General features: G+C 33.8%; 6 protein-coding genes and 1 long non-coding RNA gene across 15 annotated transcripts; 6 read left to right on the forward strand and 1 right to left on the reverse strand.

Annotated features, from left to right (window-relative positions):
* The first annotated feature begins 6,799 nt into the window (after positions 1–6,799).
* On the forward strand, positions 6,800–10,063 carry LOC131181510 (uncharacterized). Of its 2 annotated transcripts, none has more exons than XM_058149986.1 (4): positions 6,800–6,973; positions 7,251–7,305; positions 9,218–9,410; positions 9,800–10,063. In XM_058149986.1, exons 2-4 carry the CDS (start codon positions 7,252–7,254, stop codon positions 9,928–9,930), a joined length of 378 nt encoding a protein of 125 aa, XP_058005969.1. In that variant the 5' UTR covers positions 6,800–6,973; position 7,251; the 3' UTR covers positions 9,931–10,063. The 2 variants fall into 2 exon arrangements, with proteins under 2 accessions (XP_058005969.1, XP_058005968.1); XM_058149985.1 differs by having other exon boundaries at positions 6,802–6,972; positions 7,221–7,305.
* A 2,823-nt stretch (positions 10,064–12,886) lies between these two features.
* On the forward strand, positions 12,887–25,287 carry LOC110644199 (nuclear pore complex protein NUP133). Of its 2 annotated transcripts, none has more exons than XM_021796872.2 (8): positions 12,887–13,214; positions 14,600–14,724; positions 14,806–16,647; positions 16,888–17,609; positions 17,692–17,844; positions 19,790–20,126; positions 23,003–23,073; positions 24,524–25,287. In XM_021796872.2, exons 1-8 carry the CDS (start codon positions 13,024–13,026, stop codon positions 25,070–25,072), a joined length of 3,990 nt encoding a protein of 1,329 aa, XP_021652564.1. In that variant the 5' UTR covers positions 12,887–13,023; the 3' UTR covers positions 25,073–25,287. The 2 variants fall into 2 exon arrangements, with proteins under 2 accessions (XP_021652564.1, XP_021652565.1); XM_021796873.2 differs by having other exon boundaries at positions 12,888–13,214; positions 23,006–23,073.
* Positions 25,288–26,982: 1,695 nt separating this feature from the next.
* On the forward strand, positions 26,983–33,512 carry LOC110644200 (pentatricopeptide repeat-containing protein At5g65560). Of its 6 annotated transcripts, none has more exons than XM_058149990.1 (3): positions 26,983–30,092; positions 30,892–30,961; positions 32,241–33,512. In XM_058149990.1, the coding sequence occupies exon 1, from the start codon at positions 27,223–27,225 to the stop codon at positions 29,959–29,961; it is 2,739 nt and encodes a 912-aa protein (XP_058005973.1). In that variant the 5' UTR covers positions 26,983–27,222; the 3' UTR covers positions 29,962–30,092; positions 30,892–30,961; positions 32,241–33,512. The 6 variants fall into 6 exon arrangements, with proteins under 6 accessions (XP_058005973.1, XP_058005972.1, XP_058005975.1 ...); XM_058149989.1 differs by having other exon boundaries at positions 30,892–30,953; XM_058149992.1 differs by having other exon boundaries at positions 30,895–30,961.
* A 4,934-nt stretch (positions 33,513–38,446) lies between these two features.
* LOC110644209 (heat shock protein 90-6, mitochondrial) lies at positions 38,447–44,847 on the forward strand. 2 transcript variants are annotated; one of them, XM_058149993.1, is made up of 21 exons: positions 38,447–38,698; positions 39,145–39,345; positions 39,488–39,561; positions 40,332–40,457; positions 40,541–40,634; positions 40,747–40,830; positions 40,937–41,080; positions 41,171–41,284; positions 41,487–41,546; positions 41,643–41,717; positions 41,815–41,919; positions 42,181–42,321; positions 42,456–42,548; positions 42,658–42,735; positions 42,888–43,142; positions 43,247–43,349; positions 43,591–43,765; positions 43,850–43,955; positions 44,106–44,195; positions 44,388–44,507; positions 44,570–44,847. In XM_058149993.1, exons 1-21 carry the CDS (start codon positions 38,585–38,587, stop codon positions 44,603–44,605), a joined length of 2,388 nt encoding a protein of 795 aa, XP_058005976.1. In that variant the 5' UTR covers positions 38,447–38,584; the 3' UTR covers positions 44,606–44,847. The 2 variants fall into 2 exon arrangements, with proteins under 2 accessions (XP_058005976.1, XP_021652594.2); XM_021796902.2 differs by having other exon boundaries at positions 38,448–38,698; positions 44,388–44,847.
* A 542-nt stretch (positions 44,848–45,389) lies between these two features.
* Positions 45,390–49,195, forward strand: LOC110644210 (OBERON-like protein). The gene is made up of 3 exons (XM_058149994.1): positions 45,390–45,579; positions 46,373–47,528; positions 48,376–49,195. The coding sequence occupies exons 2-3, from the start codon at positions 46,391–46,393 to the stop codon at positions 49,011–49,013; spliced, it is 1,776 nt and encodes a 591-aa protein (XP_058005977.1). The 5' UTR covers positions 45,390–45,579; positions 46,373–46,390; the 3' UTR covers positions 49,014–49,195.
* A 1,662-nt stretch (positions 49,196–50,857) lies between these two features.
* On the reverse strand, positions 50,858–51,802 carry LOC131181511 (uncharacterized). The gene is made up of 2 exons (XR_009150042.1): positions 51,747–51,802; positions 50,858–51,170 (listed from the first exon to the last, which is right to left on the reverse strand). It is a non-coding gene; the product is annotated as an uncharacterized LOC131181511 (long non-coding RNA).
* Positions 51,803–59,926: 8,124 nt separating this feature from the next.
* Positions 59,927–62,290, forward strand: LOC131181332 (uncharacterized). The gene is made up of 4 exons (XM_058149363.1): positions 59,927–60,390; positions 60,490–60,573; positions 60,761–61,155; positions 61,239–62,290. Exons 1-4 carry the CDS (start codon positions 59,927–59,929, stop codon positions 62,288–62,290), a joined length of 1,995 nt encoding a protein of 664 aa, XP_058005346.1.
* Positions 62,291–70,890: the final 8,600 nt, after the last annotated feature.

Genomic DNA, 70,890 nt, shown 5'->3' on the forward strand with positions numbered 1-70,890 from the left:
TTTGATAATCCAAAAATCAGATTTTCATTTTTTATTTTTGCTCTCTTTTATTATATGGGTACAATATAATTTGTTTTTTCTTTATCTCTGCTCTCATTTAGCTTTATCTTTTTTATTTTATTCAAATTAAAAAATTATTTTATTTTTATCTATATAAATAAATAAAATTAGTAATCTCATATAGAATACTTTAATCCTGACTAATTCTTATTTTTTTAAATAATATAATTTATAATATAAAGTTGTATAATAATCAAAATTATAACTGTTATATTTATTGTAAAAATTTTGTTATAATATTTTTAATTGATAAAAAATGATAATTTAAGATTTTATATTATTTTTATTTACTACACGTGATTAACCCCTCAAAGAAGCTATCTTGACTCCACCCTCTGAGTCGGGATCAAGAACAATTGCTCTATCCCTAAAGGCATAGATTAAATTTTTTTTTTTTTTATTTTTTTTTAATTTTTTTCTCTTCTTCTCAAACAAAAAATCCTCTATATATAATATAAGAGTAGAGTTAGTTATAATGGATGAGATAATATAATATATATATGTGTATCTAATTTTGAAGTTAGAAAAAAATAAAAATAGAAAACTCAACTGAACTTGTTGACCAGGCTAAACGACATATCGTCTAGTTTTTCAGTACCTTGTGCCCTAGAGGTGCCTCGTGTGCACAACATTTGTGCACCATATGATACCGTTAAAGCATTAGCAAGAGGTTGTGATTATTCTGGTTAGATTTTTATGGATTATTGGCTTTTGGGGATGATTGTGATCCCAAATTATTGACCTCAACTTCACGGAAATGATTTTGATCTACAAAGGCCTTCTGCTGCCCTTGGTTTCATCGCGATTCGGAGGAAGAGAAATCACAGAGGAGAATGAAAAGCTATCTTTATGTTTCTAGATGTTTGGCTAATTTTGGCTGCGAGTACACGCCATCGCTCGACTCACTAGCTCCACAACGTTCATCCAAGACCCTCCAAACAAATTGACATTGTCGGAAAAGATCATTTTTGAACACTGCAACAGTTCACCTTTTTCTACCATGGAAGGTGGTGAGCACGGTTGCCCACCGTGCTCCCTATCTCCAGACAAGTCTCCTAATTCCATCATTGGACGATTGCACCCACCAATGCATTGGTGGAGAATTATTGTATATACCATGAGTGTTAAAAATTAGTATCTTGTCCTAAATAAAAATTCAGTTTGCTCTAAAAAGTGAGATTAATAATTAAATTCAAAAAGATGATAGAATAATTCTTTTACATTGATAGAGTATCAATAACACTAGGGATATATAAAGAAATTGATAAATCGATTAATCCCAGCAACTCAAATAAATTTAAATCGAAAGAAATGATTTTATATATTTAAATATTAATTATAATTTAAAAATAATTATAAATTTAATTTTTTATTAATTTCAGAGTTGATATAATAAAAATCAAAATCAAACTATATAAAAATATATAAATAATTTTATTTATTTTTTATTTTTATTTATTTTTACTGAATAATATATTTAAAATTAATATTATATTTTTTAATTAATGCATTATAATATTTATATAAAAAATTTAACAAAAAGTTAAATTATAAAAACTAAAATAATTATTAAAATAAGCAAAAAATTACGTAAATTATAAAAATTAAATATATATAATTTTATAATTTAATTTATTAATTTTAATTTGATTTAACAAAATACATGAACCTGGCATAAATCGATCGATATACGCCCCTGACTCGCACACCTGACTCACATGTTGGCAATACAAGCACCGTGTGGCACGTGGCAAAGAGACGTGAACTATTGGAAACCTGACAAGCGGTACACATGTATCAGACAAGAGATGACATTTGGTAGGGACCTACTAACACCAAACTTACAAGTTGATCCCTCCTGTGGTTTTTCAACATGCTAAACGCAATGGCGTACTTTCTCAAATCTATTTTTATTTTTTTGGCAAGTTTAAAGCTATCTTTTGATTTATTATTATTAAATTCAAACCGAATCTATTGATCTAATTAATGTCTAAATTTATAATTAAATTAAATAAAAAAATAATTTAACATGAATAGATGACTTAAGAGTTAAATCGATGAATTAGTGAAGTTCAGTTAACTTAATTTATTAATTAATTTTATTTATTTATATTAATAAATATTATATTTAATTAATTTTTTTAATAACTTACTGATGTGATCTCTGACATTCAAAGTGCTTTTGTTCCTCATCGACTCATAACAGATAATGTTTTCGTGGCCTTTAAGGTAATTCATTGTTTAAAGTGTAAGACTTTGGGTAAGAATATGGGTATGCTTCTCTGAAATAAGATATCAACGAGACGTGTGATCATGTTGAATGGAATTTCTTAAAGCAATATAATTTTTAAAAATTGAATCGGAACTGGTTAAATTGAAATTGAAGAATTAAAAATTAAAATATTAAAAAATTAAAAAAAAATTAAAATATTTAGAAAAAGGGAATTAAACTAAAATATTAAAGAAAAAAATCAAGATCAAACTAAAATTTAAGTATTTTAATTTTAATTTTTAACAAGAATAAGAATCGAATTCAATCTTTGCTCGATATTATTTTATCAACTTATAATATTATTGGATGTTGAAGTACATAGTAAAAATAATTTTTTTTTTCTTTTTAAACCTGTTTTATCTCAAAATTTTCTTTACATTATTTTCTTTTTACCATAAACTTTTTTTTTTATCTAGAGTTATATATTTCCAATGATAAAAAATTTGTGATTTATTCTCATAAATATTTATATGCATTATATAGAATGATAAATAAAAATAACTGTCAATTAGAAGGTATTCTGATTAGTTTTTTTTTTTCACCCTTTAAAGTATAAAAAGTGAGAATACATTTAGTTCGAGTCTTTTCATATACCTATTCTAAAATTATTTACATTTATAGTAAGAAAGAGAGATTACTATATCATATTGTGTAATCTATCGATTGTTGGCCAATAACTATTAGAATGACTAATATTGTCACGCAGATAAATCTTTATTACCATTTAAAAAAATAGAGAGAAATAAAAATTTGATTAAAGAAACATTAGTTTTGCCAAAACTACCGTTCATTATTTAAATTAATTATAATTTTTTAATAATTAAATTAACTTTAATATTTGTATAAATTAAAATTCTTAATTTTAAAGTTCATATAAATTTAAAATTTTTAATCCTATTTATACTTAATTTTAATTAGATATAAAATTTTATAAAAGATAAACTAAAATAAGAAATTCGTATTTCTTAAACAAAAAATTCGTATGGAATTTTCAAAAATATCACTTTTATGAAAAATAATTAACTAAAAAAAATCATAAATTCACATTTAAAAAAATATAAGTTTTATGTTTTAAAAAAATATAAAAATCCAATTTGGATGAAATTGAAAGTGTTATATTGAGGCTGATTTTTAATTAATTATTAAAATTTATTACATTATTATAGTATATTAAATATATAAATTTAAATTTTAATCCTATTAGAATATTATTATAAAAAAAATTTAGATGTGTGAGAAATTTTATTAGCACTATAATCATTCAAAATTCATGTCTTCAAAAAATAATTAATTAAGAAATTATAAAATCATGTTTAAAAAAAAGTTTTATGTTTTAAAAAAAATATAAATTTAATTTGGATTGGATGTTATATAAAGGCTAATTTTTATTTAATTATTAAAATTTATTACTTTATTATAATATGTGAAAACTAAAAGTGTTATATAAAGGATGATTTTTAATTAAGTATTAAAATTAATTACTTTACATGATATATTAGATATATAAATTTAAATTTTAGTGCTATTAAAATTTATTATAAAAGGAATTTTATGAGCGTGGAAAATACTATTAGTACTACATTCATTTAAAAATTATTGTCTTCTAAAAAAAATTAATATGAAAGTTTTCAAAAAATTTTGGAAATTTTATAAAAAATAATTAACTAAAAAAATCATAAATTCACATTTTAAAAAATAAGTTTTATATTTAAAAAATATATAAAATTAATTTGGATCATAACTCACAATGTTATATAAAGACTAATTTTTAAATAATTATTAAAACTTATTATTCTATTATAATATGTGAAAACTCAAAATGTTATATAAAGGTTATTTTTAATTAGTTATTAAATTTTCTCAAAGTTTTGATCAATTTTATGAAAAATAAGACTAAGGAATCATAAATTCATGTTTTAAAAAAATAATAAATCCAATTTGGTTTGAAACTGACAATGTTATATAAAGGCTAACTTTTAATTAATTATTAAATTTATTACTTTATTATAATATATAAATTTAAATTCTATTATAATTTTTTATAAAAGAAATTTCATATGTGTGAGAAATTCTATTAATATTACACTTATTCACAAGTCATAATTATGGTTTATTATAATCATGATTCTTTTTTTTTTAAATCTTTTTATTTACATTTTTATAATATTGTAAATAATATAAAAAGAAAGTGTATTTTTTATGATTCATAAGTTTGTCCCTCATTTATACTTTATATATATATATATATATATATATATACACTAGAGTCAAAGGGTTTTAAGTTAAGTAAAACGAAGACAGAATACATGCATTGCAAGTTCAGTCAATGCCAAACGGATGATAGGGAATTAGTTAGTTTGAATGGAATTGTATTGTCCCAAAGTAATCACTTTAAATATCTAGGCTCAGTCTTTCAAGTAGATGGGGAATATGATGAGTATGTTAGTCATAGGATTAAAACCGGATGGTTGAAGTGGAGACTTGTCATGGGAGTTTTATGTGATGGTAAGATTCCTAATAAGTTGAAAGGAAAATTTTACAATACAGCCATACGACCGGTTATGTTATATGGTAGTGAGTGTTGGATACTGAAAGAGTCGTATGCGTCTAAGATAAGAGTTGCAGAGATGAGAATGTTAAGGTGGATGAGTGGCCATACTAGACTAGATAAAGTCCATAATGAGAGTATTAGATAAAAGATAGGAGTGGTGTCAATTGAAGATAAGTTGAGAGAAGGAATATTGAGGTGGTTTGGTCATGTGAAGCATAAACATATGGATGCTCCAGTTAGACAAGTAGAGCACATTAGGTTAAAGGATATAAAGAAAAAAATGGGTAGACCTAAATTGACTTAGAGGAGAGCAGTACAACATGGTCTAGAAACATTACATATTTCATATTTATGAGGATTTAACCTAAAATCGTATAGAGTAGAGAAAGGGAATCCATATAGCCGATCATAAATTTTTGAGATAAAGGCTTAGTTGAGTTGGGTTGAGTACTATACGAACTTGAATTTTATTTTACATAACATTCATGTGTATATAAACTAAATTTAGCAAAATAATAATTTAAATTGGTTAAAATTAATTTTTATTTTATTTAAATTATTATCTCAATTATTTAAGAATTCTATTTCATGTAAAATTTAATTGATACGGATATCCTATAAATGTTATTCAGATGACATTAAGGGGCACATAAAAGACATGGTGAAACAAGCAGAAAGAGTATAGGTGAAAAAGTGCATCCTTTCTCTTTCTCTCCTTTGTTTCTTTTCTGTATATATATAGTTTGATTTGGTCAATTTTTATTTATTTATTTATTTTTTAACTTTTTGGTCAAAAAATAAATGGACTTTAATTTATGGCAAAAGAATATTTAAACTATAATGAAAATGTAATTTAGTTTCTTAAGATGAATATTAACTTATGTATTTCTCAATTTTTATTATGAACTAAGAATTTTATGCATTTGTTTAATTGTATTTATTACTTTATTATAATATATGAAAAAATAAATAATAAGAGTATATATTAATAAATAAAATGATAAATGATTCTATTTATCATTCTAAAATTACATTATTTCTTTAATTATTATATTATAATTTATAAGTAATTCTATTATTAACAATATATAGTATTTTTAATTCTCTTTATAATTTAAAATTTTAAAAAAATATATAATAAAAATAAAAATAAAAATCCAAGTGAACAACTTTATAATTAAAAGGAAATTATCTACTTTTTATAATTTTAACTTACATGTTAAGTAATTTTAAAAAAATGTTGAATAATATTGCAATTAGATTTTTAGTAAAATGAGGATTTTATAAATATAATTTGATTAAGAAAAAAAAAGAAAGCTAGCTTTTTTGGTTTATAAATTAAAAAAAAAGTTAATTATGAAAAAAAGAATTTATCTATAATTTTTCATTAAATAAAAAATTTTGATAACACTTATATGTATATATATATTATTACAAATTAAAATATTAGAATTAATTTATTAAATAAATATTCATACTAAATCTTAGTTAATAAATGTTAAAAAAATTCCATTTCAATTTACATTTAATAAGTGATCTTTGATTTTAATTTTTTGATTTTGTTTTTATTTTAATTTAAATTTAATTAAAAATTTAGAATACCTATAAATTTAATTGATCAATTGAAAATTAATATATTATATGATAATATTATATTATATATAATAAATTAATATACAAATATTTTTTTAAAAATACATAAATAATTTAAATTATGAATATATTTAATAAATATAAATAACGTGTAATATACATTTTAAAAAATTAATTATATTAAGAAAAGAAGAGGCGAGTGGAGCAACAGCTACTGAAGGAGCGCGTGTAGTACTGTAACCGAGGAAGTAAAGCAAAAACACACGCACAAGCGTTCGTGAAGGTGGAGCGAAAGAAAGAAAAGAAAGGATGAACCGAACCCAATCAGATCAGTCCCATTAAAGCGACACCGAACACACTGTGCCTTTGTCTCCTTGATTACACATTATCTTCTCTCTTCCCTCTCTTTTTCCCAATTTTTTTATTTTATTTTTTTTCCCCTCAAATGGAGAGAAAATTCACTCTCTAAATTTCCACATTCTCTCGCATTCGCACGGTAAGTATCCATGCACGCTCTCTCTCTCTTTCTTTCTCTCTCTTTGTTTGCTTCCCTGGAAAAGGAAAAGGAACAATATTACAAGTTCAATAAAGGGAAAGTTGAATTGGAATCTATTTCTTTGTTTTGACTGATTTCTTAATTCGAAGATTTTCAAAAAGAGAGTTTTCGATTGGTTTTTCTCTGCCTTTTTTTGGAGTGAGAATTGGATGATTTTGATGAAATTGAGATTCTGTTTGGCTTTGAAGATAAGGTAATTTGGGATATTTTACTAAGGAAATGAGCAAAGAAAGGCGACCGGAGCCTCTCGATTTCTTCATTTGGACTGTTGAGGTAATCGATTTCTCTCTTTCTCTCTCTCTCCACTTTTTTATTTTTGTTTTTAAATATTTATTGGATCTTCAATTAGATCTTGTTAATACTAGTAAGAATTATAATCATTTCAAACATTTTCGTAGTTGGAAGTTCTAATACTAGTAAGAATTATAATCATTTCAAACATTTTCGTAGTTGGAAGTTCTGATTGTGATGGTTTTTCCCTTCGTTAATTTTATATATAATTCTGTGAGTTCTTTTTTTTTTTTTTTTTTTTTTTTTCCAGTTTTGGTGGGTTATGATTGCTTTATTTGCTTTCTCAAATTTCAGTTGTTTTTTTTTCCCCTCTTCTTCTTAATGGCAAAGTCAACTGGAACAAGTTTGGAGCGGGGGCATTTCATTAGTTTTGCAGTACAAAACCAACTGAATGAGTTAAATAAGTCAAAGTTCATTTGATCATATTTCACTGAGCACCAGTGAGGAGTTTTGAGGCATTTTTCTGCGGCTCTCTTAAGTTGTATAAGTGGTTCTTTAGGATTCTGTGGTGAGGCGAGGCAGCATATGGTTTTAGGTTTTTAGTCATCATTTGCATGTGCACCAGAGCAACATTGGATTATTTATTCATTTTGTTTTGATCCATATATGTCGTTGATGTTTCTTAGTTGTCAACTTGTTATGCAGTCAGTTCCGTTATTTGGACTAAGCACTGAGATTCTTGCTTCTAGAGTGTCTGTTTTTATTAGCTTTCTGAACCTTTTTGTGTGCTGAGTGTTTCATTCTTGTAAATCAAAAGTATCAAAAAAATGGGTTTTTTCTGAACCATTGTGTTTGTGTTTGTGTAATTGTTATGCATCAATCAGTCATATCTTTTGTTTGTTCATGTGGAAGTTTTATCTTGTACTTCTTCTCTACTGTGGGCTCAGGCATGTAGCATTACTGGTAGCAATGATGTCCTGAACTCCTGATTATGAGTTTGTTGTTTGAAATACACAAGTTTTGGACAGTTCACTTAATTTCCTGCATCATACATGACAAAGGAGTGCTACTTAACAGCAAAGTTTGTTACAAAAAGATACATGCATGAGAATAGTATAGAAGAAGTAATATACTGTGGCTATAAGGATATTTGATAAACAGTAATAGCTTTATGTTGTATTTATTGGTTTGTCTACAGTTTTGAAGCTTGACTCAGCAAAAGAGGATTCACAAATTATCATCAGAATATGCTACTACTATTTTGTGTTCCAGTTAAAATTTATATGTTATGTTAGAGAATTGTATAGTTCATGTCCATTAGAAATGTGGGATTTTGCAGCATGTAATGGTAGCTTGAAGGAGGTTCCTGGTGGGGAAACTGTACCATAGTGCTAGACAAGATCAACTGCAACAGTTGATGTACTGAGCTGGTCAATCAGTATGGTGGAAGGATTACGTTGATCAATTTGTGGTCTATGTTAACATGATAGTATATTATGACGAGTATTTCTTTGCAGAGATTATCCTTAGATCTGACAAATTTATATATAGTTTACAAGAAGCATCAATTTTATTTTATTTTTCCAAATGGTAGCATGGCATAGAAATGAGATGAATCTGCATCAATAGGTTAACATAGGCTAGCTAATTAAATGCTGCTCAAAAGAGCATTTTATCATGAAGAATGTAAAATAGCATGATTGTTATTCATTGGCCAACTCATTGCATAAAGTCATGATTGATGATCAGGGTAGACCTAAGAATTGCGTGAGAACCATGTTCTTTTAGACTTCTGAAAACATTTTGTCTGTTGTTGTTATTGAGAACCAGCAAGTTATGTCATTTTATTACCTTGACAGAAATGTTTACTAATATACCTAAATAATCTTGCGTGCTCTGTGCCACTGTATGGCCTAACATTAGTCCTCTGTTTGCCTTCTTTTAATTTCGCTAGGATGTTGGTTTGTGGTTGGAAGAGATAAATCTGGGTAGCTACCGCCAGATTTTCAAGGAAAATGCTGTTAATGGAGAATATCTGGAGGGTATGTCCATGTTCACAACTGAACAGATTCTACGGTTTATAAGGCGATGTCACATGAAATGGGGAGACTTCATCACACTATGTAAGGAGCTCAGACGAATAAAAGGTGTTCTCACTTACTCACTCTCCATATCTATCTATCTATGCTTGCTGTGTCATTAACAAGTTACCCGAAGTTTGTTAACATTTGTCAGGGATCTTGCTAAAAATTTCATGATAATGGCCTCCTTTTTTTTTTTTTTTTTTGATATTGTGTTCTTTTTAAATGCGAGACTTAATTTTTTCCAGCATGCTCGTCTCTAACCAAGTAAAGGATGTTCTTTTGAATATAAGATGGCGTTTCATTTATCCCATATATCCAAATGTTTGATGACATGGAATGGAAATAGTAGTGGATGTTGCTTTGGAAATGTGCTTGTTAGACAAATACCCATTTTATCCTGATCATTCTGGAATGTGATTTTAATTGAGTTGCTTTTATTGACACCATTCCAGTGGCTTGCCTAAAAGGAGAGCAAAAAGTTCGTAGGCCATGGTGGGCTCCATCCTGCCTTTCTGTAGTCTTTGTTAAAGTAGCAAAACGCAACAGACAGTCAAGAGTCGTTTCCTTGAAGCTGGAACCCTGAAGCCAAACCGTATGTGTATGTATTTGTAGTTTTGTTTTTGTTTAGGAAACAGAATATTAGATAAGTCAACTTTTGTCTTCAATCTGGCAAGATGCTGGTAAAAGTTCTTCAATGGAGAACTTTCTTTCGTATACGTTTTTTTTTTTTTTTTATATATATATAAATATATATTTATTCCTGATGATTTGCAGTTGAATTCCTGTTTCAATCTTGGGAACAGAATATAATGAGTGTGATATCAAGGAAATCATTGTAACATGGATCAGTTATGAAGATATTCGCACTTGGACATTCTCTACAGAAATTTTATAGCATCTAATTTTCCCTTGAGTAGTTGATTATCTGGACCCTTAGCTCGGTTGTGTGCTTTGCTTTTGGTTTTGTAATATGGATCATTTGCTTGAGGAAACGCTTTAAGCTAGTCAGATACGCAAAAACAATAGTATTTGGAGCTCAGTTGGAAAGCGAATCTATTTTGTCACGTTGCACAACGGAGCAAAATGCATGAATATATTGAGGAATGAGATAGGGTTGGGCTGAAATAGTTCCCAAAAGTATTGACAAGTAACCCGACTCCAGTTTATTCGGTGGATAGAGATGCACATGCAATGTATATGGTGCATCAAGTTGGTAAGTAGACGTTATCCGCCGAATAAAAACACAGGCTTCCATCACCAATTGAATAATAATAGAACGTCACTATCATTTTCTTATAACAAACAAGTCCCCTTTATATATATATATATATATATATATATATATATATATATATATATATATATATATATATATACACTATGTCTAAGATATAATAAATATTATTTTTATTAAAATGTTTTATGTCTACTGTGTCTTGAATTATTAAGAATAATTGTTGTAAAATATTTATTTCTACTATAAATGGATTTCATGTTCATATTTATAATTTATAGAGTAATTATATACATGTAAGTATGATATGACTCATTTAAAATTAAAAGGGTTCATATAATTTTATTATAATCTTTATGATTTATGGTAAAATTTTACGAATATACTGAAGTAATAAATTTTTTTTTTAAGCGAAATGTATTACTTTACTGTGAAGTCAAGGGTGGCACCAAAGAACAAAGGGAAGCAACCTGCATCATGGGATTGCACAGAAATGACTAATCATGAAGTGTTTTCTGTGCATGACAAAGAGCAACAGAATTACAAGTCCTCTTAAAAAAAAAAAAAAATTCTAATCTAAGCTTTGATTTAACATCAAAGCATTATTAATAATGTCTTAAATATGTAACAAGGAAGACGATCCCTGAAGCACTTCAACAACAACAACAAGAGCATCACCATTGATAATGACAGTCTATCGTCCGTTCCTTCTAGATAACATAACAGCTCCTCTGAAGGCTAAGGCTTCCAGAATCAAAAGATTAGTTTGTTAATGGAAAATATGACCCTGCAAATCCAACAAAGAACTAGTTTCATCTCTAGCAAAGGCAGCTATGGCTCTTTTCCTCACATACTAACAACAGCTGCATCAACATTTACCTTGACTGTTCCTATGGGAGGAGGGCACTAGTGTTGAGCCACTTGCTGCTCTTATTTACAATATGATAATTTTGCATTTATATATGTTTGGTAGTTGTCACTTGAGGTCATTTAACTTTATAAGTTGTTTCATAAAAGTCATCCAACTTTTTTTTTTCCTTAAAATTTATTCAACTTCAAATTGAGTATCAATAAAGTCAATCTAATAGGAAATTATAAATTTCTAAATTAATATGAGCTAAATTTTTACTCACAATCACTCATTTTTTTTCAGTACCGCCACTCGATTTCTTTTTTTTTTTTTCTAAAACTCAAAACTCTCTTAATTTTAATTTGAGTAAATCTAAATTCTTTATTAGCTGTAATTGTTGGTTTACAAATTATTACGACTAAAAATTATTTCTGTCTCTTCACATCTCTCTTAATTTCATATTTTTTAATTAAATTTGATAAATTTTAAATATTTATGCTAACAATAATATATTCGCATTAATCACATCATTTAATATCCAAAAAATTTAAGAAATATATAATTTATTAATTTAATTATTTTAATATATTTGAGATTTATTTTAAAAAATGAAAATTTAAAATTTTATTATTAAATTTAATGTATTTAATGTAATGCTATTTATTTGTGATTTAAATGAATTAATTGAAATAATTATATTTTCTACATGCTGCCGCAAATTATTTTATTTTTATTATTTAAACAAAATGGGTGATAGAATTACTTAAAAAGCATTTTAGAAGGCCCTTGAAGGGCCATTGGACTGGCCGTTCAACACAACAGGGGCGCATTTGCGCGTCGTTTTCAAGGGATGTGCAACCCCCCTGTAACCATTTGCTTTCTTCAATTGTTTTTTAATTATATTTTATAAATAATAAATTTAAAATTTAGTATCTATTCATGAATCTAATATTATAATTTTGTCTAAAATTAAATTTTCACAATATTTATTATTATAATTATAAATTTTAAAATGTAAATTTAATTGATAATAAACTTTTTAATATTAAATAATAAAAAATAAATATAAATAAACCTAAAATAAACATTTTTATAAATATTATCAAGCCAACTTAATGAATTCTAAATTTTCATTATATTAGTTAATTTAGTTTTATAAATGAAAACAAATGAATATCTTTTAAATTTAAAAAGTTATTTAAATTTATGTTATTAATACTAATAATTATAAAATAAAAATAATATTAAAACAAATTATTATGAATAATTAAAAAAAAAAAAACTTGTTTCTGATCATTTTCTTCCAAGTTCCAACAATCTATGTACAAAGCAGGGACGTTCATCTCATCATTTACACAGCTTTTCCATTTGACGGTTTAGATCGACTTAATTGACGGCCTTTTTTATACCGTCATGAACCCGAGCCCATTTGATCACTACTTCATTTCTGCCCAAAACCGTCAAAATGCAATTCAAATTTCTCCCACTCAACCCTCCGCATTCTCTTTCATTTTCTACAAACTTATAAACCCTAAAACCTCACTCTCTTGTTTACTCCTTTGCCTCTCTTTCTCTCTGGAAGCTCAAAGGCCATGTTCTCTCCAGGAATCAAGAGGACGCATCTCAGCTCTCGAAGGGATCGTAATCTAGGCCACAAAGCACCAGATTCTCCGATCACACCGCTACCGGAGAGCCGTAAATCTCTTAACGATAATTCAATCCCTAACCGGCCTAGCACCGGTACTCCTGCTCCTTGGGCTCCTCGACTTTCCGTTCTTGCCCGGTATTTTATATGCATTTGCTTTAACTCTATTTCTAAATGGAACTTGTGTTTGGAGTGCTACATTATAATACTGATTTATAAACTGTGTAATTATGATCGATTGAAGTTGTAACTGCTATGAGTTTTTGTGATAACTTTATGCTATTAGCATTCAATTGTTGTTTATACTGATTTTTGAATTGTGAAAGTTATGTGATATTGATTCTTGCGGTATCTGTAGTTGTAGTCAATTGAAGTTGTTTGTTTGGCTAGAATGTGGCCCTGAGATTGAATATTGCATGACTATCATTTGATTTTGTGTGAATGATAGTGATATGTTACATTTGACCAGTGCAGTGGCAATATGTTAGGATTGCTTGGAAACTATGTGCATTTATAGCAGATTATATGAATTTCTAACTTAAATAATTAAAGAGATTGAACTCTGCAGATCAAGTGTTCTTTTGTATAAATATAAAATGTTGATCTTCATCTGTCATTGGTTAGTGCAGCGAGGTGATCTATGGACTTATTTCCTTCATCTTCCTATGCTCCGTTTTTTTTTCATACAAAGCAGTATCTCCCTGTTTGGAAACTAAAATTTTATAAGAATTCAATTTAATTGATTTTTTTTTTGTCAATTCTCATGTCAGGAATGAAATAATTCAATTTTTTAAATCATTTTTAAAGAAATAGAAATGAAGCATGCACTTGCCTTGTGGTGATTTATTCCAAAGGAAGCCTATACCTATATGGATAAGGAATTGAATCCCATGCAATTTCCTAGGGCTGTTTAACACTTTTACTATTAGATACCAGTACCTACTCCCTAGTGATGCATATTTGTGCATATTTTATCCAACTTTTTTCAAGATGTGTGGTCAAATCATGGCTGAATAGAGTGGAAAATGCATATTAACAACTTGAAATTAAGGAAGTTGTGAAGATTTTTTTTTTTTTTTAAATATTGAAGACCAGCTAGATTTTAGATTGCTATCACATCATAATATTTATGTGAGTGTGGTGAGTGTGATGGGTGGACTGAATTTTTCTTTCTAACCCACTAGTTTCTCCCTTCAGCTGCATACAATTCATGGTTTTGGTGAAATTTTCATCAGGGTTAATAGGAAACATATGAACAAGTTTAGTTTGAAATTTGGGAAGGTTTAGCTTTGAGAGAAGGCAGGAGACAAAAAGGATCACTAAATACTTTTTTGTTTCTTTTCCAAATGTGGTTATTTTGACAACTCATTCTTTAATTGTGTTGCCTACCAATGCTGATGCTGCAAGTTCTGTCTCTTCTCTCCTGTGCAATGTTCTGTTTTTCAGAATAGTGTCCCCCCTCCTCTCTTTTGAGATAGGGAGTGTAGTGGTAGTTTTAATATTTCTTGTTGTATTCCTCTTAGAATCCCGCCAGCAAACAAAAGTGAAAAAGGGAATGAGGCAGATCCAATTAAGCCTGTATATGTTGGAGAGTTCCCCCAAGTAGTTCGTAGTGAACAAGCCAGCATTCTGCAGAAGTATACTCCTGGTGTGTATGCCCAGATCCAAAATTTTTGACTATTCTAAGTTTCTGGAAATGTTACTGTTAAACTCACATTTTATTTGGCAGGCGATGCATGTATATCTGGTGGAATGGATAAGGAAACATGCCTTTCTTGGATTATCTGTGGAAACGGACTCTTTATATGGAGTTACTTATCATCTGGTGCTTCAAAAGATTGCGTTATTCTTGAACTTCCTTCAAATGTTTCAGATGATAGAGATAATGGGAAAAGTCCATATCATGGTAGCAATTGGATGCTTTGTGTTGTCAACAGGGATAAATCCATTGGTGGAAGAAATAAAGCTGTACAGAGTTGCTATTCTACCGGTATTGTAATGTGTAACCTAAAAACTCAAGTTGTCATCTACTGGCCTGACATCTATTCTAAAGAGGGAACTATTCCTGTTACCAGTCTATTTTCTGCTGATGAATTGGAGGCGACTTCTTCCTCTGTTGATGGGAAGACCACCCCAAATGGGCAGCAACAACATAACAGGCCTGGAAGTAGTTCAGTTGGATTGAATTCTTTTAACTCTATGATTGCTTCTGCAGTGCCTGCTGTCCACAACGAGTGTGTTGCTTTCGTTTGTAGTTCCAATGGTGAGCTGTGGCAATTTTATTGCAGACCCACTGGCATTCAACGTAGTAAAGTATATCAGGACATAGTAAGTTCATCCTTCAAAGGAAATGATAATGGTCAATTTGTTGGGAGCAAGGGTTATCCAAGGTCACTCATCTGGCATTTTCCACTCCATTCCATGGATGTTTCTAGGAGGCAGTTTCTTCTACTGACTGATCACGAGATACAATGCTTTGATATTGCATTTCGTCCTGATTTAAATGTGTCAAAGATCTGGTCTCATGAAATTGTTGGTACTGATGGAGATTCGGGCATTAAGAAGGATTTGGCTGGTCAGAAACGCATCTGGCCGTTGGATCTGCAGGTGGACGATCATGGTAAAGTGATCACAGTTCTTGTTGCCACATTTTGTAAGGATAGGGTAAGTGGTTCAAGCTATACACAGTATTCTCTACTGACCATGCAATATAAGTCTAGAGTAAACATATCCTCTGATATGCAAGAAAGAGTATTGGAGAAAAAAGCTCCAATCCAAGTGATAATCCCAAAGGCAAGACTAGAAGATGAGGATTTCTTATTCTCCATGAGACTTAGGGTCGGGGGCAGGCCATCAGGCTCAGCAATCATACTTTCTGGTGATGGAACAGCAACAGTATCCCATTATTATAGGAATTCAACCCGCCTCTATCAGTTTGACCTACCTTACGATGCTGGAAAAGTTCTGGATGCTTCAATTCTTCCTTCTGCTGAGGATGGTGAAGATGGTGCATGGGTTGTGTTAACAGAGAAGGCAGGAATATGGGCAATACCAGAAAAAGCTGTTGTACTTGGTGGAGTTGAACCACCTGAGAGAAGCTTGTCACGTAAAGGGAGCTCAAATGAAGGATCTGAAGAAGAAGAGAGAAGAACCATCACAGTTGCAAGCAACATTGCTTCTAGAAGAGCTAGTTCTGAAGCATGGGACGCTGGTGGTAGACAAAGGGCTGTTATGACTGGAATTGCTCATCGATCTGCCGGTGATGAAGAATCAGAAGCTTTACTTGGCCAGCTTTTCCATAATTTTCTGTTAACTGGGCAGGTTGATTCCTATTTCCAAAAGCTTCAAAACTCCGGGGCATTTGAAAGGGATGGAGAAACAAATGTTTTTGCCCGGACAAGTAAATCTATTGTTGACACTTTAGCTAAGCACTGGACAACCACCAGAGGTGCTGAAATTGTGGCTCTGACCATAGTATCCAGCCAACTAATGGATAAGCAGCAAAAGCACGAAAGATTTCTTCAATTTCTAGCTTTATCCAAGTGTCACGAGGAGCTATGTACTGAACAGAGTATGGTTTATTGCATATCTCAATTTTGTATGCATACATGCTTTTGTATCATGCATACTTGTGTGTGCATATTTTTCTTCTTTCTGTGGCACGTGTTGAGACTGTTTGTAAAGCTTTCTTACTGTATTAATTTGGGGACGGGGTGGGGTACTTTTTGACAAATATATAAAGTCAATAATACGCAAACAAACAAACAAAAAAGTGAAATATGTCAAGGCCAACTAGAGCTTTCTTTTGCAGGACAGTCTTTGCAAATAATCTTGGAGCACGGTGAAAAGCTTGCTGGAATGATTCAACTGAGAGAACTGCAAAATGTAATCAGCCAGAACCATTCAATTGCAGCTGGCCCCCCACATTCCAGTTCAGAAGCTCAAATTTCAGGTGCTTTTTGGGATCTTATTCAGTTAGTTGGTGAAAGAGCCCGCCGGAATACTGTTCTTCTTATGGACAGAGACAATGCTGAAGTGTTCTACAGTAAGGTTTCTGATCTTGAAGAAGTATTTTATTGCTTAGACAGACACTTAGAATATGTAGTAAGTGAGGAACAACAGCTAGAGGTTCAGATCCAGAGAGCTTGTGAACTCTCAAATGTAGTTGTCTCTGTATTTCGCACTGCTACGCTTTACAGAAATGAGCATCACATGTGGTATCCACCACCTGAGGGCCTGACACCTTGGTGTTGTAAAACTGTGGTGCGGAATGGGCTGTGGAGAGTTGCATCTTTCATGCTTCAGCTGCTAAATGAAACAACTGGACTAAAAAATTCTTTAAAATCTGATCTGTATAGTCATCTGGAAGTACTGGCTGAAGTTCTTCTTGAGGCGTATGCTGGTGCTATTGCAGCTAAACTTGAGTGTAGAGAAGAACATAAAGGACTACTAAAAGAGTATTGGAATAGGAGGGATTCTCTTCTTGACTACCTCTATCAAAAACTGAAAGATTTTGTGGAAGGCGGGCACCAGGTTAAACTCTTTCTGTTCAGAATTTTGTTCTTGTAATGTCAAAGTTAAGTATTAAATGACCCTTGAACTTTTCTCTTTTCAGGATTTGAATATAGGAACCAATGAACAAAATGAAGAAGTCCTTAGAAAGCTTTCTTCAAGTTTGCTGTCCATTGCAAAAAAACATGAAGGGTACAATACTATGTGGAGTATATGTTGTGACCTTAATGATGCGGCGTTGCTGAGGAATCTTATGGTATTATTCTTATAATTTTTTAAGGGAAAAGTATAAAAAAAGTGCCATGTGGTTTAGGCTATTTTCAACTAGGATCCTTTGGTTTGACTTTTCACAAACAGGTACTCAGGGTTTCTTCCGTTAGCAAAGTGCATCCATCTTCCCTAATGCCATCTACTAATGTTGATGTGAAATTACATATATTATTAAAAGTATTTTTTAATTATAAAGGTGGGTCCCATGTGAAATAAAATTAAAAAAAAGAATGAAGGAACCTCCTGCCACAATGACACCCTTGAATTGATCAAGGGCTCTCTCTGTCTCTCTCCCCATCTTTCTCTCCCCTTATTTGACCCAATTCAGGGAGAAATCTTTTTGTCTCTTCTCTTTCCACTATCATTATTTAGTTTTGATCTTCTACTCCTAGGGCTTAGCATTTGGTTGGTTCGGTTCAAAACTGAACAGAATCGAATAAACTGAAAACTAAATTTCATATAAATTTGAAAATCGAACTGAACTGAACTATGAAAGCAACCGAACCAAATTAAACTGAAAAAAATCGGTTCGGTTCAGTTCAAAAATTTGGTTTTCCCAATCTTCATTCTTTCCAACTTCCCTTAGAAGCTCAAATCTGTCCAGTGTTCCGTGCTTCACAATTAAAGGTGGTAGGAGATCATAGAACTACAGCAGAGTTGCCATCTGAAATGGCAGTGGATGTATACTTCTCTTAGTCTATTGTGGAACCTGAGGAAAATTAATTTTATACATATACTTTTCAATATTTTTTTAAAAATTGATCCTTCAGAATATAACTCAAATTCTTCTAGGTTGCATTTGGACAGGTGGGGATTTAAAATGAAAGCATTTGGACTTGACATTATAGTTAAATCTCTTAATATAATATTTACAAGAAATATTTAACCACCAAGGGCCTTTTTCCTTTGGCCAAAAATACCCATCATCTTGGTGCAGGATTAATGATTTTAACCTTAAGTTTCCAAGTTAGCTTCTTCCTCTCTGGGTGTCCAATAGATGCACCATCATAGTTTCTTTTTGTCAAATAAGAGAATAAAATTTTTTTAATCTAGAAAATGGAGAGGGGTTCTCATTCCATTTCCTTGTTGAGATTGGTAGGAGAATGTGTGAATTTTGTCTGTAAATAACATAGTTATTAATGGCTCAAGGTGCACTAAGGCGCCAAGGGGTTGTGAAGTCTAGGCGCAAGGAGCAAGGCGCAGGTGTGCCCCTAAACAAGGTGATGCGCAAGAGTAAAAAAATTTAAAAAATCCATAAAAGGCAAATAAATGTGATGCTTTTCTTTTTTTCCTTTGGCATATATCTTGAAATAGGTGTAGAAGTATCATTTTTTTTTTTTAAAAAGATAATAGTAAAGTGGTAGTATTGAAAATGGAAATATGGGAGATTTTGCGATTTTGGAGGTGTTGGTTTGATGAGGTTTTGATGACTAGTTATCACATACTAATTCTAAAAACTTCATAGTGTGTAGTATTCTTATAGATCGACAAATATGAAGTTTAAGTGGGAGTACTTTTTACTAATGAAAGTGTTCACTAAAGGTGGAAATAAATAAGGCATTCCTTTCTAGAACCTTGTGCTTGGAACAAAGGTGCACACCTGTCACCTAGGCACATGAGGTGCTAGGGTTCGAGCCTGGGAAGCCTTGAACTTGAGACACACCTTTTATAACTATGGTAAATAATTATTGTGCACGTGTTCAGTTGTTGGTTAAATGTTTTAAAGGACTAGTCAAGGCAATTTGACTTGAGAAACTATCAAATGTCTAATGTCTTTTGTAGTTCTTGGAAGCTTTTGTAAGTTTACTGCTTTTTTTATCCTTTTTCTGAAAAAAAAAATTATCATATTTCTCTGTTTAGTTGAATGGTGATCTTCTTTGAGTTGTTTAAATCTGTTAAATGCGTCAATTGTTGCTTCTATTTTTCCTCAGCATGAGAGCATGGGACCTAAAGGAGGTTTCAGTTATTTTGTGTTTAAACGACTGTATGAAAAGAGGCAATTTTCCAAGCTTCTAAGGCTTGGGGAGGAGTTTCAAGAAGAGTTATCTATTTTTCTAAAGCATCATCAGGATCTACTTTGGCTTCATGAGTTGTTCCTTCATCAGTTTTCCTCAGCTTCTGAAACTCTTCATGTTTTGGCTGTTTCTCAAGATGAACACTCTTGTTCAGAAGCTGAAGAGGGTGAAGACCCTGAGCACACTGGCTTGATAACAACACTAGCAGACAGAAAGCGTCTTTTGAATCTCTCGAGGATTGCTGCCATGGCAGGTATGATCTAAGTTCTCTGAGGCGAACTGGATATTTTTATTGTTCATACAAACTGCAAATTCAAGCCAAAAACATTTCTAGATTTGTTTCTGCAAATAGTTGGAGTCACATTGATACAACCAAGGTGCAGCTTCATTTAGGGATGATTTAGAAAACAAAAAAAAATGCAGGACTGCTAAACCAATTTAAGGATTTTGGTCAAGCAAATATATTGCTTCAGTGTCAGTCAATAATTTTTACATTTTTTTTTTTTTGCTTGGTCTCAATCCTATCATTTAATAGATAGTTGCATAACTGACTGTACTGATATATGTATATGTGTGTGTGCCATTGTTATTAAAGGCACAATGTGCACTTAGGCGTGGAGGGATCTTGGACTCTAGGCGCAAGGCCTAGGTGTGTGGCTGAGAGAGCCGAGGCACGTAAAATTAAAATTTGCAAGAAGAATTCAAAATTAAGATATTCGCAGTATTTGACCAAAATTAATGATCTTCAATCAGAAGTTAACAATCTAATCATTAAGAAAAAATAGAAAACAAATATAGACTTGAACAAAGATATTACTATTGTTTTCCTCCATTACTTGCTTTGGACAACATTAACACTTTGAGAACTCTAAATGATAGTGCATTTTACAATGGCATAGGCTTAGACCAAAATTTCATATATTTACGATTGCATTAAAAAATATATATCTACCTTAGCTGAAAAATAGTTTTTTCTTTTTTGTCAACCCTTCAGTTAATTTATTCAAGTTCTTTTAGTTTATCAGATGATAATAATATCATTCTGTCAGGAGAGATTTTTCAGAATTGTTGAAAAAAAAAAAAAAAACTGAAAAATGAAAAAAGGGCAAAACCACTAATCCAGAAACATAACTACAGACATAGAGCCAAAAAGGAAAGGAGGAAAGACGGTGAGAGGGAACCCAAAACAAGGAAGAGGGCGATGGTTTTGAGATGTGTGGGTGTTGGATATGGAAGTATCTACAATTGACAATTCTTGGTGGTGGTGGTTTGATAGGAATCTGGTGACTACTACAACATTTCTAGTGACTTTCTTTCACATTGACATCAGATTCTGGTAGATTGGAGCTATTGACATCAGATTCTGGTAGACTGGAGCTTTTGACATCAGATTCTGGTAGATTGGAGCTTGTAAAAGGTTAAAATAAGGGAGGTACACCTTTCTTGGCCGTAGTGTGCCTGGAGGAAGGCATTCTATCAAGAATCTACTCAACCTAAAAGCTCAAACTTATGGGTGAAAGTCACAAAAATAGTTTTATTTCTCTAACACATTCCCATACGTGAATGTTCACTAGGCTAGGAGCATGAACAAACACATACCTACTTTACCTTGTGCTAAAATGTTTAATTAATGAATGAAGGTAATTAGGATTCGAATTTGGGACTTTTTGGTCTGAGAGGCTGTAATACAATGTCAAAAAACTATTAAACCTAAAAAGCTCAAGCTTTTAGGTGTGAGTCGCAACACAAGAATTATTTTATATCTCTTGTAGTTGCTCTCTGTTATAAATGTAGGCAGCCCTTACCAAAACTCAGTTTTAAAATCTTTATAAACTAAGATGTTAAAAATCAGGTTGAAACAAATTGTGAATTGATTAATATAATTGGCTAAGCTAAATATTGATTAATAGATATTTGCAGTTTTTCGTGAAAAGACTGAACCAAGGGATTAGTTTGGTCTTTCAAAGGGGCATATGGTTTAGTTAATAATCGAACAATGAGTACTCCTACCTTCACCAACTTCTCTTTTCATGAAGACAATCAATGTTTTTTCATATTATGTTTAGGATTCCTTTCTCCCTTTATGATTATGGTGCTTGCTTTGTTGTGTAGCTTTATTAGGCTTGGAGGGTTTTTGGTCTTTACAATGTTTCCTTGACAATATTTAAGTAAATACCCCTTGTTTCCATAGTTATTAAAGGCTCAAGGCGCATTAAGGCGCCAAGGGGTCCTAGAGCCTAGGCGCAAGAAGTAAAATAAATATGAATATTCCATCAAATTTCAAATAATATAAAACTAAAAATAATAATAACAAATAAGCATTCAAGTACTAAATTATTAAAACTTTAATAGTTTTTTAACCTTTCATAACTAAAGTTAAGAAATTATAAAGTAACTATATCTTCTTCATCTTTTTCTACACCTTCATCCTCTTAATATTCATCTTTAAAATCAATATCTTCATCATTTGCCTTACCTTTAAAAGAACTAAAGGAGTATTAATTTTTTTATTTGAAAAAGATAACGAGTGGTAGTGTTGAAAATGAAAATATGAGAAGTTTGTAATCTTGAGTATGTTAGTTTGATGAGATTTTGATGACTAGTTATCACCATCGATACTAATTTTGAAAACTTTTAGATCGACAAATTTTGAGTTGAGTGGTAATGCTTTTTGTTAATGGAAGCACTCGCCGAATGTAGAAATAAAAAAGGCGTGCCTTTCTAGCCTTGCACTTGGAACAAGGCGCACGCTTAGGTGCATAAGGCGAGGGCCTGGTGAATTTTGCCCGCCTTTCTCCTGTAGAGGCGCTAGGACTGGAGCCTGGTGAGCCTGTAGCCTGAGGTGCGCCTTTAATAACTATGCTTGTATCTCTTGTTCAGCTAATGCAAGTGATCAAGTTTGTGTGCCATTCTTTAGAATGTGACAAAAATCTGTTGTTTCAATTTCCTTGATAAGTTCTAGTTTTTACCATGCCAATGATACTGAAGGACCTTGTGGAGGGAGATGCTTGGTCGAGAAATGGACACAATTCAACTAAACCTTAATTTCAATCTTATTGCCACCTATCTGGATGCTTTTTCTTTATTCCACTTGATTATTTTTGTAATTATTTCTTATAACTACAATAGCAGGTAAAAATGCTAGTTCTGAGACCAAGATTATGCGCATTGATGCAGATTTGAAGATTTTGAAATTGCAGGTGTGTTCTTTTTTGAAAATACTACCATGTTTTTACTCTGGTTGCAGGGTTCTCCTAATTATTGGCTATATTTTGATAAACATGATGAAGCTTAAATCTTATAGTAGTTTCTTATACTCATTCTTGTTCTAAATAGTTGTTGCCTTCATGTTCTATGTTATTTGTGAAGTTACTCCTGTGTTATTCATATTCCTACAGGACACACTAGCTGTTATTGCGGCATTAAAATTGATTATTTAAATGGAGTCCATTAATAATGGTGTATTGACGGATATAAAACTTTTTAAATTCTTATTTTTGTATATACATTTTTTACCCAATTCATAATTTTTTTTTGTACCTTTAGCGTCTTAGAATTTAATAAAAATTTCGTACCTTGTACATTTTAAATTTTCCTTTCCTCAAACTTTTTAAATTCTTAGTTTTGTATACACAATTTTTACCCAATTCATAATTTCTTTTTCTACCTTTAGCACCTTATAATTTAATAAAAATTTCTAGCTTTATACCATATACATTTTAAATTTTCCTTTTTATATAGGCAACTTTTTACTTATATGTTGATATTTTCTACATTAGTGTCCAGTAGACAGAAAATTTTTGTGATTAGATGTCTATATATTTGGCATTTACATATTTATTTACTACCTAAATTTCTCAGGAGTAAAAATGAGAGAAAGATAGTTCATATTTATTCTATAAACACAATAATCTAGGTGAAGATTTATAAAAAAGAAAAAAGAAAATTAATTGTATGAAATAATAAATTGGCAAAATATTTGAGGTGTTTTAAGTGAAAATGAAAATTTTTATTGGTTATAATTTGGTAAGAATTTATCACCTAATATTTAGAATACAATATAATAAAATTTTATTGCAATTCAATCTTTTTTTATTTTTTACAATCTCTCCCCCCCCCCACAAAAAAAAAAGGTTTAAATCCACAATCCGCCAATGGGTGTATACCTCAAATTGTTGTGGTATTAGTGTATTTCCTGCTCCCTCTCCTCGTAAAAGGTAAAACATAGTTTATTAATTAATAGGGACAATATAACTCCTTGTTCACTGAATCAATTAATGTGAAATATTATTTTTGTACATTTATTTCCATTGTATAGGTTTTTGTTTGTCCTGTGTGTGTGTGTGTGTGTGTGTGTGTGTGTGTGTGAGTGAGAGAAAAAATGTTCTTGGATGTATTTTTTTGTGCCCAAGTCCTTTTTAATTCTAAATGATGATTTGCTGAAGTTGCAGCGTTGTTGCATTTATGCCATGAATTTTTTGTAGTCTTCAGCTGCTTTTTTCTGTTTAGTCATAAATTAAAAAAAAAACCCAATTGCAATGTACAGGAAAAAGGCTTATAGGCATACTTAGTATCATCAAGTCTGCACAAAAGTATTCAAATATTTATTTCTTACAAGCTCTTGCTGAACTGACAGTTTTGCACTTGCAGGAAGAAATTGTGAAAGTCCTTCAGGCCAATGGAGCAGAAACATATGATGGACAGCAACTGTTCCGTCCAGAGGAGCTCATAGAGCTGTGCCTTGAAGCTGAAAGCCCAGAACTATCACTGCTAGCTTTTGATGTGTTCGCATGGGCCAGCTCATCATTTCGTAGAAGCCATAGAAACCTTCTGGAGGAGTGTTGGAAGAATGCTGCTGATCAGGATGATTGGGGAAAACTTCATCAAGCATCTATAGATGAAGGGTGGAGTGAAGAGGAAACCCTGCAGCAACTGAAAGACACTGTGCTTTTCCAGGCATCAAGTAGGTGTTACGGACCTCAAGCAGAAACTATAGAAGAAGGCTTTGAAGTAGTGTTGCCATTGAGGAAAGAAAACTCGGAGGCTTCAACAATGAAGGATTTGGATTTTTCTGTAGAAGCAATTTTGATGCAGCACAAGGATTTTCCAGATGCAGGGAAGCTAATGCTGACGGCCATCATGTTAGGCAGTGTACAGGATGACGTAAAAGCAGAAGAGGGTCCTTCTTCAATGGAATGATGTCGATCAATTTTCCAGAATTATTTTCAAAATCTTTTAAAGCATTAGGGATGTGTAGTGTGTGGCAGTGTTTTTTTTTTTTTTTTTTTTTTATCTGCAATGCAATTCAGCTACATGATAACCCTCGCCTCTTGCAGTGGAATCCTGCAACACTTCAAAAGAAAGATGTATAAGTTTTTGTAGAAAGTGGAAATCATGCGCAGGCTTGACTTTTATTGTTGATAGAGCATGAATGAACAAAATGCGTTGAAAGTGGGAAGGGAGGAGGAAATATCTATTTTATAGTTTAGATCATTCTTATACTGAATTTTTTGTGTGATGAATTAGTTATAAATATTAATTAATTATTAAAATAATATAAGTATTGCTTTCAATAATTATAATATTTAGAAGAAAATATGTTCTTTGATCATATGTAATTTAAATTACATAAGATATAAAAGTGAAGATAATTAACTTTTAGAATATTATATGCTTAATGATCCTTTGATATATCAATAATTGATGAAGAAATAGTAAAAATAGTTAGTGTTTAGAAATTTTTTTTTCTCTTTTCTTTGATCTCTTTTGAAGGTCGTCTTCCGTGAGTGCTTTTATTTATGGTAATTTCTCTTTTTTTTTTTTTTTTAATAACTTTCAAATTTATACTCATTTAAATAAATTTTGAGCAAGTATGTTCCGATCTATAATTTTTTTTATTTATATAGCTTTTGGATGAATAAATCTTTGGATTTGTGATTATTGGTAGATTTTTAATTTTTGTAATATATTTTCTCATTTAATAGAGTTATTATGTATTTTTGTTATTAAAATATTTTATTTTTTTATAAGAGTATTTAATGAGGTATAGATTTTTTATTTAATAAAAAATTTAAATTTAAAAATTATTTGATTAGTTCATAAAAAGATTATGAAGTCCATGTGTGGAGTGTGTAACGCATCTATTTATATATTCTATCAATATTATTAAATCTTTTAAATTGTGTGTGTTATTTTTTATACAAATCTTTAGCTTCATTTATACAAAACAATTGTTTCTATATATGTATTTAACTTTATTTATTTAAAAATATTTATTAAAAAATATAATATATTAATTTATTTTTTTTGTGTAGCTCATTTTTAATTAATGAAATGTTTTTTTATTTCTATAAAAAAAAAATTCCAATAAACATCATCAACATATAACACTATATAATAGTTGATATTTATTAGGTAATCGCTCTATGTTATTGGCTATATATGTCTTAAGTTAATAATTAATACAGATTAATACATTGTAAGTTATCTTATAATAATGATTATTTATTATAATAATAATAAAATAATTATTAAAAATAATAATATATATATATATATATAAATATTATATTATTATTATTATTATTAAACTATTTTTTAAGTATTATAATATAATTGATAAGGTTTTGTAAATAAAAATACCAAAAAATTAAAATAAATTTATACATGTGAAAATCAAAAACCGATTTTGTTTCCGCCTAAAAGCCAATTTCTTTAGGTTATTTATTTAGTTTTTGTATATTTTTGTAAAAAGAATATTTTTAATATCTTTAAAAAAAATTAATTAAGATACAAATATCTTTTTCTTTTTTTTTTTTTTACTTTATGATTTGTTGATTATAGTTAAAAATAGTTCTAAATTTAAAGGAAAAAATCTAAAAAATAATAAATTATAATAAAATATTACATTAAGCGTAGGCTGGCATTTAATTAAAAATATTAAAAGAAAACATGAAATTTTTACTTTTTTTTCATAGTAAAAGGGAAAGAAAGATACTTATTATTTATTTTTTTGCTTATTAAATTTTAATTGAAATTTAAATTGATTTCATAATTTAAAAAATTAATAATATATTTATTTATTTATTTATTGAAAACAAGTTATTTCTGATTTTACTACCGAGGTGGGTCACTGTCACGGACGCTCAAGCAGGCGGAGATTGAAGGGCAAAGGCCGAGTTGCCAAATCTCTTCCTTTCCACGGCTGAGAAGCTAGCAGTGGTCTTGACCACGTTCACCTCCTTTCCAAACCCTCTCACCAACCCTCTTCCTCATTCCTAAGGTCTCCGTAAATCTATCATCGCCAACGTTCCTCTTCTTCATGAACCCATTTCACCGCCGCAACGGAAATGTTAAAACCCCTCCTCCAATCCCCTTCCTTCCTGGAAAGCCATTTCCATTTGCTCTTTTTTTCTTCAAAATCTAACTACTCTACGAGTAAATCCCACTTCTCCAACTTAATATCCAAAGTTCTTGACCTTCTATGTGGCGATCCTCACTGGCCTAGAAACCCTGAGCTCAATTGTTTATCCTCTGCGCTTAGACCCCATCATGTTTCCGAAATTATCAATACCCACAAGAATACAGACACTGCCCTCCACTTCTTTTATTGGATTTCCAGGAGGCATTTTTACAAACATGACATGGGCTGTTTTGTATCCATGCTAAATAGGCTCGTGAGGGATCGAATCTTTGCTCCTGCCGATCATGTTAGGATTTTGATGATCAAATCTTGTAGAAACGAGGAAGAGCTTAAAAGGGTAATTGAATACTTGAATGGAATTACTGCTAATGGTGTCTTTGGCTTTACTTTGTACAGCTTTAATACTCTTTTGCTTCAGTTGGGCAAGTTCGGCTTGGTCACTTTAGCTCAAAATGTTTATACTCAACTTTTGAGTAGTGGAGTTAAGCCCAGTTTATTGACATTGAATACTATGATTAATATTTTTTGCAAGGAAGGAAAGGTTCAAGAGGCTATGTTGGTTTTAAATAAGATTTTTCAGTTTGACTTGTGCCCCGATGTTTTTACGTATACTTCATTGATTCTTGGGCATTGTAGGAATCGCAATTTGGATAAAGCTTTTGAGGTTTTTGATTGGATGGTTAAGGATGGTTGTGATCCTAATTCAGTCACATATTCAACTCTGATAAATGCGTTATGCAATGAAGGGAGTATTGGTGAAGCAATGAACATGCTTGAAGAAATGACTGAGAAAGGGATTGAACCAACAGTGTATACATATACAGTGCCAATTAGTTCTTTGTGTGAGGTTGGGCGTGTGGACGAGGCCATTAGCCTTGTGAGAAGTATGAGGAAGAGGGGCTGTAGCCCAAATGTGCAAACATATACAGCACTTATTAGTGGGTCGTTTCATGGAGGGAAAATGGAAGTGGCAATAGGGCTGTACCACAGAATGCTGAGGGAAGGTTTGGTTCCAAACACAGTTACATATAATGCGTTGATAAATGAACTGTGTTCAGAAGGAAGATTTGAAATTGCTTTGAAGATTTTTTATTGGATGGAGGGACAAGGTACCTTGGCAAATGCACAAACATACAATCAAATTATAAAAGGGTTGTTCACCATGGATGATATTGAGAGGGCAATGATTGTTTTTAATAAAATGCTTAAGGATGGGCCATCTCCAAATGTGGTGACATATAATACGCTCATTGTTGAAAATCTCAAACGGGGGTATCTGAACAATGCTATGAGATTTTTGGATATGATGAAGGAGAGTGGTTGTGAACCTGATGAGAGGACTTATTGTGAACTTACTTCAGGCTTTTCCAAGGCAGGGAAATTGGACTCTGCTACTACTATTTTCTGTGAGATGCTTGAACGTGGCATAAGCCCAAATCAGTGGAATTATACAGCCATGATTGATGGTTATTGTAAGGAGGGGAAGATGGATGTTGCATTGTCATTATTTGAGAGGATGGAAGAAAATGGTTGTTCTCCTAGCATAGAAACTTATAATGCCATTATAAGTGGTTTGTCTAAAGATGATAGATATTTGGAAGCTGAGAAATTTTGTGCCAAGATGATTCAGCAGGGATTGCAACCGAACACGATCACTTACACGTCTTTGATTGATGGACTTTGTAGGAATGGTGGGACCAACCTGGCATTCAAGATTTTCCGTGAAATGGAAAAGAATAATTGTTTGCCAAATGTGCACACATATACTTCTCTTATTTATGGCTTATGTCAAGAAGGCAAGGCTGATTCTGCAGAGAGGCTACTTCAAGAAATGGAGACAAAAGGTTTGGTTCCTGATGAGGTTACATTTACCTCTCTTATTGATGGTTTTGTATTGCTCGATAGGTTGGATCATGCATTCATGCTTCTTCGGCAGATGGTTGATATGGGTTGCAAACCAAACTACCGAACTTACAATATATTGTTAAAAGGATTGCGGAAAGAATGCCAATTACTCACAGAAAGGGTTGTGTCACAAAATGAGACTGTTTATGGTTGCAGCTCAGATGAAAGAGTATCAACTTTTGAATTGATTGGTAATCTTTTATTAAGGCTGTCTGAGAATGGATGTGAACCTACTATCGATGTGTACAACACTCTAGTCAGTGGCTTGTGTAGAGAAGGCAAATCTTATGAGGCAAGTCAGTTGGTAGAAAGCATGAAAGAGAAAGGCTTGTCTCCTAATATGGAGATCTCATGCTCACTTTTAGTGGCTCACTGTAAGAATTTAGAAGTGGACCCTGCTTTGGGAATATTCAATTCAATGGCAGTTAAGGGCTCCAGGCCGTATCTGTCTATCTATAAAGTGCTCATTTGTGCACTTTGCAGATCAAGCCGAGTGGAAAAAGCTCAGAGCATATTTCAGAACTTGCTTGCTGAGCAATGGAATGGTGATCTGATTGTTTGGACAGTTTTAGTTGATGGGTTATTACAGGAAGGGGAGTCTGATGTATGCATGAAGTTTCTTTATCTTATGGAATCTAGAAACTGTACTCTTAGTTTGCATACATACCGAATCTTGGCAAGAGAACTATCTAAAGTTGGAAAATCATTAGAAACTGATCAAATCAGTAAAGAGTTTAGGAAATTGAGCTTCCCTCCATAATTGTCAAGGCATACGAAAGTGTGTTGTCTCAATGAGGATGTATGGCTGCATCCGTAAAATGCGCCCTAGTAACATATTGACAAGATGAAGAAGCTTATGCTGTACTGTTGGAACATGCTGATCTTATCCAGGTAAAAAAGGGGCAGAATTAAAAAATAAAATAGAATTGAAAATTCTGGTCAACACGACTTGGCTATGATTTGGCTTATACTTGCATATATCTCAACCTTCTGTGACAGTATGTTTGCCACTGATCTACATTGATTGCCATTGCTACTTTTTGGTTTCTGGGTTAAAATGATTTAATTGTCTTAAATTATAAATGATATGCTTCAACAATTACTTTATTAGTAAGAACTATTGATTATAAACAGATTAAGTCTCGCTTACGGAGTTGGACATCTAATAGCGTAGAGTTATCATATAGTATTGGATGCACAGTGATTCTTTGCGTGATGGTCTTGATAACTTCTACCATATAATGGGTGTGCGAATAGTTGGGCAAGCACGTGTGTATGCTCAGTTGCTGAACTAGCAGAGATGGACACTGGTTTTAAATTGTCTTCTACTTGATATGGCTGTCAAAGGAAAAAAAAAATACAGAAAGGCAAAAAATTCGTGAAATAGCATATTAAACTTGTGTGCTTTTTTCTGATATACTTAATATTCTTTTGAGTATTCTTCCATCCATTGGTCTCTAGAATTTGAAATTATTCAATTAGGTCATTGACTCATATCATTGTTACACTGCTCAAAGTCGATGGAAATTGATATTTTAGTGTGGACATGGCTTCTTGATTCTGTAGAACATAAATGCCTGTCTTTTTTTATCTTTGTTTCACATGCCAGACCATATTGTCATTGTAGCTGTATATCAATTTGAAATGGAAAGAAGAGAGAATTTCACATGCCTGGCCTCTTTCTTTTCAGCAGGAGTTGATGTTACAACTGGAAGTAGCGATGACATGGATTTGAAGAGTAAGCAACCTAAGGTACTAATGTAAGGAATATCAACTCATTTTTGTTCCATTGTACTTCAATTGGTGCTCACTAAGTGAATCAATAGCAAGATATGCCGTCTATTTTTTACATACTGATGGCCTCACTGGAAAAATAGTATACCAGCATAAAAGCCGATGGTAGATATAAGAGGAAAGTATTTCTATTACATAGTTGGGGCGTCCTCTATTTCTGAAGATTTAACCCAAAATCGTTTAGAGTGTAGAAAGCGAGGATAAAGGCTTAGTTGAGTTGACTTGAGTTGAGAAGTTTAAGTGCAGGAACACAGTCATAGTGAATTTCTTTTGTTTGTTACTGAACTTTCTCTGAGTCTGAGTAAGTTCTGTTCCAGTCTTGTCTATTCATGAAGATAGTGTGGTTGATTACTGCCATCTTCCCTGCTTGTATAGCATAGTTCCTTTTTTGCTTTTAATTGTTGGAATAATAGTTTTCTGAAATATTACATAACAATAAGGAAGAAAGACTTGTATTAGATATGGTGTTTGCTTGGAGACAATGAGAAGGGACTATTTCACGCTCTGGTCCTTAAAAAGGTCTGTTAAGATAAACAACAGAATACCAATAGCTTCAAAAATTTTAACAGCAAGAAATAGCTGAATTGCTGGAATGACATAACACGCTTGACCGAGACTGCTGAGTTCTGATTGAATTGTCGTTTACTTGAAAATGATAGAAAAAGGTGCCAAATATTCTAAACAAAGGCTGCAAACATTTAGTGCAACAAGAGAATTCTGGTCTGGACAACCATGTGACATGTCCAATTATTGGTTCATGGAATGGGACGCTCACCAGGGGCACCATCTAAATGAATATGCCCATTTGCAAAATTGCATGGATATGCAAGTGTTCTGTGGATTTTGACCTTCATAGATCTTTTATGTTGCTCCAGCTGAAAGCCATAAAACCCAGAGAAGCTAAAATGATCTTAATTCGTGTAACCAAAAATTCATTATGGACCACCCAACCTCCCTAGTGTCGTAATGCAAATGGAAGAAATTGAAATTAGAGCTCAGAAGATTGCTTGGAGAGTACCACCAACTCCAAGGCACTAAAGTTCAAGCACCGCTGTAAAACAATTGGTACTTCTTTTCTAATTTCTGAGAAAGTGAATTAATTTTTTTCCCGGGATGTTTTCTTGGCAGGAGGAATTAAAATGATTGTGTCAAACATAACATTCCAAGCCTGTTTTGTCTTGTAATGAACCTGTCTTTATGCGAAACAAGTGCTAATCCTTTTCTATATAATTCAACTTTAAACAGGAGAAACTCTAGGGAAAGAACAAGCAAAGAAAGCTAAGCTGTTGAATCTGTTGGATGATCTTCTCAATATGCAGGAGATGAAGAGAAGGGCAGAGTTGATAGGTCTGAGTGGCTGGACTCATTTGGCTCAGAACGAAAGGTGCAAAGAGTAATATTTTGTGGCTTTAAAGAAGAGGGTGTAATCTAACGTTGTGATGGCTTTGTCCTTTTGCCGTCACTAACCTTACTAGACTCCAATCAAAGGCAAAAAGAATGGGGGAGAGAGAGTCGAAAATCAGAAAATAATAATAATAGCATCCATCCAAAATTCACACCATTTCTCCAAAGTTTTAAAAGACAACACGACACCGCATTACCTAACCATTTATTCCCTTCAAAGCAAGCTTCCAAACGCTACTCTCCAACCTCATTTGGCTTCTCTTTCTTCACCTTCTTCCTCCTTCAAAAAGTCCCTTTGCCTACACATCCACCAACCCAACCCTCCATAGACTAGCCTTGGCTCTTTTCGCCTTGGAGTTTGCTACTCATTAGCTGATTCTCATTTATATATTGCATCACCCTGAATCAATTTTAGTATATGAACCTAAATAGGTAGCATATTTCTCCTATATATATTCATATATAGGACCCCCAGCACAGGCCTTGAAAACCAACTATAGCCAAGCAATTTTCACACCAAAAAAAGAAAAATTACACTCAGATGGGTAGGCAAAATAGTGATGCAACTGTGGCTAGTTCCTCCATAGCACTTCTTCAAGAAAGGTTTAGAGAATTGCAGAAAATAAGGGAGAAGAGAAAGGAGAAAGAACTTCTCAAGCTGTTCTCAGAATCTGAAAGGAGTAGTGCTCCGCCAGGTATGCATTTTGAGCCTAGCAAGTTGACCTACCACCAACCTGAGACGATCCTTCCAAATAAGGCACCTGCCCTTCAAGATTCTCATCTCTCCCTTGGACTCAATACACATAGCAATAACCATGGTGATACTATGAAGACCTCAACAAGCTTATGGCCCAACACTGGAACCTCCTCATCAAGGAATTTTGAAAGTCCTGATGTTGATACCTCTCTTCATCTCTAAAGAGTAAAGACTATATATATATATATATATATATATATATATGTTTAATTTCCTGTAATTTTGGTTATATATATGTGTATGTTAATTAATTTTGTCACAACCCTTTTGGCTATATAAAAATTGGAAGAGTAATGTAACTATTAAACTATGTTTCGTCCTATAACCATGAACAATTTTACTGCCATTTCTCATAATCCTATGGCAAATTCTTTGAAACACTTAATTCAAGCCATGAAAATTCATCAAAAATCCAAATATTGGGTTTTTTGAAAGATTAATTTACAGGCAAGAATTTAACACTATTCATTAAAATAGATATTCATGTTTGATTCATGATCTAAATTAGTCCCTCAACTTCTGTTGTCCTCATATTAGCCCAGGAGATGTCCAGATTCATCCGGTTGTAGTTTTTTTTTCTTTGAATTTAATGGTAAGTTAGTTTTCAATTGGAATTTTGTATGGTGTTTTTGCATGTATAGTGCGGTGGGTGCTGACGGCTGAGGCGCTGGTGGCTCTACCTTTGTTGTTTTGTCTTGCTTTTCTTTGTTGGGGTTCATTATTTTCATTTCTTTTTTTGGGTGATTGCTTGTAATTAAGCACAAAGCCCATTGTTTAGCAAATTTCAAGGGAAAAATTATTTTTCTTCCGCACCATTTTTGAAAATTATTTTTTTTTAAATAAATTATTTTTCATTGTTTGATATATTAAAAATCAAATTAATAAATAATTAAATTTATTGTCAAAAATAATACGTGAAAAGAAGAAAAAATTAAAGAAACTAATTGATATTAGAGTTGATGATTCAAAAGCTTAAACGGGTTTACGGCAAAAAAAAAAAAACTAATAATAATCAAGTAAATATTGGGAAAAATATGACTTTTTTATTTTAAAATAAGATGTTATTTTTCTAAATTTGAAGGCATTTTTTATAATTGAGAAACTAATTTTTTATAATATTTTTAATTTTTTTCTCAAATAATAAAAAATATAAATAATGTTTTTTAAAAATATTTTCCATGAAATAAGGTAACGTTAATTACTCAAATTTTTTAAAGGCCAAATTAAAACTAGTCTTTAAGTCTTAACCACATTTAATTAATGGATTCCTTTTATCTTTTTTTATTTGGAGAAAATGATATAAAATTATGTATAAGTGTGTAGTCAATTTTTACCCATCATATTAAATTCATTATATCCAAAAAGTTTCAAATTAAAAATAAAAATTATAATTCATGCAACCTCTAGTAGATTAATTTTTTTTTTCAAATAATTAACTCAACATAATATTACTATTTTTCTTCATTCTTGAGAGTTGTTTATCATTATTCTTCAACTTCAATATATATTATGAAAATACTTAAATTTTAATTTAATTAATACTATTTAGAGTCACTCTAATCAAATTCTGTTTGATACTCTACAACTAGAAGTTAATCTAAAGGTAAATTAATCGTAATAAAAAATTTTTTTTTTCTCTGCCACATGGAGAAAACATAAAATAGTTCTCTCTAAGTGGCAAAAAGAAATAAAATCAAATGAAATATATTTTATTGTGTCTAATTTACTTAGACGTGTCTAAATTTGCTTTTGGCTAGAATCTATTATGAAATCTGGTTGGAGGTACTTTAGGTGGTGTTAAATTGAAATATGAGTACTTTTATTATATTAATTGAAATTAAAGGATGATGATGAAATGATCTTTTAAGTTGAGAGACATCGATATAAAAGACCCTAAAACTGATCTAGATAGATTTCACACATCCGAACTCAGGTCCGAATGCCTAAAGGATCCAAGCTCGAAGGTGATCTCTAAAGCATTCTATTACCTGAAAAACTATTTTACGAGATCGGGTAAATCAGAAAGCTCGACACCTTCGTTGAGTTTGGACTAATCACAGATTACACCACTAACCACGCCTAATTTCCAGAATAATTTTAAGATGCATTTCGTTACAATTTAAATGGGGAATTGACAAAGATCTAGTTGAGATTTTATAGAGTTACTATCCCAATTACTATATAAACGAGGTAAAATTTTAGAAATAGGTATATAATAGAAAATACTAATATTGATTATATTGAATTTTTTGCTCTAATCTTGATTACTAACTTGAGTGTCGAAGTGGTTGCTAACCACCCACCGACCCTCACTTAATCTTTGACTCTAAAGTGATCATTGATCCGGTTAGACAGTACAAACTCAACAACCAAGAAATCCACGGCAACATCAACGGTAGATGAAATTAAGTAAAAAATAGCCTCGTCAAGTATGTGATTGAGGTTAGAATATATATATCCACCCACCGATCCTCACTTAATCTTTGACTCTCAAGTGATCCTTGATCCGGTTAGACAGTACAAACTCAACAACCAAGAAATCCACGCAACATTAACAGTAGATGATTTTATATATATATATATATAATATCTTAATTAAATTATATATTATGATCAATAAATTCAGTTTAATTTTATATCTACATATATCAAAATCTGAACAATAAGTTAATATATTTTCTAAATTTTTTGATATGAATCAATGAAAAATCACTACCAATATTAAATTTTATTAGTGTTGAATAGAAAATATAAATGGAGTGTGGCTAAGTGGTTGGACCTCTACTTAGTTTCACCCAAAGTTCATCCAGGTCATGGATAAATCACCCAGGTTCGGGTCCACAAACAAAGACAATTGCCCTATGAAAACTTGCTTTCGCTACAGCTCTAATGGGTTCCCTAACCAAACCAATATATATTTCAAAAGCAAGAATGAAGAAGGTAAAATGGACTAATCAACTTGTGATCATCGATTTGGAATGGACCTTGGATTGAATTTAGATTCTTGGGCCAAAATTGTCTCACTTGAACCAATTCAATATCTTTCTTCTTCTATATATGAGATAAATTAATATATAATGTTGCCAATATGATATAAAAACCACTTTAATTTTCTTTTATTTGGCTTTTAAAATTTCAAATTGTTTTTATCTTATTCTAGATTTTCTTTACTCATTTTTATTTTAATTTTCAATTAAAATTTTAAATATATAATAATAATTATATAAAATTAATATTTATAAATTTATAAAGTATAAATTAAATAGTTCTGAAAATATGTTTAATTAAAAATAACATACTGATTATTAAGATAGCAAAATCGCTTAATTCAGATGTGGATAAAGGGATAAATATTGAATATTTAATCATAGTGACATGAGAAACTTAAAATGTGTAATAAGTTTAATAATTTTTAAACTATATATTTTACATTGAGATTTAGGCTAATTAAGAAAATTAAGAAATTAAATTTTTTAATTTTTGGGTTTAAATAAAAAAAATTAGTTAAAAAAATAAAATTTTTAATTTTTTATTTAAATAAAAAAATAAAAAAATTAGCTCATATATTTTAATATTTAGGTTAAAGGTGCCTTCTATAGTTACTTGGTTCTATACAAAGTATAATTATTTTGTTACAGAAAATAAGATAATTTTACATAAATTTATAACTTATCTTATAAAATTTTTGTAAAATGATTATTTTTTCTATAAAATAGTTAATTATGAAAATTTTTATTAACTTAATGAAAAAAAAAATAAAGTTTCTTCATTAAAAAAACACATGTAATATTTTTCAAAAATCTAATAAATAATATGTAATTAAAACCTAAACTTGTTCCTATAATTTTTTTTAATAAAATTTATCATACATAATTCATCTCTTAGATTTTTCTAAAAAAATATTACATGTGTTTTTTTAATTTAAGGAAACTTTTTTAAATTAATCAAATTTCATAATTAACTAATTTACGAAAAAAATTATTTTACGAAAATTTAATAAGATGAATGGTAAATTTAAACAAAATTATCTTATTTTCTTTAAGAAATAATTATATTTTGAATAGAATCAAATAAGCATAGAATTTCTCTAGGTTAAAATAAGCTTAAATTGAAACTTATTAATTAATTTAGATAAAAAAATTAAAAATGAATTAAATTAAAATTTTTCAATGAAATTGAATTTGCTCAAATTTAGTGCATGAGAAGACAATGTAGATAGAGTTATCCTACAAAAAATGACAAAAATGGTAAGTTGGTTCTTTGGTTCTCTAGCATGCAATTCATCTATCAAATTCAAGTTGCTTTCAAGCAATATGCCTTTCTTGATGCAGAAGAAAACACGAGTTTCCAAAAATCCAAACACAATGCTACTCATTCTACTCCTAATGAGGATCAAGTTCATGGATCCAAATCAAGAATCACACAACATTCCATCTCAAATGCTACAAAGGTTAAAGGCAAATGCACTTCTGCTCACAGAAGTCACCTAGCAATTATAAGAACTTCAAGAGGACAAAAAAATTGGCACCATTGATGTCACAGTAGACATTGTTTTCACATTTTCTAGTAATTAGTCAATGAATTTTAACCTTTCAGTTACTATATGTTCACAATTTATAATACAGCACATAACCTTAGAAAAATATAATCTTTAACATATTAAATTAACAAATTCACAAGCTGCCAAATAATGATCACTCCATTTCATTGGGGAATTTTTACAAACACTTCTTGTACTTGACCATACTTTCTTCTCTAACAGCTTTTCTAATTAGTGTAAATATGTATTATTAAGGTTTATTTACCGCATTCCATTAGCATAGTGCATAACAATTTTGTTCTCAATACACTCTATTCAAAGTATATTTATCATTAAAATTATAGTTTTGATATTATTATAATTTATTAAATGAATCTTAATGAATATATATTTATTCTCATTTATTTTATTGCCAAAAAAAATATTTTATTCACTTAATTTATTGCTAAAATACTCCAAAACCTCAATTTTTTAATAAATATTAGAGTGAGTTAATGCAAAAATTCCATTGACGATGAATGGTTGTTCACTGATTGCAAATGTCCATTACAAAACGAGTAATCGTTTGTGATAATAATTCATAAATGATCAGATAAAATGATGATTAATCGTTTAATCAGTTCTGCAAACGGCCTGTCGTTTCATCTTCTCATCTGTTTCTCTAACACAATTGTCAACATTTTTGTCTTGAAAAGACCAAAATAACCCCCAAACTGCCATTTCCATTTTCCCCTCATGTCCAGAAGCTTCCCAAACTCCTCTTATATTATCATAAACCCTACTATAAACCCTCATAGCAGCTCGCTTGCTGTTCACAGAGTTCATTTCACTGTTCTCTCTCTGGCTTAGCTATCTTGAAATTCCTTTCCAATTTCAAGCTTGTCAACCATGCACAGGCTTTCAAGGCGTTCTGTTTCTTCAATCCTGCGAGCCGCTGGCTCACCTTACCGGAGGAGCGTAGCCGCGGCCCATCTCTCTTGCTCTTCTCACTTGGCCGGTTCGGTACACTCTCGATATCCCTGCCATTTCTAGTCTTCGCTTGTTGTGTTTCACTTGTGGCGTCTCATCTTGCGTTTTTTCTTTTAAGCGTCCTCGTTCTCTGAAATGGACTGAATTATTGATATTGATTTGAATTGTTGTTGTTGATTATTATCAAATGGGTTATGTAGTTTGTTACTCTTTGCAGTTTTATATGATATAGTGTTCAGCTAATTTTGGATGCTCATGTTTCGACGATCATGGTTGTGTTTCTTAGTAAGGGTTTTGGATAGCGAACCCTTTCTTTTAATTCTTATGCATTTTTGCAATTCAACTAGGATTTTTTTTTTCCTTTTGGATGAATGTATGTTTCTTGATTTACCTTAATTTCTGCATGATGTAGTGCAATTCCCCTTCTTATGCTCATGTTTGATTGTTCATCTTCTATTTTTACTTTGGACTTTGAGCAGGCTGTGGATGGAGATAACCGAGTGAGATGGTACTCGGCAGTAACCTCCGGGAAACTGATACCAAATAAAGCTGACCCTTCAACTCAGTGGAACTTGAAAAACGGCTTGTTTTTGGGTAATCGATACGAGTCCACTGCAGCGCAATCTGATGCATCATCTCCTCCACCACCAGTGGGTGAAAAATATGAATATCAAGCTGAGGTAAGATGGTGCTTGAAATGTAGGGTTAATTCATTTTATATTTAGAGGAATGAAATGGTTTTAACTTGCTACTTTATTATCTTTATCTCTTTTTTTTTTTTTTTTTTTCAACGGTGCTTTATTGTCCTTTTATCATTGACAGGTTAGTCGCCTCATGGACCTCATCGTTAATAGTTTATACAGCAACAAAGAGGTGTTTCTTCGGGAGCTTATCAGGCACGTTCTAATCTTTATTGCTTTTTGCCTTTTGTGAAACTGCTTCCTCATCTTCTTTTCTGTATTCTACCCATTCGGAAAATATTGGTACAGGCTGATGTTGATTGGAAATATAATGTTAATGACATTGGTGATACTTGGCAAAATAAGATTTGAATATTTTATCTTTCTTTCAATGGATTACACTAGAAAAATTACAACTAGTTGTGCAGAGGTCAATTAATTTCAAAAACAATAGATGAATCTCATCCTGATATTCCAAAGTTTTTAAGTTGATTGAAGAGGTCTATTCTCTACAGATGTTATTTCTTATAGAATTTCTTGACCATGGAGAATACAGCATAATGGATAGAAACAATGCAAATAGAGTCATTAATGTTATCTGTGTTGTTTTCTCTGTGTTTGTATACTTTCATTTCAAACTGTGGTGTTAGGTTGAGTGCCAGATTTCTGTTTTCTGCTGTTTTGGATGTTATGAACTATGAAAATTCTTACCTTTGGTAGCAATGCTAAATGTAACATCTACATGAAATCTGGGATCATGTTTACCTCCTTGACCTGGTACATTTATTCATTTTGTGTCATGATATTATTATTATTATTTATTTTCATGATTAACTATAGTTAGCATGATATATTATGTGTAATTTGTTTGCTTCATTGTTGAACTTAAGCTACATAAAAGGAGATTAATCTTGCTTTGTTGAATTAGTTAACGCCACTTTCTTTAGCATCTAATTTGTTTTGAGTTTATATATTTACATCCACAGCAATGCAAGTGATGCCTTGGATAAGCTGCGATTTCTTGGTGTCACAGAGCCTGAGCTTTTGAAGGATGCTGTTGATCTTGATATCCGTATTCAAACTGATAAGGACAATGGAATTGTGACTATAACGTAGGCTTTAAGAACTTCATAGATTGTTAGCTATTAATCTTTGTTCATATTCAGCTGTTCCAATGCACTGCCCTCTCTTGCAGTGACTCTGGCATCGGTATGAATCGCCAAGAATTAATTGACTGTCTAGGAACTATTGCACAAAGTGGAACTGCAAAATTTTTGAAGGCATTGAAGGTCAGATGCTTCTTTAACTGGCATCTTATTGATTCTGGCTTTTTTCTTTTTGTGTGTGTGTGTGTGTGTGTGTGTGTGTGTGAACTTGAAGGAGTTATTTTGCTTTGAACAGGATAGCAAAGATGCTGGTGCTGATAACAATTTAATTGGTCAATTTGGTGTTGGCTTTTATTCATCTTTCCTGGTTTCAGATAGGGTATGATCTTAACTGAAAATTGGTAAACATTTTTATGCATACTACCATTTAAATCTTGAATTTGGCAGTGTCCTACTTTTTTATTGATATGTCTTGTAATTTGAAGGTGGTTGTCTCGACAAAAAGCCCAAAATCTGATACACAATATGTATGGGAAGGCGAGGCCAATGCTAGCTCCTATACCATTCGAGAGGAGACAGACCCTGAGAAGCTCATTCCAAGAGGAACCCGTCTTACATTGTATCTTAAGGTCCAGCTTCTTTGTTTGATGTGGGCTGTTTCCTTCTGATATAAATTTCAAAGCTTACCTTCTCTGATTCATTCTTTTGTCTACTGTCAGCATGATGACAAGGGCTTTGCAAATCCAGAGCGGATTCAGAAGCTTGTGAAAAACTACTCACAGTTTGTTTCATTTCCAATATACACCTGGCAGGAAAAAGGATACACTAAAGAGGTATGTTTTTTTAAATGAAAAATGCCAGAGTTATCCAGTGTGAATACCAGCCTCCTGTGAATTGCACATGCAGCATGTACATTTCATCGAGGGCTGAAATTTGTATAGAGTCCCATGATTGTTCAAAGTCTTCCTACTCTGTACTCAAAGCAGTTATTTGACTTTTGGGATAATCAATCTATTGTTTCTTACTTTGTGGCAGGTTGAGGTTGATGAGGAGCCAACTGAAGCCCAAAAAGATGAACAGGATGATAAAACTAATGTATTTAACATACCTTGCTTAATAATTTTAAATGACCTGTTGAACTTTAAGGTGTAGCTTTTTAATGATCATTTTGTTATCGCTATGTTGCAACAGAAAAAGAAGAAAACAAAAACCGTTGTTGAGCGGTACTGGGACTGGGAACTGACTAATGAGACCCAACCACTATGGGTGAGTTAGAAGAAGGAAACAAAATTTTTGTTGATTGTACTGCTTAAATACCATTCTTGTGGTGAAGGTTGTGACATAAGTCTTTTGGAATGTGCAGCTTCGCAACCCTAAGGAAGTGTCTACAGAGGAATATAATGAGTTTTACAAGAAAACATTTAATGAATACTTGGAACCATTAGCATCCTCACATTTCACAACAGAGGTAATAGCAATTGCAACTTTGATGATTGCTTCAATTAATGAATTTTATATATTAGTTTCTATGATTGAAAAATGGTCTCATCAATTTGTAGGATCTCATTTAGTATTTGCTTCTAGAAAAGGTGATAATCATCTTATGGTAAAAACCAAGAGAAAGTTGATCAATGTTTTACTATTGACTAAATGTTCGACTCTAATTCCTGATTTTCCCTTTCTCAAATTTGCCTACTTCTTCGGGAGATGATGATGGTTGATTTCACAGGGTGAGGTGGAGTTCAGATCTGTACTATATGTGCCAGCTGTTTCTCCTACAGGAAAGGATGACATAGTTAATCCCAAGACAAAAAATATCAGGCTCTATGTGAAAAGAGTATTCATTTCAGATGATTTTGATGGAGAGCTGGTAAGAAGAATGAGATCCTTCATAATCCCCCGACCCAAGAGAGAGGGAGAGAGAGAGAGAGAGAGAGAGAGAGAGAGAGAGAGAGATTGTATGTGAACATGCTCATACTCATCCTTTTTGTTTTTGTTTGTTAGTTCCCTCGGTATCTAAGCTTTGTGAAAGGTGTCGTGGACTCGAATGATCTTCCTCTCAATGTTTCACGTGAAATTCTTCAAGAAAGTCGTATTGTAAGTACATCCAGCGTGCTGTTGTTATCTCAAAGCTTATGGGATGCTATTTAATTTTATCTGACTAATTATATCTTGCTAATGTTTATTTTTTGTGCGCTCCTTGAAGGTACGGATCATGCGGAAACGATTGGTTCGAAAGGCCTTTGACATGATTTTGGGAATATCTATGAGTGAGAATAGAGAAGTATGCCCTCATCTTTTAATCTAGTTTGTTCACCTGTTTTATTTGGCAACCTTGATTCTCCAGTTTTTAAACATATATGAGTGGAGGATTTTGTTTCTCTCCCCCTCCTCCCCCCTCTTTTTCTCCTATAATTTATTGTCCTTTTTTTTCAGGACTATGAGAAGTTCTGGGAGAACTTTGGCAAATATTTGAAATTGGGTTGCATTGAGGATCGTGAAAACCACAAGCGTATTGCGCCACTGCTTAGATTCTTCTCTTCCCAGAGTGAGGAGGAGATGATAAGCTTGGATGAATATGTAGAGAACATGAAACCTGATCAGAAGGATATCTATTATATTGCTTCTGATAGTGTGACCAGTGCCAAGAACACACCTTTCCTAGAGAAACTTATTGAGAAGGATCTTGAAGTAGGTGAATGTGTTATTGGAGGACCTAAGAACTTTTAGCTTATTATGTTGTGCTATGCCTTCATGTGTGATCCAAGAATATTCTTTTGATGATACATCTGTAGGTGCTGTTCTTAGTTGATCCCATTGATGAGGTTGCTGTCCAGAACCTGAAATCATACAAGGAGAAGAATTTTGTTGATATCAGCAAGGAAGACTTGGATATAGGTTAGGTTTCTGGGACCTTACACATTTTTGAAATTTAATTCTATTTTCTGTCCAGTGGTTCCCTCCTCCTGCACCTGAGTAACTCTACAGTTTTTTCTGCTGTTATATTTTAATTTGCTAATTTCCTTATTTGAGATATGGACTATGCATGGAACATGAAGTAGAAGTTTTCTCAATCATTAAAATGTTAGATTATTGATCGCCATTAAGACAATATAATGTAAATGTTTGACTTCTTCAGGTGATAAGAATGAGGAAAAAGAGAAGGAGATGAAGCAGGAGTTTGGCCAAACTTGTGATTGGATTAAGAAGCGTTTGGGTGACAAAGTTGCCAGTGTACAAATCTCAAACCGCCTGAGCTCCTCACCCTGCGTTCTTGTATCTGGGAAATTTGGTTGGTCTGCCAACATGGAAAGGTATAGTTGCCTCTTGTTGCTATTTTAGGTGATATAACGAAGAATAATTTTTGCTTGCACCTAATACATCTAAATTTCTTTTAGGCTAATGAAGTCGCAAACAGTTGGTGACATGTCTGGCCTGGAATTCATGAGAGGCAGAAGAGTGTTTGAGATCAATCCTGAACATGCAATAATTAAGAACTTAAATGTATGGAGGACATTGCTACCACTCTCTCTCTCTCTCTCTCTCTCTCTCTCTCTCTCACACACACACACACACACACACACACAGACAATTGTTTGAGACCTAATGGCTCCAATGAGAATGCCATCTTCTGAATCTTCTAATTGCTTGCAGGAGGCATGCAGGATTAACCCAGACGATGAAGATGCCCTGAAAGCTATTGATCTTCTTTATGATGCAGCTTTAGTCTCCAGTGGGTTTACTGTAAGTCTTTATGCTAGTGCAGTTAGTCTACTTGTGGCTTTTCTGATGAATCATGATCTACTTGTCATTGGGGTTCATGAAAGTTTTTTTTCTAATATTAAGCTATGGGAGTAATAAAAGTGAATGATTAGACTTGCTTCTTCATGTGCCCCAGCTTTCGGTGTTGTCTAACTAATTCTCTGATTCATGCAGCCTGAGAATCCAGCACAGCTTGGTGGGAAGATATATGAGATGATGGGCATTGCCATATCAGGGAAATGGTCTACTCCTGCATCTCCTCAACCTCACATCCCAGAAACATTAGAAGCTGAGGTGGTTGAGCCAGTTGAAGCTGGTAGTCACAAGTGAATATCCCAGAAACATTAGAAGCTGAGGTGGTTGAGCCAGTTGAAGCTGGTAGTCACAAGTGAATATCCCAGAAACATTAGAAGCTGAGGTGGTTGAGCCACTTGAAGCCGGTAGTCGCAAGTGAAGATGGCAACAACAAGCGTATTTTTGTTTCTCCATTCCCTTGTTTCCAGACGCATAACACTCGGGAAAAATTAGGGCGCAGTTCATAGATGAGAGAGTTGCATGTTAGGCAAATTGGACAGTCAAATGTCTGGAGTTTCCAAGATTTCTCATTAACAGTATCGCGAGTATATTATTATTATTTCCATCTCTCCATTCTCTACATTTGTCTCTGCATCTTTTTTTTTTTTGGTACCGTGGGCTTCTACCCATTTTCATGAACAGAAAAAGGGGGAAAAATGATATAAAAAAGGTTGCTCAAATGATTTAGATGCTTTGAAGAAAATTGTTAATTGAGGAGATTTTTAAAATTTTACGTAATTTAAAATTTGTATTAATTTTAACAGTTAATTAAAGGAAAAAATTGGTTCAGGTATTAAATAACTAAAAATTAATTTTAAACAAAAAAATTAAGGATTAATTAATTTAATTTTCAAAGATTATGAATCTGTCAATAATTAGGACAAATAATTACTTATTCACTCAAAAGAAAAACAAAAATAAAAGATGAAACTACCGTGTTTTGATTCCAACAGCAACTTGTTTAACAGGTCAGCAATTGGAGAACATACCAAAAAAGAAGGGAAACATGGACGCACTATGCCGGTCAACATACTGAACACTACCGGCTGAGCCGGTCATTTCGGCGTTGAGAAAAAAAAAAAAAGATAAAACCAGCGGTCTTCTCTTACAGTCCTTTTGTCCACCATGTCCCTGGTAGAGTCGTGGGTGTTTCTGGGTAAACTCTTCTCTCAGGGGCAAAATAGTAAAAGTGCTACCTCTTTGATCGAAACTTTCCCTTTTTCTTCTCTCTGCTTCTTCCGTGTCCACCTTATTGCTTCGTCTCTCCATCCGCTCAACTCGGTTTTCTCTGGTAAGCTCTCTCTCTCTCCTTGTGTTCTGTTTGGTTGCTGAGAAAAGTGAGGAAATTAGAAGAAATGTTTTGACTTTCTCTTTGTTTTGTTATTTTTACTGTTCTGGGGGTTTTAAGTACTGTATTGGAAGTGCTAATTTTAGCTAAATTATCGTAGTTAGATCTTTTCTTAATTAGATTGTTAATTTTTGGAAACCGTCTTGGGTTTCCGGCAAGTGTTTTTTTCCAATAACCAAACAGATCTTCCGTGTTTGTATGTGCTTATATGTATTCTCTTTCTGATCTATTGCTGCTATATTTTAATGTTTAAAGCGTTTTCTTCATTTTTTTTTTCTTTTCTTTTGCTCTGATTGATGTTGCCATTACATGGTTGATTTTTTTTTATTCATTTATTTGTGTGTTTTATTAGATATGAGTAGTACCTGATCTAGTCCCTTTACGTATTATTGTGTTTCTTTTGGAATTTAAGTTGAATTATGCGGTTTTGGATATGATTATCAACTGCAGCTAATTATTTTCAAGCAAAGATAAACTGATAAATGCTTAAAAAGTATCATTAGAATCAAATTTTGACAAAACTTTGCTGGAGAGACGAATCAGCTTCTTTTTTTTCAAGTGGGTGGGGGACTACGTGGAAGAAAATTTAATGGTTTCATTGTTTTCAAAGAAATTATTATTTCTTTTGTTTTATTAATTTTCTATTTCAATGGAATCTGTAGCTCTTCTTTCTTTCTTTCATTTGGTTGGTAATGGTATATTGCTGATTGTTGAAGTACATTTGTCACAATGACAGATTAGGCAACATTGGTTGATGGGTACATCATCTGGTTCTAACATCCACCACCAGCCTTCAGCAAAAATGTTGCCTCCACGACAGCAACCTCGCCCAGGAGGACTACAGACATCCCTGTCGCTAGTCTCTTCAGATCCTCGCCTGTCTCCTGATGCCCAAGAACCCAGATCAAACTCAGATAATATCCGTGAGTCCCCTACTGAGAGTGCTAGTTCTAGAGAAACTTGGCCTACAGCTGATGCTGTCATGGCCAAGAAGCTGGAGAATGGTAAAGCAGAAAATGATTGCCATGAACAGTCCGTCATTCACCGCGTTTCTAGTGCTGATAAGATCTCTCTTCGTGACATAGCAAGAGAAAGAGTTGATATTATTTCTGAAAAGATGCAGAGTTTGCCTGATGAGTTTCTAGAAGAGCTAAAAAATGGACTCCGTGTTATACTTGAAGGAAATGGTGGTTCACAGCATAGAGAGGAATTTTTGATTTTGCAGAAGCTTGTTCAGAATAGATCTGATTTGACAGCTAAGACATTAATTAGAGCACAGAGGGTGCAGCTTGAAATCCTTGTTGCAATAAATACTGGAATTCAAGCATTTCTGCATCCAAGTATTAGTCTATCTCAAACATCCCTTATTGAGGTCTTTGTTTTCAAGAGATGCAGAAACATAGCATGCCAAAGTCAACTTCCAGCTGATGATTGTAATTGTGAAATATGTACCAACATAAATGGTTTTTGCAACCTGTGCATGTGTGTGATCTGTAACAAGTTTGATTTTGAAGTCAATACTTGTCGTTGGATCGGTTGCGATCTGTGTTCTCATTGGACTCACACAGATTGTGCTATCCGTGATGGACAAATTTCTATGGGCCCTTCTGTAAAGAGTGGATCAGGCCCAACTGAAATGCTTTTTCGATGCCGGGCATGCAATCGAACATCTGAGCTCCTAGGGTGGGTGAAAGATGTTTTTCAACATTGTGCACCAGCATGGGACAGAGAGGCTCTAATGAGAGAACTTGATTTTGTCAGTAGAATATTACGAGGAAGTGAAGACACCAGAGGCAGGAAACTCTTTTGGAAATGTGAGGAACTTATTGATAAAATGAAGAATGGGCTTCCAGAGTCAACAGCCTGCAGAGCAATTCTTATGTTTTTTGCAGGTACATGTTTTACCAAGCATCATATTGTCGAAGTATAGTAAAATTTTGTAATCAGCATGAATGCAAGAGCTTTAGGTTGTACTTGCTGGCATAGGGCTGTTTGTTTCCCATTGATATTTAGTAGCGAATAGGGTTTTTCCCTGATGTGTTTGTCAGAGTAATATGCCAGTTTTTTGTGCTTACCTAAAGTTTTCCTTTTCTTGTTTTCCCTTTTCTCCTGTGCTCTATGGTCTATGTCAAATTTGAGAATTACCTTATTGTGAAGGTAGCAATAAAGTTTTCAAGTGGAGGGATACTTATTGCATTTGTTACAAGATGTGGATAAATATTAATGTCTTTGTTTTCTGGTTCACTTGTTATACAAGTGAGTATCTCACTTCGATAAGAACCCAATTTGATTGGCTCATGTTAGTTCTGAGAGTCAGCATTTTAGTAGTTCACTGTTCACACTGTCAGTAAATTCTTGGTTCTGAATTTCTAATTACTATGGCAAGTTGAGTCAGCATTTTAGGAGTTCACTGTTCACACTGTCATTAAATTCTTGGTTCTGAATTTCTAATTACTATGGCAAGTTTTTATCATATTTTATGCCTGACGTCCTGAACCTTTCTCTTAAGACTTGTAGAAGTTTCATTTGTACTCTGCATTTTTTGAGTTATAGTTCGTTTCTATCTATGAATACTGCTTGGCTGCATCTTTTGTTAAGATCCTATAAGAACTTACACGTTTTGGTTATTGCATATTTAATGCTTCTCTGAGAGTACCTGAATGAATGGCTGCTGATTTGAATTATTGGATTATATAAATTCAGTTCTTTGTTCTGATTTTCCATAACTTGTTTTTGAAGAACTTGAGGTAGACTCTCCAAAGAGCTTGGAAAATGGGGAGGATGGAAGGCTAATAGCTCCACAGGAGGCATGTAACCGAATTGCTGAAGTGGTACAAGAGGCCATAAGGAAGATGGAGATGGTGGCTGATGAGAAGATGAGAATGTTTAAGAAAGCCCATATAGCTCTTGAGGCTTGTGACCGTGAACTGGAGGAGAAGGCCAAGGAAGTGACAGAATTAAAGCTAGACAGGCAAAAGAAGAAGATACAGATAGAAGAGCTAGAGAGAATTGTGAGACTTAAGCAGGCAGAGGCTGATATGTTCCAGCTCAAGGCCAATGAGGCAAAACGAGAGGCTGAGCGGCTGCAGAGGATTGCTCTGGCTAAGACTGACAAATCAGAAGAAGAATATGCCAGCAGCTACCTCAAACTTCGTTTAAGTGAAGCAGAAGCTGAGAAGCAGTATCTATTTGAGAAGATTAAACTGCAGGAGGGTTTGCGCACATCACAAAGCAGTGGTGGGGGTGACCCTTCTCAGGTGTTGGCATATTCAAAAATTCACGACCTGCTTAATGGCTACAATGGCCCCCCAAAGTCAGAATTGCAGCCAAATGAGCGCCACCATTTCAGGACAAATCCCCGAGGAAATGCCTTCTGATTTGTTGTAGATTAAATTAACCATGTGATTTAGGAGTGCGACTCTGTATCTGAACCAGTGTGAATGAAATGCTAGTTGGTTTCATTTCATTGTTGAACATTTTAACCCGCAGCTTCACTATTTCAAGGAAATAGCGAAGCTGAAATTAAGGTGCAAGTGATTTTATAATTTTTCTGCACAAACCTCTATTATGCATTTGTAGTTTTTGAGTATTTACAGTTTTAGTTTTCCTGGTGTGTATACGAATTTAACTGGCAGATGATCCTGTGGATGTACAGTTGCGCCTCATGTCCATAAGGTTTGAAGTTTGAACAAACAAAATGGTAGGAGCTTGTGTATAAAATGTGCTATTGCCATGCGCTCTTTTTCTTGCTATTTTTTGTTTCTCCCTTGCGTTTCCCCTTTGTGTTAAGAAAGTACTTGTGTGAAAGAAATCACTAGAACTGATGAGTTTTCCTTTAATTTATGCCAAATTTCTCTATTTCCAGAAAATGAGAGCTCTCTGCTAGCACAATGAGCTGCTCGGTTATTTTACTTATGCTTAAACATGCACAAATGTCTACATTTGAGATTCAGTGCAGTGCAGTGCAGGTCTCCTTTTGACATGAACAGTTGAAGATTCTTCCCTTTCTATTGGCTATCAGAGGATCTACGAACCTTTAAGGGAGGCGGCTCATGCTTACTTGTACAAGAGAAGAATCAGCACTATCAAATGTTATTGCAGTGCTGATTCCATGGCACCTTATCAGGGAGTTAGACATACATTTGGAGTGACAACTCTTGCGTTGTTCGTGGACAGACCTGATCTTCCACTGTTGGTAATCCTGAGCATCTTGTTCGGGACTCCTGAAGAAACTTGAGTTCCACTGGGAAAATGTAACAATGGAGTGAGCAGTATTTCACTTGGGAATTGGGATGTACTGAGAAGGAATTCTTGGAGATTGTCCAGCGTCATAGCAACTTTTCACAGTATATTGTCCTGCTTCGTAGCAGCTTTTGACAGTCCTCTGCACTGGTCATCAACAAAGTTATTTCCCCATTTTGGTGCAGTGAATCCATGGTAAGATGATGTTCTCATGTCATCCATGGCTACCTGCAGATCAGTTTGGTTTAATGGATTAGTGGGTTGAGATTCTCCCATAGCAAAGAATGGAAGGAGAATGAGAAACCAGGAGCCATTTGGGGTGATTTGATCTGGTGTAACTGTAAGCAGCGGCGGCCACGGTTCAAAAACTGTTGATTACGATTTTAAACTTTCGGTTCAGGTTCAATGAAATCATGAACCTGAACTAAATCGTCATGAGACGATTTGAAAGATGGTTCCTGAATTGCCGGTTCCGGTTCGAGCCTCGGTTTAAAACGGTGTTTAAATGACGGTTCGAAAAATGACAGTTCAAGACGGTTTGGAGAACGGTTTGAAAGCAGTTTAGGAGCAGTTTAAGAGCGACTTAAAGGAAAAAATTGGAAAAAAATTTTATTGATTTAGAATTTAAGTTATATTTGTAAAAATATTTTAATTTTTCTTAAAAATTTTTCAATCAAAATAAAATAAGATAAGATAAAAAGAATAAAAATAACTTATTTTTAAGAAAAATTTAATAAGTAAAGACTTGAACTTACTAAAAAACTAGAGATGAAATTAATTTTTTTTTTAAAAAAAATTAGAAAAATATACATGAACTTTGTCACGACCCAACCTATGGGCCGGACCGGCACTAGGACCTGGGCCAGCCTAAAGCCCCCGAGACCCGTAGTAAGCCTAACTGTTCATTAACCCAACTCTAAGGCCCATTTGGGCCCAAATTCAAGAAAACAAACGGACAGAGTCCGGCCATAAAATGGACTTACCAACGGGGAGTTTTCGACTCACCCGACCTGTAAACACAATATATAGTCAATTGGGGAGCTCAGCTCACCCTCCACATACTCATCAACATAATAATAAATGGGAGCTCAGCTCCCTCATCCAATCCATCAAACATGCATAGCATATTAAGTTTACAGGTCCCAAAATAATAATTTAGTTTACAGACCCAAATCAAATAAACATTTCTAACACATGCGGAAATTCTAAGATTTAACAAGTTTATACAAACAGTAATAATTGACCTGCGAGGGAGAAAGCAGGTTAACCTCAAAAAAATATCCTCCTGTGGCCTGTAAAAATTTTTGAACAGGAGTGAGCGTTCGACTCAGAGAGTAAAATATCAATTTTAACCATAATCTCTATAACTATCTAGAACTAATGCACCCTGTAGAATGAAATGCAACATCAGCAATAAATTCACATCATAACATCAAAAAGGTAATTTGGAGTACTCACGCACCCTGTAACATCAATCATAATATATGGGAGCTGATCCCCTATACAGCTCTCTTAAATCCAACCTGGTGCCAGCGAAGAACTCAGCTCGGACTTCCACTTAATAACCAAATCGAGGGTCCCAGCGAAGAACTCAAGCCGTGACTACTCCTCGAAGGATCGGGTCCTAGCGAAGAACTCAAGCCGTGACTACCCGTCCTATCCATAGTCCACACCACATCACACGCACGCCAACGCACGCACACTGCTCCAAATTATCGCAACAACATTCATGGCACTTTAACAGTTATCAATGCAACATAAATCGTGCCTAGAGTTTAACTACATAAATATATGCATATAAGTGATGCATGGGCATGCTGAACATATAATAATATCGAAATTACAATTAAAATTAATATTTTACTCACAGACTTGACGACAATCACTGTGGCGGCTGGGCGGAGGAAGAAGGCTGTCCCGGCTCACCTGACAATTTTATTACAATCATTTAATAAATTTGACTCAATACAAACAAAGAAAAAGACCAATACGTCCTAAGTCGTGCCGAAAATCCGGCAGAGTCTCCCCTATACCTAGGACTTACCCAACCTGCAAAGGGCTCAAAACACACTTCTACATTCACAATTCATATATCCACAGCTCAATCATATCACACAGCCCCTCCTGGGCCCATCAAATCAGTCATCCATCACAACGTGTAAAATTTCAATTTAGTCCCTATAATTGACCATTTTTGCAAAAACTGCCCAAATAAGCTCTAAAAATTCTAAAACTTTGCCCCGCAGTCCTTAGCAATATTACTAAGCTATTGCAAAAAGAATCATAATTTTCTAAGCTACTACGAATATTTTATGGATTTTTAATCCTATTTAAGCACTAGAAAATTATGAAAAAGCAAGGTTCGGGTTTACCTTTGCCGATTCCGACTTCGGGAACGCGCTCGGGACGTCTGACAATGGGGGGCTAGCCAAAACCTCGGTCCACTTCGGAGACTTTTCCGTGCAGTGCATGTTCGCCGAATTTCAGACCGGTCAATCGCCGAATTTCCGCGAATCGAGGATACCTACACGAAGCCCATAACACGGGGGTTAGTACATAAATTTTTCAGAATTTTCTAAGCTCATTAAATGCTCGGAAAAACACTGCGAAGTTCCGTGGGACCCACCGAAAAACGGTGTCGGAAAAATTTGAAATTTATGTCGCCGCGAAGCTCTCGACGAGTGGAGCGCGCTGGTAGCCTCGGTTTTCTCGTGGGATTCACGGTTTTCGAGAAATCTAGCCCAAAAGTCGAAATGGGCTAAAATCTTCCCGAGCAAAAATCGGACAAACCGCTCGATGGATTTCGGCGTTCTTGGTGTCTATGGAAAGCTCTCGCCGAGTAGATGATTTTAGACACAAGACCCGGTCCAATTGGTGGCCGGATCGGCCGGATTTTGGCCGGAGAAGTCCAACAGTCGCGCGCGCTGCGCGTCCGTTCCAAGGCCGTTTTCCGGCGTTCCAGGCGGCGGCCGGCCGTGGGGGAAGGCCGAGGTGGGGCGCCGGCGAGGTGGGGACGCAGGGGAGGCGGCGGCGCGGCAAGGGGAGGAGGGAGGAGAGAGAAAAGAGAGAGAGAAGAGGGGAGGGTCGACGCGCACGGGAGGGAGGAGAAAAAGAGAAAAAGACCTTGTCCGATTCGACCGGTCCGATCCGGTCCGGTTCGATTAGGCCGGTTTGATTCAGAACACAAAATTTTGAATTTTTACTCTGCCTCGGGACCAAAAACGAGGTCCAAAAATTCCGAAAAAATTTCAGAAAACTCAGAAAAATACGTAGACTCCATATATATTTTTAGTTTTGCCACGTGGTCTTTAAATTAATTTTTAAAATTCATCAAAGTTTATATTTTCGGAAAATTGAACTCGATTTTTAAAATCCGAAAAATCTCAAAAAAATTCCTAAAATTTAAATGAAATTAAAATACCAAAAATGCTCATAAAATTTAAAATTTTGGGGTGTTACAAACTTAATTTTGCCTATGTATCTCTTTAGGATTTAGAAAAATTAAAATTTCCAGTTATAAGTTGAGAGAAAGGAGATTGAGGTGGTTTGGTCATGTGAATTGCAGGCATAGGAAAGCACTAGTTAGACAAGTAGAGCACATTGGTTTAGAGGATAGAAAGAAAAGAATAGGTAGACCTAAACTGACTTGGAGAAGAATAGTACAATATGACCGAGAAGCATTACACATTTCCGAGAATTTAACCCAATATCATTTAGAGTGGAGAAAGAGAATCCATATAGCCGACCCCAATAAATTTTTGGGATAAAAGTTTAATTGAGTTGAGTTGAGTATTACGTATCTTTTTTAAAAAATTATATGATAATTGATAATAAAAAATATATAAAAGAAAAAAAATCAAAATAGAGGGTATTGAAAATTTTATTGAAGATATAAAATAATAACAAAGTAATTGAGATAGTATTGAAAATTTCAGTGAGCATATAAAATAATAAAGTAGAGAAATTATGAAACTACTGATAATTAAAAGAAGTGTAGAAAATAAATATTTACAAAATTTGAAAGAAATTAAAAGAGTATTAAGAATTAAAGAGAGTGTAGAGAATAATTGTGTAGATCATTAATAATATACATATATATAGAGAGAGAATTAATGAAATTTACTAATATATATATATAGAATTAATGACTGATATATATATATATATATTATTAATTCTCTGTAAAATTATTCTATACACTCTCTTTAATTCTTAATACTCTTTTAATTTCTCTCAAATTTTGTAAATATTTATTTTCTACACTCCTTTTAATTATCAATACTTTTATAGTTTCCCTACTTTATTATTTTATATGCTCACTGAAATTTTTAATACTATCTCAATTACTCTGTTATTATATATATATATATATATATATATATATATATATATATATATATATATATGAATTAGGAGTAGAGTGGGGTATTTATTGAATTTTTTTGTATTTAAATTATCGGTTTGATCCGATTTGGAACCGTCGGTTCAATTCGGTTCGCAACCACCGGTTCATGGTTTTAAAAAGATATGAGCTTAAACCAAACCGTAAAAGGACAGTTTCAGTCCGGTTCGAAGTCGGTTTTAATTTTAACTGGTTTCAGTCTAATTTTAATCGAATCAGTTCCAGTTTGATTCTAATTCGAAATCGGACCATGGCCACCCATAACCGCAAGGAGATCTTGCTGTTATTCTTCTTATAGCTCTTGAGAATGTTTACATGCTTTCGATTTTCAACATTTGTAGGTGGGTTATTTATGCACCAGGAAATTGTACAGGCTTTTCCCATTTTTGAGCCATTTGCATTTCAAGAATTTCTTGCTGCATCATCAAATGTGATCATGTAACTATTTTAGAAATTGATTCAAATTGAATGTCAATTGGACAAGTGATGATTTCAGATTATTGATTTAAAATTAAATGCTAAATTATTTTTATTTCAAAAATTATTGCATTTTAATATATTATGTAGGTAAGGTATGGATGATTCTTTAGGTGGATTGAGGGGAAGGGGTTATGTTGACTGTTGATTAGCCATTAAATAGGTGCCATGTGTTTGTTTTCTGATTCTGATAGAAAATTCCAGGAAAATGCAAGTTGGAAAAGCAAACATATTTGATAACATCATCAACACTAGACCAAGGACAAAAAGAAATATATATCAAACCCCTTGGACCTTTGAGCTTTCAAATGAAATATGCTTCTTCTTGACCACAGAATTGTTGTCTAGCTGCTGCTTCAAGACAGAACAGCAACGGGGCAATATCAAAGAAGAAGGTTAAGATGAGGGAAGGGGAAGGGTTAGTTGCAGAGATGAGATGTGACCCCATCTTTCCAACCTCTACTTTCTACCAACTCCTTTCCAAATTCTTTCCAGTTTCATTTCAGATTAGTTTGAGGGTGATTGGTTTACTGATTTTAATAATATTTAAATTAAATTTTAAATATTTTAAAATAATATTAATAGAATCAATAATTAATTAAGTTGAGAGATAATAAATTAATTCAATCATATAAGACAAAATTCAAATTTTGGAGTAAACAAACAGCCCACAGACATGACTTCCAAAGTTTTATCCTTTTATGGCTTAACTAGTAATATTATAAAAAAAAACAAAAAATCCCCACTGTCTTTATAACAGAAAATGTTTTAACCAAAATTACAACAGATATTTGTCCTCTTGCTGCTTCAGCTTTCCCCTTGAATGCCAAGTCCAAGACAACCAATTTATTTCTAGAGACACACTACTAATAATTAATATATTTTTTATATTACAGTAAAATAATAGTATAAATTCATTTTTAATAAAAAATTCTGATGTAGTTTTTTTTTAAAGTAAACTACAATTTAGTTGATCTTTGGTTGAACTTATAATTTAATTTTTATAATTTTTAAATTAAGTAATTTAATTTTTAATATTTTAATAAATTTATAAATTAGTCTCAGTCATTCTAGTAAAAATAATGAAAATATCCATAATTTTATTTTTATTATGAAACAATTTAGATCATAAGATTTTACTTTCTTAACGATTTAGTTTATAAAATTTTATTTTATTAATAATTTAATTTTTATATTTTTAACATGTGGGTCTCATCAAATTAAAGATTTTTAAATTTAAATTATAATTGTTAAAAATATAAAATAATTACATTAAGATGCTTTAAAGTTTTAATTATTAGAAAATTATCTATATATTTTACAAATTGATTCATAAATATTATAATTATTTATAAATAAATTCTTGAAATTTTGTAAAATTCTATATATATTTTTATTATCTTTTGATATATATATAAAAAATAGATTTAGAAGTATTTTGATAATTTATTAAAATTAATGATAATTTAACTGAAATTTTAATGGTTAGAATTAATTTATAAATTTATTAAAATGTTAATAAATAAATTATTATTGTAATTTTAATTATTAAATTATGATTTATTTTTTATATTAAAAAAATAAAAAAATTGTTTACATAAATAATAAAATAATGATATGATACAATAAATGAAGCAAGTCATTAATGATATGTTGGGAGACTATGCAGGAATCTTGTAATCTCTTTCACCACTGTATGCTCACATGCCTCGCAATTCACTATTTTGTATATTTTTATTTCACTTCAACCCAACTTTATATTATATATATTCTGAAAGAGTCATATACGTCTAAAATAAGAGTTGCAGATATGAGAATGTTAAGGTGGATGAGTGGCCATACTAGACTAAATAAAATCCGTAATGAGAATATTAGAGAAAAAGGTAGGAGTGATGTCAATTGAAAATAAGTTGAGAGAAGGGAGATTGAGATGGTTTGGTCATGTGAAGCGTAGACATACGGAGGCTCCAGTTAGACAAATAGAGCACATTAGGTTAGATGATAGAAAGAAAAAAAAGGGGTAGATCTAAATTGACTTGGAGGAGAATAGTACAATATGATCTAGAAGCATTATATATTTCTTATGATTTAACTCAAGATCGTTTAGAGTGGAGAAAACGAATTCATATAGCCGACTCTAAATCTTTGGGATAAATGCTTAGTTGAGCTGAGTTGAGTATTAAACAAAATGTTAATATCATTGAAGGGATTATTAGAATAAGATGTTAAAGTAATTTGAAAATCATTTTCATGTAAATTTAAAAATACTTTAACTTTATTTAATTATTTTAAAATTTATGACGTTTTAAATTTAAATCTAAAAATCCAATTACGTTAAAAATATATTTTGTTTATCACAAAGTTTAAATGAAACATTTGTCTTGAAAATATTGGTGAGTAATTTTTATACCTTATCCTTTAATTAAGTATTGTGTTTTATTTCTATCACTTAACTTTAATCTATTATTAAAAAATTTTAAATTTTAATTTTATTTTATAAAAAATCTCATAATAATATATTTTTATATTATAAATTTTTTTTTAAGTTACAATATGACATCTACAATGAAATTTTAATACTTTTTTTTTATGAAAGATAAATCCTCTTATTTTTAGAAAGCAGATGATTGTGATGATATTGATAAGCATGGCTTGCCAAACACCTACTCCTGCTACTGAAACTCTTCTTCAGTCCCCTTCCCCTTCTGAAATTGTTAATCTCACCTCATCACTTTCTTTCTCTTCTCCCCTAAGAAGAACATTGTCTTCCCGGATTGATAATCTCATTGAAATAGCCACCTTGCCTGAAGACGCACAGGTTGGAGAATATCTCCTACCTCTTATCAGTCCGTAAAATATTTACAGACGATCTGGATCCTTAACCAGATCTATCAGATCTCTCATTTCTTCTAGAAGATCCTTGTCTAAGGAATATGTTCAAGCCTCCAGAATGGATCAATGCTCTCTACATAGCTCATCAGCTGAACAATATGTAACCTTAGAAATTCCACCTCAACTAATCCCTAGATGGAGACAAGAAGGATTTTCTCATCTTCACTTCGGAGCCGTAAGACTTATCCTCAGTCTACATGGAAGACGTGGGCTTCCAGTTACAGCAAGAGTGTCTCTTCTTGACACAAGTTTCTTACAGTATGAACATGCAGTGATTGGGACATGTCTTACCACCTTGCATGCTGGAAGTGTGGTATTAATGTTCTTTCCAAATTACAATCTCTCACTAAGAGATCCGCATCTTAGCACCACCCTAAAAGTCCAAGTTCAACTCACTGGGGCAGCACAAGTAACATTATCCATGATGGCTACTTTACACCATCAGATCATCTATAGGCTGCAAGATCATGCAATAGATCTATCTCAGCCATCTGTGTCAAATGACGCTTTGCTTGTGTTAGCAGACACTGAGACCACCCCGACGATAGTTCAAATACCTAGGTAACTGCCTAGAAGTGAGCTGGAGCAGCTCATTCCGAAGGATTGGTTAACTAGTTATGAAAGGCTTCATTCAACCTCCCAACCAATCCAGATTACAGAATTTTCTTTTAGAAGAAATTCGGATGGCACAGTACAGACCTCCTTTCAGCCACCTCGGCACTCCACAGGATCTTTGCCTATGTTCCAAACCATGATGGTCCAGCCATTAGAAAAGGAGCATGAAGATTTTCCCATTGGAGCAATAACTCCTGATAACCATTATATCTATCCTCAGAAGATAGATGGTCATTGTCCCTGGGATCTCCTAGGATTAGGAATGTGTGATGAAGACTGTGACTGCTATGATAATTACTAGGAAAATGAATACGACCATCCTTTGTCTGATAAAAACTAGAGGAACTTACCAAAAAGACAAGAAAAGCCTCTTGTAGACCTCAGCAAGTTCTCAGAAGAGATTATTCAGATAATAGCCCATTGATTGGCATCCATGAGGAAACTAAACAAAAGAAACCTCTTCCCATTTATTAGCTTGCCCTCGAGATCATCAGGAAAGAAGGAAAGAAATTGTCTCCCCTTCCTAAACCAGTTCCTTCTCCTCCTCCTGCACTACCATTGGTGCAACCTTGCATGATGTTCTCTCCTACCTCCTATGAAGCAGATTTTCCTCCATTGGCTCAACAGACAGACCAACAAACTAAAATCTCTACCAGACCTTTTATTCACTCAACTAAGGTTGATAGTGAAGGTCAGATCACCTCGATCACTCAAGCTGAAGAAGTTCTGAATTGGCAAACAAAGAATGCAACTGTTCAAAATAAAACATTACAACGCATTGACTCCAAGATCGACCTGGTCCTCACTAGGACCCAACAGACAGATCAGAAGCTTAATGCTTTCACTGCATTTGCCCAAAACATGTACAGAGATTTGCAAGGGAAAATTGCATAGCTTGATAAAGATCCTCAATCCTCAATCCAACAACGGAGATTTGGAATGGAGTTTAACCAGAAGGAACATGAAATCAGAAGACTAAGAAAACAGTTAGCCCAAATTGAAGCAGACATACACAAACCCACAGAGGCTCCAATTTCTTGTAGTCCATTCTTCACCCAAATGACTCATAATCCTTTCCTTCCTACTCCTGAACCGGTCTACTCTCCTTTCGGCCCTTTTAAACCCTCATATGAACCACCTCCAGCCACATACCACTCATCTCATTTATTCAGACCAACTCCAACACCTACCAGATATGAGCCAAAAAGCCCATCTTCTTTGGAAGAGTCTCATCCTCCAAAAAGGAATATTGATAAAGGCAATGACAAAATGTATCCTGATCCTCCTCCTCAGCACATGGTATCCATACCTTCTGAGCCAGAAGATAGTTCTTCAGATGATTCATCTGGTGATGACAGCGAGGATGGACAAATGGATATCACAACATTGCTCATGGCTAATCCACAGCCAACTGCGTCTCTGATAGGTCCCTCGCCAACTACAGATTCCACCAGCGGTACTACAGGTCCTCCCACTGGGCCTCCTCAAGCCCAAGATCCGCATGTGGAAATACCAGAAGATGACCCGATCCTGGACTTTAACTTCCTAGGAGCCCAACAGCAATCTAGGCCCAGCTCAAGCCCATGGTTCACATAGGACGATGTCCCTCCCTCAAAATGGAGAGACCCTCTCGCAGAATTTAAAGCTTGGCTTGACGTTCAGATGCTTCGAGAAGATGCTGATTCTCATGCTGTTCTCAAAGAATTTATATCTCGAACTATCAGCACATTACAAGACTGGTTTGCCTCTATTGGAGAATATCATAAGGCTCAGTTTTGCCACCTAAATACTATACAGGCTGTCAATGCTATATTTGCTAAATTTCTTGGAGATGCCTCTTTATACAGCAAGCAGTTACGTCAGGAATACTTTGACATGCGTTGCTGCTCCCTGAAGAGGACAGATATTAAAAAGCACTACCAGCGCATGGCTCAGTGCTATTACCTACTAAATGGTTACAATGATGTCAATCTTAGGCACACATACATTACCTCTCTTTCGGAGGCATTGCAACTTGAACTCCACAAAAGTATTGTTGCTACCAGGAGAGCAATAAATACCATTACCATTGGAGAAATCCACCAGATGACGCTGGCTTGTCTAGACAAGATGTGCGAGCAACAGAAGTTATTTAAGGATATTATTGACAATAGTAAAGCCTTAAAGAATGTCTGCTAGAAGTCCCACCTCGCCATCAAATGCAAAGAAAAGAATTGTGAGTGCAGGCCAAAGGAGAAGGGACACTACAAGAAGTACTCTTCTAGTTTCAAACCTCCTTTCAAGCACAAAAAGGGAAGAAAACCAGTCAGGTACTTTCGAAAGAAGAGAACAAGCACAAAGAAGTCTGATTGATGCTACATCTGTGGCAATCGGGATCACTATGCTAAGAATTGCCCCAAAAACCCTAATAAAGTTATCAAGCTTTTGCAACACATTCAACAGGCTTCCCACATCTCCCTGGAACAAGATGATTTTGAGTCTTTGTTCTCTGAGCAGGATGAACCAGATGAGGACACTGTCTTTGCCCTTGGAGCAGATACTGACTTTCGACCCAAACTACTCCCTGTCTTCAGAAGAATCAGAGTCAGAAACTGAAGCCCATAACCCCTCTTACCTGGCCCAACATATCCAATCCTCACATCCAGTACACAGCCCAGACACTATTCCAATACCCTTAGTTCCACTACACATTCTTCCCAGCAGATATGAACGGCCTATCAGTGTTATTGGATTTCTTGATACTGGGGCTCACAAAAGCATGATGAACCCAGCCATCTTACCTTCAGAATACTGGCTCCCTCACACAGAATACTTCAAGGCAGCAGACGGGAATGTTTTCAAGACCAACCTCATCACCAAGCAACCTATTGGGATTCAGTTCTTCCCCAACTGTATCCTCTGGACCAAGGTCATTGGGTCAAACCTTCCTGACAAGGTTTTACTGATAGGCTTTGACTTGTATCAACAAGCGAAGCATTTGAAGATCCTACCAACAGGATTAAATATAAAAGGAGTTTTCAACCATTCACCTCTGTCCCAAGGCTATACTCTTTAGTTGATGCCTCAGCTGAGTTCCAAGAACACAAAGAACTCCTCCTAAGATGTTGTGCTGATTCTCATGCACATTTTCACCATCGCCAACCTCTATGGAAAAATTCAGAATTCTTTGTCAACCTTCCATTCAAACTCAATGAGAATGTTAATCCAACAAAGGCATCACACCCTGGGATGAATCCAACAGACTTAATTCTAGCCCAAGAAGAGTGCAGACAACTTCTCCAACAAGGTCTCATAGAACCCACATCCTTTCAGTGGGCTTGCCAGGCCTTTTATGTTGAAAAGAGGTCCGAGCGACTAAGGGGAAAAAAGAGACTTGTCATTGACTACAAGCCTCTCAACCATTTCCTTCAGGATGACAAATTCCCATTACCAAAACCTGAAGCCCTTTTCACTCAACTCCATGAGGCCCATGTCTTTTCAAAGTTCGATCTCAAAACCAGATTTTGGCAATTGGGTATTAATCTCTCTGATAGACCCAAAATCGCTTTTTGCATCCCTACGGCCCAATATCAATGGACAGTTCTCCCATTCGGCCTCAAAACGGCCCCATCTGTATTTCAAAAGGCCATGACGAGGATATTCGAGCCCATACTCCATAGTGCTCTCATCTATATAGATGACATCCTCCTCTTCTCCAAAGATGTTACGGCCCATAAGGAACTCCTCTCTACTTTTCAACACTTAGTAGATTCCTATGGGATTATGTTGTCAGAAAAGAAGAGCTCATTGGCCCAAACAGATATTAATTTCCTCGGAATGAAATTCAAAAATGGAAAATGCCAACCAGGACCCCACATTGCAGAAGAACTACTAAAATTCCCTGACAAGGACTTTTCAGTAAAACAAATACAACAGTTCCTTGGTATTATCAATTACATCAGGAAGTTCATTCCCCACGTGGCCACCCACACCAGCCAGCTATCAAAAATGCTTAGGAAGACTGCACCACCTTGGAAGAAGGAGTAGACAGATGCAGTCAAGGCATTAAAAGAAGTGACGCTGAGTCCATCACCTCTCAAGATTCCCAGCATAGGACATCAGATCCTTCATATTGATGCTAGTGACACCCACTGGGGTGCCATCCTCATCGAAGAGATACAAGGGGAAAAGCATATCTGCGGACATACTAGTGGAGAATTCCCAGAGTCTCAGAAATACTATCATTCGGTCTACAAAGAAATATTAGCTGTCAAAAATGGGATAAAGAGATTCGAATTCCATCTGATTGGCCACCATTTCACTGTGGTCATGGATAGATCGTCTTTCCCAAAAGTTATAGACTTCAAAAATAAGTTTCTCCATGAACCACAACTTATGAGGCTAAAGGACTGGTTCGCCAAGTATAAATTCACAGTCCAATACATCAAAGGGAAGTACAACCTAGTCCCTGATTTACTATCCAGACCCAAGGAACTACACCTTTTTAGGTCTTGTTCCACGCTCCCTCTGATTCTCATGGCATCATCATCTGCTCCACATACTCCTAATTTCCTTTTCCCCTCCTCGGACAGTTTCCCTCCAGAATGGTCACCTAACCAGCCTATCACAAAGATAGCCCAGTTCGTGAAAGACCATCTATTCCATTATCTGAGCGCCAGGAATACCCTGAGGGGATTGCTCCCATCTTCATCCATCTTCATCCCTGACAACCCTTTCCTCACATGTTTCAGTATCCATCCTGACAAAGATCTAATCCTAGAAGAATTGTGGCTCCTCTGGTGCATGATCACTCTATACTCTACGGGAATAGAGTTCCCACTCATGGCCCTGTACCAGCACGCTATGGATAGGACAAACAGGACTCTCCTGTTCAGGTTCCTGGAATGGTTCAAACCCATCTCTGCGTGGCAATACAGTCTAAAACGTCTCATAGACACACATGGGATTGAAGATAGGCTCATCAGGGCTCAGCCCAATATCAGAACCATGTTCATCATGCACAGGCCTTTCTCCAGACGGCCTGATGGACTTCTCTGGACCCAAAATACTGAATATGAATGGAGGACCTGTGAAGGATCCATCATGGAAAAGGACGCCATGGGACCTCTAAGGAGACAACTGGCAGAGCATCTCTGCGAAATTAATGGCTTTCAGCCTCTGGCACTCCCTCATGTGAATTGTACCTCCCTTGGACCCATCCGGTCTCTCACTGATGACATAGACTTGACCCATCCCATCTGGCAAGATTCCCAAGACCTGATGGATCCTGTGTATCAGAAATATCTTTATTATGGTATTAGGTGCGACGATCCTGTTACTATGCGTATGATGTACAAAAGGGCACAGCCAGAGAGTACCTATGGAGAGGGAAGAGGCATAGTATGAGTACATTATACGTATGGTAAGGGCTCCCGGCTTATCTTGGTATCAGAGCCTGATTATTTTGGTATTATATATACTTCATTGGTGAGTAAGGAGAAAACTTTCAATATTTGGCTTTCATCCAACTATTATTTCCCTGTTGCCATCTTCTTTTATTAACCCGGTATATCAGCTGGAAACTAGTAACTGCTTGAATCCTTCCTAGAAGGTAGAGCGACCTCTAGGCACAACGCCACGTACCAAGCATGGCTTGCTAAACACCTACTCGTGCTACTGAAACTCATCTTCAGTCCTCTTCCCCTTCTAAAATTGTTAATCTCACCTCATCACTCTCTTTCTCTTCTCCCCTAAAAAGAACATTGTCTTCCCGGATTGATAATCTCATTGAAATAGCCACCTTGCCTGAAGACGCACAGGTTGGAGAATCTCTCCTACCTCTTCTCAGTCCGTATAATATTTACAGACGATCTGGATCCTTAACTAGATCTATCAGATCTCTCATTTCTTCTAGAAGATCCTTGTCTAAGGAATATTTTCAAGCCTCCAGAATGGATCAATGCTCTCTACAGAGCTCATCAGCTGAACAATATGTAACCTTAGAAATTCCACCTCAACCAATCCATAGATGGAGACAAGAAGGATTTTCTCATCTTCACTTCAGAACCGTAAGACTTATCCTCAGTCTACATGGAAGACGTGGGCTTCCAGTTACAGCAAGAGTGTCTCTTCTTGACACAAGTTTCTTACAGTATGAACATGCAGTGATTGGGACATGTCTTACCACCTTGCATTCTGGAAGTGTGGTACTAACGTTCTTCCCAAATTACAATCTCTCACTAAGAGATCCGTATCTTAGCACCGCCCTAAAAGTCCAAGTTCAACTCACTGAGGCAGCATAAGTAACATCATCCATGGTAGCTACTTTACACCATCAGATCATCTATAGGCTGCAAGATCATGCAGTAGATCTATCTCAGTCATCTGTGTCAAATGACGCTTTGCTCGTGTTAGCAGATAGTGGCCAAAGGACTTTTTCGAGATAAGTGACTCAGATGACTCAGATTATGACACTCTCAATCTGTCAACAGCCCCGTGATAAAAGTTAAAACCTGTCAGTCAAATATGTAATAAGTGCTTTTACTTTATTGTGCTTTACTTTAGTGTGTCGGTAGCCAGTTTTAACCGGTTGCATGTAATCCTAAGAGCCTCCAAGTCTATATAAGGAGTTGCTCTCTTTAGTTGTAATCAGACTTAAGTTTTCTCTGAAATAAACTTATGAGTTTTCCTTCTATGGCTTTCTAAATTTCTCATTCTTTCTCCTGAAAACCTTTGAACATGTATCATACTCTTATAATCAGAGATACGTATGCTCTACACTTGCCTCTACAGAGGATTCTGATACATAATATTTTTTTAATGTTTTAACATGATAATCTAATATAGCTAGTTATAAGAATTTTTATAAAATAAAATTAAAATTTAAAATTTTTTTAAAAATAAATTAAAATTAATGAATAAAAATAAAATACGAAGTAAAATTTATTGATGAGTTATAAAAATTACTCAATATTGGCATATATTTAATCTCAAGATCATGTGGGAAATATATTAAGGACATGTGAACTATATAAATGTGAGCTTCATTGATTTGGTACGTAAATTATAATTTATCTATTATGTTTTAAATTTATTATAAATTAGATTTAAATAAAATTAAAAAAAAAATTATAAGCTTTGAATATAGGCTGAGATGCAGACACCTCTTTTTTTTTTTAATTTTACTTATTTTTTTAATTTAAAAAGAAAGAAATTATTAAAAGAGGAGGGGTAGTATGGTAATTTAGGGAAGAGAAGTAAGCGCTTGGGGGGGCAATGTTGGTTAATAATCGAACACAAACTCTCCTGGTGGGACCCCTTTGACCCGTTGGGCTGTGGTGGCTTCTCATTTATTTCTTATTTATTTTTATTTATTTATATGTAATATGCTTTATTAATCGTGGATGTGAAACGTGACTTGTCAGATAGAGCTGTCATCGGGACCCACAGCTCAAACGACTAAAGAGAATCCAAGCGCCTATCTGGATTGACCCTCCAACTCCATGAACCAACTCACTCTACCACAAATATATGTTTTTTTTTCAGATAAATTTACAATGTAGTCGCTCATTTTTACCTATAATATACTTTAATCTCTAAATTTAAAAAATTAATTATTTAATCTATTTAATTTTAATATAAAAAATAATTTAGTTTATATAATTTTAATATTTATAATAATTTAATTTATTGACAGACTTAAATTATTCTATAAATTATATATTAAAATTATAAGAATTTAAGTTTGATATGATGCAAATTAAAGATTATAATATAATATAATATAAAATTTAAAGATCAAATAATTAATTTTTAAAATATAAAGACTAAAGTATAATATAAAGTAAAATTTAAAAATTAAATTATAAATTAAAAAAATTGTTCTTATTACTCAATTTTTTTATTAAAAATAAAAGACAGTTAGGTATTTTATATTCATTCAATCGAATTTAGAATCCATTAAGCCATTCAACTTAATTATAAAATAAAGTTATATCAAAATTAATTAAAATTAAATTTAAATTAACTGATTTTATTCTGTATTAAAGTTGAATTTAAAAAAAATTAAACCATCAGATCAAAACTGAAATCCTATAATTCTAATTAATTTAAGTTTCTTAAAAATTTAAATCGAAATAATCAATTCTAATTTGGTTTGATTTAATACATTTGCATGCTCTAATCATTTGTGCTTCAAAATAAAATTTAAAATGATTATATATGAACTTATAGAATTAAAGATATTAATTTTGTCTCTTTAATATCAACTTCACTCTTATTTATCCCGTTTTACCCTAATTTAAATTTAATTAAATTAATTTGTGAAGTGATAATAAAGCAACCTAGTTTAGTGTATATATAATAATATAATGCATATTTTCCAATTTTTATTTATATTATAAATAAGCAAATAAATAATATCCCACATATATATATATATATATATATATATATATATATATATATATATATATATATATATATTTTTTTTTTTTTTAACACCCTTAATTTTTAAATTAATTATTTTATGGATAGATATTAATATTTTATTTTATTTAAATTTTGGAAAATTATTTTAAATTTTTTGGATTTTAGAAATCGGGTTCGATTTTTTGAAAATATGAAACTTTGATAATTTTTAAAAATTAATTTAAAGATCACGTGACAAAACTAAAAATATATTTGGACTTTGCAAATTTTTCTGAGTTTTCTAGAATTTTTCCGAAATTTTTGGGCCTCATTTTTTATCCCAGAGTAGAATAAAAATTTAATTTCGAGTATCTTGAATCGAACCGATCAAATCGAACTGGACTAGATCGGACCGATCGAATCGGACTGGCCCATTCTTCTTCTCCTTTGCGCGCCCCCGACTCCCTCGCTCTCTCTCTCGTTTTCTCTCTCCTTCCTCCACCTCTTGCCACCCCATCGCCTTAGCCACCTTAGCTCGCCAGTGAACCACCTCAGCTCTTCCCCCTCGCCGGCCGCCGCCTGTAGCGCCAAAAAAACGCTCCAAAGGCGCTTACGCACGCAGCGTGCCTTTTCGTCTTCCCTATCAAAATTCGGTCGATTTGGCCACCAATTGGACCGGGTCTTATGCTAAAACTCATTTGCACCTCGAGAGCTTTCCATAGACACCAAAACACCAAAATCTATCGAGCGGTTTGTCTAATTTTTGTTCGGAAAGTTTTATCCCATTTTGACTTTCGGGCTAGATTTCTTAAAAACCGTAAATCCCACCAAAAATCCGAGAGTACCGGAGTGCTCCACTCGTCGAGAGCTTCGCGGTAATACCCATTTCAAATTTTTCCAAAACCATTTTCGGTGGGTCCCATGAGACTTCACAGTATTTTTTCGAGCATTAAATGAGTTTAGAAAATTTCGTAAAAATTATATACTAACCCCTGTGTTGTGGGCTTCGCGTAGGTACCTTCAATTCGAGGGAATTCAATAGTTGCTAGGATCTGTAATTTCAGGCCGAGTAGACAGGCTACCGAAAAAGTCTCCTAATTGGGTCGAGGTTAGAGGCTACCCCACCATTTTTAGACATTCCGGACGCGTCTCCAGTGTCAGAATTGGTATAGGTAAACCCAAACCCTAATTTTTCTTAATTATCTAGTACTTGATTTCGATTAAAAATCTATAAAATATTCGTGGTAAGTTAGAAAAATATAATTTCTTTTGCGTTAGGTCTATAATATTGCTAAGGACCGCGGGGCAAAGATTTAGAATTTTTAGAGCTCATTTGAGTAGTTTTTGCAAAAGGGGTAACTGTAGGGACTAAAGTGTAATTTTTCAAATTATGATTGTTGACTGTTTGGGTGGGCCCAGAAGGGACCATGTGATGTGATTGAGTTGTGGATGTGTGGCTTGTGAATATAGAAGTACAATTTGAACCCTTTTTCAGGTTAGGTAGGTTCTAGGTATAGGGAAAACTCTGCCGAATTTTCGGTATGACCTAGGGTGTCTTTGGTTTTTTCCAAGCTTGTATCGAGTCAATATATTAAATAATTGCTATGGAATTTATCAGGTGAGCCGAGACAGCCTTCCTCCTCCGCTCAGCCGCCGCAGTGACCTCGGTTAAGTCTGTGAGTAAAATATTAATTTTAATTATAATTTCGATATTATTATATGTTCAAGCATGCTCATGCATCACTTATAAATATGTATCTATGTAGTTAAATACTAGGCACGTTTTATATTGCATTCATAATTGATGAAGTGTCATAGATGTTGTTTGTGGTAATTTGGAGCAGTGTGCATGTGTTGGCATGCGTGTGGTATGGTATTGGATATGGACAGGACGGGTAGACACGGCTTGAGAGACACTCACTAAGACTCGGTCCTTTATGGATAAGTCAGGGTAGACACAGCTTGAGAGACACTCGCTCACAAAGGTTGGATTAAGAGAGCTGTATAGAGGATCAGCTCCCATATATGTACTGTTTGTATAGTGTTGGGTGGATGAGTGATCCAAATTGCCTTTTTACTGCTATGATGTGGTTTGTATGAAAATTAATGATGATGTTGCATTTCCATTCCTTAGGATGCATTAGTTTTAGTTAGCTATAGAAATTATGGTTAAAATTAGTATTTTACTCTCTGAGTCGAACGCTCACTCCTGTTCATCTATTTTTCTAGGCTACAGGAGGGTTATTTGTTGTGACTAACCTGCTCTTCTTCTTTGCAGGCCCATTAATAGTATTTAATGTATTTTATTCAATTGAGTTAAATTTTAGACTTCGCATGTGTTAGAAGTACTTATTTTATTTTGGACCTGTATTATAAAAGTTATGTTGGACCTGTAAAATTATTAACTGTATGTATGGCTGGATTGGATGAGGGAGCTGAGCTCCCATTAGATTTTTGATATTATGAGCATGTAGAGGGTGAGCTGAGCTCCCCAATTTATTTTATATTGTGTTTACTGGTCGGGCGAGTCAAAACTCCCCATTGAATGGTCCATTTTATGGCCGGACTCTGTCCGGTTGAATTCTTGAAATTGGGCCCAAATGAGCCTTAGGATTAAGTTAAGGAATAGTTAGGCTTACTACGGGCCTCGGGGGCTTTAGGTTGGCCAGGTCTTAGTGCTAGTCCGGCCCATAGGTTGGGTCGTGACAAATGTAGTATCAGAGCTTAGGCTTTAGATTCATAGGGAATATATGTCTAAAGTGATGGGAAGAGTCTAATAGGAGTCACATGCGAAGAATAGGGTCCACATTCGTCCTTGCATTGTCATCTTTGCTTATAGTTTTTGCTTTATATAATTGTGTGTAAATATGAGTTTATAGAGCTGTGTAACATACCATTTTGAATTTTTGTGAGCTAATGCTGCTGAATTTCAGGAAATACGTAGAAGCAGAAGAGCTGTCACTGCACCAGAACGGGATGTGCCAGATAAGGTGTCGGCACAGGATGAGGCGCCTGCCCCAAGGAGGCAAGGCAGGAGACCTAAAGCTGCTCAAGTAGAAGAGCAGCCGCCACCAGTTCAGGAACAGTCTTTTATGGCCTAGGGTCTTATGGACCTAATGGCAACTACCTTAGCTGGATTGCAGAGAACCATCGATATGATGGCACAGTATATGGTCCACCCTCCCCAACAGCAGCAGCTCACCGCACCAAGAGGGGAACCTTATAAACAAATAATTAATTTCAAGAAGTTGGTGCCTGGTACTTATGATGTGTCAGATGATGCATATCGGTTTTTAGACTCGTGCAGACAGGCAGGGATGGAGTTGCAGTTGACTGACAGGAGATTGGTAGAATGTGTACAGCATGTATTGGGGCCAGTGCCAAGACAGTGGATAACAGACTACATATTACCTTGTATTGAGGGATTATCATGGACCCAGTTTGTGGAACTGTTCATCAACAGGTTTGTGCCAGAAAGCTTCAGAGATCAAAAGCAGTGGGCCTTTGAGGCCTTAAGGCAGAATGGCAGATCCGTAGATGAATATGCTATAAAATTTTTAGAACTGAGTAGATATGCCCCCACAGCAGTGGCTACAGAAAGTATGAAGGTGAAGAGGTTCCTAAACGGGCTGGACAGGAGGTATGCAAACCTAGTCATGATGTCTGATCAGTCTTTTGATATGGTAGTTGATCAAGCCCGACAGATTGAGATTAGCTATACAGGAGATGACAGTAGAAGGGCAAAGAAGAATAGAGCAGAAGGTTCTTCAGGTGTTCCCTACATGGGTACCACAGATAGCGGAGGCCAAAGTCACTACAAATGAAGAGGTAGAGACAACAAGAAGGGTGGTTTTAAACACAAATCTCGAGGATTTAGACCCGGGTATGGATCCAATAGTGGTCACAGTTTGGGTTATAGCAGTTCTTGGTCTGGTTCAGGATCCTCCTTGGCACCTTGCACGCAGTGTGGGAGGACATTCAGGACCTTATATGATGGGTTCAGGAGTATATTTCAAGTGTGGCCAGCAGGGTCACTTTGCTAGAGAATGTCCAGTGTTCAGCGAGCCACAGATGGGGTCATAGGGTTCTGTTGCTAATGTTCCTCGTCAATCATATCCTAGTAATTCCAGCATGGCAGGCAGTCAGTTCAGTGGCCAATAGGGCCGAGGACAAGGAGGACGTGGATTTGGAGGCAGGTCAGGAGGTAGAAGTCAATTTCAGGATTCTGCAACACAGGG

This window comes from Hevea brasiliensis, chromosome 7 (genome assembly GCF_030052815.1).
Source record: "Hevea brasiliensis isolate MT/VB/25A 57/8 chromosome 7, ASM3005281v1, whole genome shotgun sequence".
Classification (NCBI taxonomy): domain Eukaryota; kingdom Viridiplantae; phylum Streptophyta; class Magnoliopsida; order Malpighiales; family Euphorbiaceae; genus Hevea; species Hevea brasiliensis.

Bases quoted from the DNA above. Each gene is read 5' to 3' on its own strand.
- LOC131181510 (XM_058149986.1), top strand. From the start codon at position 7,252: ATGAGCAAAGAAAGGCGACCGGAGCCTCTCGATTTCTTCATTTGGACT. The intron at 7,306-9,217 runs GTAATCGATTTC...TAATTTCGCTAG, and splicing joins TCTTCATTTGGACTGTTGAG to GATGTTGGTTTGTGGTTGGA. The intron at 9,411-9,799 runs GTGTTCTCACTT...ACACCATTCCAG, and splicing joins GGAGCTCAGACGAATAAAAG to TGGCTTGCCTAAAAGGAGAG.
- LOC110644199 (XM_021796872.2), top strand. From the start codon at position 13,024: ATGTTCTCTCCAGGAATCAAGAGGACGCATCTCAGCTCTCGAAGGGAT. The intron at 13,215-14,599 runs GTATTTTATATG...TATTCCTCTTAG, and splicing joins CGACTTTCCGTTCTTGCCCG to AATCCCGCCAGCAAACAAAA. The intron at 17,845-19,789 runs GTATTATTCTTA...ATTTTTCCTCAG, and splicing joins CGTTGCTGAGGAATCTTATG to CATGAGAGCATGGGACCTAA.
- LOC110644200 (XM_058149990.1), top strand. From the start codon at position 27,223: ATGTTAAAACCCCTCCTCCAATCCCCTTCCTTCCTGGAAAGCCATTTC.
- LOC110644209 (XM_058149993.1), top strand. From the start codon at position 38,585: ATGCACAGGCTTTCAAGGCGTTCTGTTTCTTCAATCCTGCGAGCCGCT. The intron at 41,081-41,170 runs GTCCAGCTTCTT...GTCTACTGTCAG, and splicing joins GTCTTACATTGTATCTTAAG to CATGATGACAAGGGCTTTGC. The intron at 44,508-44,569 runs GTGGTTGAGCCA...TTAGAAGCTGAG, and splicing joins CAGAAACATTAGAAGCTGAG to GTGGTTGAGCCAGTTGAAGC.
- LOC110644210 (XM_058149994.1), top strand. From the start codon at position 46,391: ATGGGTACATCATCTGGTTCTAACATCCACCACCAGCCTTCAGCAAAA. The intron at 47,529-48,375 runs GTACATGTTTTA...TTGTTTTTGAAG, and splicing joins AATTCTTATGTTTTTTGCAG to AACTTGAGGTAGACTCTCCA.
- LOC131181332 (XM_058149363.1), top strand. From the start codon at position 59,927: ATGCTTCGAGAAGATGCTGATTCTCATGCTGTTCTCAAAGAATTTATA. The intron at 60,391-60,489 runs GTTATTTAAGGA...TTGTGAGTGCAG, and splicing joins AAGATGTGCGAGCAACAGAA to GCCAAAGGAGAAGGGACACT. The intron at 60,574-60,760 runs GTACTTTCGAAA...TTCTCTGAGCAG, and splicing joins AAGGGAAGAAAACCAGTCAG to GATGAACCAGATGAGGACAC.